General features: G+C 31.3%; 4 protein-coding genes across 12 annotated transcripts in view; 3 read left to right on the top strand and 1 right to left on the bottom strand.

The window, feature by feature from the left end:
* LOC109359449 (ethylene-responsive transcription factor ERF034-like) lies at positions 25,646 to 26,937 on the top strand. 2 transcript variants are annotated; one of them, XM_019604121.1, is made up of 2 exons: positions 25,646 to 25,758; positions 25,789 to 26,937. In XM_019604121.1, exons 1-2 carry the CDS (start codon positions 25,733 to 25,735, stop codon positions 26,519 to 26,521), a joined length of 759 nt encoding a protein of 252 aa, XP_019459666.1. In that variant the 5' UTR covers positions 25,646 to 25,732; the 3' UTR covers positions 26,522 to 26,937. The 2 variants fall into 2 exon arrangements, with proteins under 2 accessions (XP_019459666.1, XP_019459665.1); XM_019604120.1 differs by having other exon boundaries at positions 25,646 to 26,937.
* On the bottom strand, positions 33,865 to 52,828 carry LOC109360702 (E3 ubiquitin-protein ligase BRE1-like 1). Of its 3 annotated transcripts, none has more exons than XM_019605759.1 (20): positions 52,384 to 52,828; positions 50,285 to 50,446; positions 50,083 to 50,167; positions 49,016 to 49,243; positions 48,761 to 48,919; positions 47,007 to 47,200; positions 46,850 to 46,933; positions 46,550 to 46,669; positions 46,260 to 46,446; positions 46,016 to 46,176; positions 45,851 to 45,922; positions 44,261 to 44,337; positions 40,507 to 40,701; positions 38,741 to 38,813; positions 38,529 to 38,615; positions 36,704 to 36,841; positions 36,430 to 36,632; positions 36,177 to 36,342; positions 34,439 to 34,601; positions 33,865 to 34,361 (listed from the first exon to the last, which is right to left on the bottom strand). In XM_019605759.1, the coding sequence occupies exons 1-19, from the start codon at positions 52,501 to 52,503 to the stop codon at positions 34,470 to 34,472; spliced, it is 2,643 nt and encodes an 880-aa protein (XP_019461304.1). In that variant the 5' UTR covers positions 52,504 to 52,828; the 3' UTR covers positions 33,865 to 34,361; positions 34,439 to 34,469. The 3 variants fall into 3 exon arrangements, with proteins under 3 accessions (XP_019461304.1, XP_019461305.1, XP_019461302.1); XM_019605760.1 differs by having other exon boundaries at positions 33,865 to 34,380; positions 34,421 to 34,601; XM_019605757.1 differs by having other exon boundaries at positions 33,865 to 34,601.
* Positions 58,586 to 69,100, top strand: LOC109360846 (nuclear pore complex protein NUP62). 6 transcript variants are annotated; one of them, XM_019605998.1, is made up of 12 exons: positions 58,586 to 58,963; positions 59,000 to 59,018; positions 59,088 to 59,573; positions 59,631 to 60,294; positions 61,322 to 61,418; positions 61,930 to 62,008; positions 63,281 to 63,403; positions 63,492 to 63,569; positions 64,345 to 64,448; positions 66,521 to 66,608; positions 66,679 to 66,777; positions 68,652 to 69,100. In XM_019605998.1, exons 1-12 carry the CDS (start codon positions 58,671 to 58,673, stop codon positions 68,754 to 68,756), a joined length of 2,235 nt encoding a protein of 744 aa, XP_019461543.1. In that variant the 5' UTR covers positions 58,586 to 58,670; the 3' UTR covers positions 68,757 to 69,100. The 6 variants fall into 6 exon arrangements, with proteins under 6 accessions (XP_019461543.1, XP_019461541.1, XP_019461542.1 ...); XM_019605996.1 differs by having other exon boundaries at positions 58,586 to 59,436; positions 59,500 to 59,573; XM_019605997.1 differs by having other exon boundaries at positions 58,586 to 59,018.
* Positions 70,943 to 72,089, top strand: part of LOC109360847 (cell number regulator 6-like) — a 5,122-nt gene continuing 3,975 nt past the window's right edge. The window contains exons 1-2 of the mRNA XM_019605999.1: positions 70,943 to 71,104; positions 71,289 to 71,399. Of these exons, the coding sequence (XP_019461544.1) occupies positions 71,304 to 71,399 (96 nt within the window). The 5' untranslated portion in view covers positions 70,943 to 71,104; positions 71,289 to 71,303. The remainder of the gene's footprint in view (positions 71,105 to 71,288; positions 71,400 to 72,089) is intronic.

Below are 72,089 nucleotides of genomic sequence, written 5' to 3' on the forward strand. Positions count from 1 at the left end.
ACACTAGTCACTCCTGCACGAGCAATAAAAATATAATCTTTTAAACAAAAAATGTGATAAATGCATTAAATTAAACAAAACATGATATATTGTGGAGACAAGTCCAAATAACATACAAGTCAATGTATCTTCATTATTTTTTGTTACAAAATGCATCAACAATTCTAAAGATATATTGTTTAAATCGCTCTTATACTATATCGTAACAAACCATAAATAATGAAGATGTATTGACTCATATATTATTTGGATTTGTTTCCACAATATATCGTATAATCTTTTAAACGATAAGATAATAGACTTAAATAATAAGTAACAAGATAAATATAAGTTATAGATAAATTCAAATAAAATGAAATTAACTTAATTCTAAATAAGATAATATTATCAATTTAAATATCCTTTAACATGCCCCTCAAGCTAAAGTTTAATAACCTTTAAGATTGTCAATAATAAATCCTTTAAAAATGAAAATAATCTGATGGTTATACATGTTCCACAAAAATCACTGGAAATGTGTTGTAAATTGTAAAGTTTCTATATATAATCACAATTAGATTGATCGTCGATGAAAAAGAAGTCTATGCTAATATAATTCAATATTGGGACAAAAGGAACTAGCATAATGATCCTCACTATGAAAAGAAATGATTGGTATAATCACCATCAAAATAACTATCTATGAGAATAGAAGTCATTGCTAATATAATTCTTCATCGGGATAGAAGGCACTAGTGGAATTATTGTCATTGGAAAAGAAGCCACTTATATAATCATCAATAAGAAAAAAATAATTACTAACATAACTTATCAATAAGATAAAAGACACCACTGAATTAAACATAGGTGGGAATAGAGCATAATAGTATAATCATCATATGAATGACGGAAAAATAAGTCACTACTAACATAATATGAAGATTGCCATATATGTATATAATAATAATTGAAGAATATAAATTGTTGTATTTGAGAGATATTTGTTTATTTGGATATCAGTTGCATCCAATATGAATTTTGAGATTGAGAAAAAAATGATTGAATATCCACAAAAAGGTGGCATGACAAAGAGAGATGGCTAATCAAAGTTTTGAGTTTTTGATACCTCGATAGTGGAATAATGACGGAACAGGTCACTACTGATGATGAAATTACAGTGATACGATATAGAAGTTTAGGATGACAAATGTAAGTTAGTTTAAATAATTTATTATATAGGCAAACTCAAATAAAATTAAACTAACTTAATTATCATAAATATGATAATTATCTATCAATCCAAATATCATTCAACAATTATGCAAATTCATTTTGGCCAATTTTCTTAATATGGAAAACTTATTAGAATGAAACATGATAAATTATTGCTATATTTTAAATATTTAAAAATAGACATTAATTGAAATTAATTATAATGGGTTGATGCTAAATTTTCGTCCATATCAATGATTTTTCTTTATGGGAATAAAACATAAAACATAAAACAAAGTTTCACCAAACATAATCTAGAGGTGTTTCCAAAAGCATACCAACAAGTCTAGAACATAACAAGACAATATCCAAAGCAGAATGTTATAAAAAACTAAGATTGATCCATACAAACTCGCTTTCCTTTCTTGCGCTCAAGAAATTCTTCACTTCTCCTTTTCATTGCAAGATATCCAATGTGATCTTGAGGGACAGAACCTGTGGTCAAGGTTGAAGTTGAATCATGTTTTTGGGACTTATAACCACTCATCTTCACTTTGTTTTTGGATTTCAAAGATGGGTTATTGCAGCCAATATCAAACTTAAGCATGCTAGGTTGAAGATTCTCTATGGTTAGCATAGGATTGGGTTCTTGATCTGTGGTGACACCAACTTGATTCTTAGTAACATATAGAGATGAAAGTTGGTGTGAAACTTTGTCTAGCTCTTCTATGTTATAGTCTTTTTCAAGCATCAAAAGTTGATTTTGATGATTGTTGTGCCCATCATCAAATTTGCCAATGTTTTTTCCTATTTGACCAGCCCTAAGAGAAGGACCATATTTGCATGATTTGACATTATTTTCCATCAAATCTTTGACTCGTTCCATGCATTCATGTTCCTCATGACCTATTTTTCCACAATAGTAGCAAAATATAGGCAAATTCTCATATTTAAAATCAGCCCAAATCTTACCATAGTCATCATCAGTATCAAGATAAGCCCCAAGCTTAAGTGGTTTAGATATATCAATGAGAACCAATGCCTTAGGGATAAAGTTATGGCCACCATGATCATTGTATATTCCCGCTTCAAGTACATTTCCTGCATGGGTGCATAGTTTCTCAGCAACATTTGCACTTCTTAATGTGAAGGGAAGACCCCAAACTTGAACTGAAAATGGAACATTATCAAAGTTATATGCTTCTAGGTCTTGTCCTTTTTTCCATGGCCTAAGCACTAGCAATTGTCCTTTGTAGTTCCACGGTTGTCTACGCATCTTCATGTTTGCATCAAACTCATTTTGGAAGTAAAATAGATAGATCCTATCCTTCACTTCTTCACAAATAAAACCCTTAGGTTTGTTCCACATGGTGTAAAAGATTGATGCTATATTGGTATGTGCTTGTGGCTTGTAAGAAAATAGTTTGCCTATGAGACAATTCTTTGGGCTCATCAAATGATTAGGGATTTTAGATGGTTGAAATAACAAGACAATATCCAAAGCAGAATGTTATAAAAAACTAAGATTGATCCATACAAACTCGCTTTCCTTTCTTGCGCTCAAGAAATTCTTCACTTCTCCTCTTCATTGCAAGATATCCAATGTGATCTTGAGGGACAGAACCCGAATTCAGGTAGTGGCTCCTCTTGTTTCTCTCATTCCCTTTCTCACCTTTTCTCCAATCCTTCTTCAAAATCTAGGTGTCTTTCTCTTTCTGAAATTAAGAAATAAGGATGAAAATTATAAGATCCCCTTGCATCTTCATCTTATGGGTAAAGCCAAACCCAACATATACAACTCAAACAACAAAGTAAAGTCATAATTAAGTGCTCTTACATAGTACTATTGATAGTTTAAGATTGTAATATTTATTTATGTCATTATAAATATTTATATACAGTTAATATATATCATATAAACAAATCTTGATGATGACATACTACAAGATCATGAGAATTTCATAGTTATTAGTGAAGGAGGCTGGTACTAATATCCTAATTAATCAAATCGAACCAGAAAACTACTCATTAGTGTTTTAAATTACATTTCCAAAAAAATTCGAAATTCTGGTAAATACGAAATTGCAATCAAATTAAAATATAGTGATCATGAAATTAAGTATATAGAGTGATAGAAGTAAAAACAAAATAAAATTTCAATCATATAATTATTTGCAAACAAGAATCGTGATAAAAAAATATTTTTTTTAATTTTTAGAGTGCTAGTGTTACCTTAGTAGAGGAATGGTTGCCAAAGCAAATCAAGGATGAAGAATTCAGGTAGTGGCTCCTCTTGTTTCTCTCATTCCCTTTCTCACTTTTTCTCCAATCCTTCTTCAAAATCTAGGTGTCTTTCTCTTTCTGAAATTAAGAAATAGGGATGAAAATTGTAACATCCCCTTGCATCTTCCTCCTATGGGTAAAGCCAAACCCAACATATACAACTCAGGCAACAAAGTAGAGTCATAATAAGTGTTGTTGCATAGTACTATTGATAATTTAAGAGTATAATATATATCTATGTTATTATAAATATTTATACACAGTTGATATAAAATATATGATTTATTTGAATTAAAAGTTAATAATAATTAAATGTAAATGATAAATAATACGATAAGAATATAAAAAGTCTTACAAGATCATTGCATGCATATTTTTTTAATAATTTAATTCATCCACCTCAAGTGTTAATTAATAAGGTTGCAGTGAAATTATATCCTCCTTGATGGGTCATGGTCCTAGCCTTGGGTTTCATTAGCAAAAGTGTGATCAAGCTTAAATACAATTAAATCATATAACATCACAAGATTATACTAAAATCAATTATGAATTTGTTTGGGATGTTAAATAGGTGCTTGTGCAGATCTAGTTCTTTCTCATATCAGAAAATTGTACCAATGTAGATGGCCCTTAGAGTTCATGTTTCAGTATTTATTGTTTAGTCAAAACCATAAATATTTTCTTGTAAATAATATTAACTTTTGGGTTTGAATAATTATGCTTAGTAAAAATCTTAATTGACTCATTTATTAGTCAAGTCTATCAACTTTATGGGGCAATAATACTTTTATTTAGATCTGCTTAATAATTTAGATCATTGAATTTCTTTATGGCTATGATAAAGAGTAAGTTTAAAAAACCTACTCTTGGAGTAAATGAATCTCTCCTTTTGTTTTATTACTATTTTATTTTACCATATTCATTAATTTAATATAATTGAAAATATATTAGTTTTATTAATAAAAATTATATTACATCAATATATTTATTTTTAGAGTAACTTATACCTACACCCAACGAGTTTTAGTGAAATTATACTAATCACCCCTCACTTTTCTACACCTACACAAGCCTCTTAGTTTATATAATTTCATTACACTGGTCACTCCTGCACCAAAAATAATTTTAAAATTTGGATATTTATATTTACCAAAAAATTGAATGGTCAACCTGAGTTGTAATTTATTATATTTCAACTTTTTTTAATATAATACTATTTATTTCTTATATATATAAAAAATTAATACATGTCTCTTTAATATTCGATTAAAAAATGGGTCATTAATATTGGTCAATTAAAAACTTCATAATTTAATGGGCCATTATCTACCAATAAAGATTGATATATCTAAGTACTAACATGAAAAATTCCTTGGTGGATCACATGAAAATATCTCTAAAAAAGAACTAGGTTGGAAATGAGTCAAATCCAATTTGACTTAGCTCGGCTAGACTCGTTAAAGAGTAATTTGAGTTTAGTTTTGAATTGATGAGTTCAATGTGAAGTTTGACGCAATTAATGTTTACAAACTTTCAAATGATTATCGAGCTCAAATTTATTTGTTCATCAACATAAATTTAAATAGTCTATAAGATGTTAGTGGATGATATATATACATGTAAAGAAAATTTACGTAAATTAATAATAAATGTAGCTATCAATTAAAAGACAAACATACATAACATTTTTACGTGGTCATGTGACCTCAGTTAACATTTAATTTTAATCATCTATGTATATATGTATGACACTAATTTACTACTCATGTAATTTTATAAGAGAATTATTCTCACTTGAGTTACTCTTGTATATATATGGATAAAATCAAGTCAGTTCGTGAATATATCAAATTGAACTGTATTTAGCTCAATTTTATCTCATTTATTTAACGAGCACACTTTTTGAAGTTAAGTATAACTCGTTTGGTTTATAAACCAAATTTATCAAGTTGAATAACTAGTTAAGTTTTGAACGAATTTCAAGTTAATTCGGTTCATTGTAAGCCTTATTTGAGACCTAGAACAGCCCAAGTCACAAGAACCAAACAATAAAAAAAAATTACATAAAAGGGTCATAATCTACATTTACTTTAGTCTTTACCTATTCTTCTATAAATAATATTATTTTACTAATTTTTTAATTACGAATATTATTTTATGATTTTTTTATGATAGGACCTTTATTTGACGGGAAAGGTGGAGTTGAAAATTGTTTTGATTTCCCATATTTGTAAATGGGAACAAATTGCATTTAATTGATATCTATTAATGAGAGTTTTTTAATAAATTAATATTAGTGAAATGGTTAAGATACTATGTAATTTCTTACATAATTAAATTTCCAGCTCGTACTTCTTCATATCCATCTTATAGGACTCTTTTTGACAACTTTATTTTCTTTATTTTATTAAAACCACATCCAAATTATTTATTGCATTAACTATTCTTTTAAAAAATAAAGCATTAATTAAGTGAAAATAGTAAGTTAGCGACTCTCAATATTTATGGGGGTAAATTTGGAATAATAATCGTAAATGTTACAAATTTAATACTACTATCATATTAACAAAGCCCCTTAATTTTCTCAAGACCAGACTTATAATTACATTCTCCCTATGTATTAGTGTTCATTAACCATTGATTTTTTACTACTATTATTCTATATGTAATAAACTAATCTTTTTAATACGATTGGTTGTCCTTAAAACAATTAAATATTTTAGAAATCTAATATTAACCTTTACCATTGTACCATATTTCAAGATTTAATTTACTTACCCCACTAGACAATCTCCCTGAAGGTTACGGACTAATATATATATAGAAAAAATGTATATATGAATTTTATAGTGTTATTAAGTTATCTATCAATTATATTCTTTTATTACTGACTTTTCAGAAAAAGTAACACAGATGAAAAATAAATAATATACTGATTATATATAAATCTTTACACTCATAATACATCTATATTATATTCATATAATATATATATATATGTACATCAGTTTTCTATACTTATATTCCAAACCTATATTAATAAAATTATAGTAAATATTTAATAAAATTAAACACCGCTTACTCGAAAATCATAATTAATTCAAACTTTCTTTACAGTTAACTTTGTTCCGTAACATTAAAACATAATCATTGACCAAAATAATGTAACAACCAAAGGTTCAAGTACTGCATGTTTGATTTTCCTTAACTAAGGTGTCGAGTTTGAGTCTTGTAGATAGAAAAATACCAACTGAGAGAGTTAGTCCCACATGCTTATAGATATTTTCGATTCGGATAAGATTAACTCTAATGCGAGGATATATGTAGGAAACAAAAAAAATCACAAAATAATATGTATGTCATTTACAATAAAAACAAAGAAACTAAAATTAATGCAATTATTCTTTTGAAATTTGAACATGCATAAACTCCCTAATAAAGTGACCTTAATTTATTTATTTTCTCACTTTGGGCTTCCCTCCATACAAAATATAAGAACATGAAAATAACAACACTCAAATACGAAAATATATACTAAGATATTAGTTTAGTGGTATATGCTTCATTAGATTTCTAGATAGACCAAAAAATCAATAGTTTAATTTATGTGAGAAATAATTATGTACTCCGAAATGGATTAATTCCTTACCTATAAGATAAAGGGATACCATTGGTTATACCAAACAAAATAATACAAAAATCTTTTCATCATGAACTAATTCCGCATTATAAAAGGGACTCCAAGATTGCTTTAAATCTTTAAATTATACTAAAATACATAAAACCCTCATAGGGATAAATACATAGACTAAAATAATAAATACCTTGATCACGAAGGGGCTATCTTTCAAGAGTGAATTACTCATACAAATCCTCTTAATAGGTTAAGGTTTATATAAAAAAGTTAAAATCAAAATTTAAACTATAAAAAATTAGATCACACTAAACTTATGGAGTTTTGTCTTATACCGGAGTCAATATATATTGAAACAAAAAATATATCAGAACAATTAACTATGGCGACAATGGCACCTAAAAGGCGAAGAAGATAGTGATAAATACATAGACTAAATAATGAAGATTTATTTACACATATATTATTTCGATTTATTTCCATAATATATCAATTTTTTAACTTAATTATACTTATCGCCTTTTTTATTTAAAATATTACACTTATTTATCGTATATGAGTGGTCAGTGTAATGAAACTATATAAATTACGGGGATTTATGTAGGTGTAAAAAATAATGGGTGATTTGTGTAATTTCGCTAAAACTTGGGATATCCATATAACTACTCTTATTTTTATTAAATAATACAAATTGTCACAATAATTTTTTTAACCAATAATGTATACATTTACTAAAATAATTTTAAACATGAGATATTTATATTTACCAAAAAATTGAATTGTCAACCTTAGTTGTAATTTATTATATTTCAAATTTTGTAATATTATACTATTTATTTCTTATATATGTAAAAGATTAAAAAATGTCTCTTTAATATTGGTCAATCTACAACCTCAAGACATATGCGTCAACCAATTAAAAACTTCATAATTCAACGGGTCATTAATTACCAATAAAGATTGATATATCTTATTTCGAATGCTAGTGTGTTACCTTAATAGAGGAAAGGTTGCCAAAACATATCAAGGATGAAGAATTTAGGTAGTGGCTCCTCTTGTTTTTTCTCATTCCCTTTCCCAATTTTCCTCTGATCTTTCTTCAAAATCTAGGTGTCTTTCACTTTATAAAATTTAGAAATAAGTATGAAAATTGTAAGATAACCTTACATCTTCCTCTCATGGGTAAAGCCAAACCCAACATATACAACTCAACCAACAAAGTGAAGTCATAAAAAAAGATGGGTGATTTATTTAATTTCGCTAAAACTCGGAATATCAATATAACTACTCTTATTTTTATTAAATAATACAAATTGTCACAATAATTTTTTTAACCATTAATGTATATATTTACTAAAATAATTTTAAACTTCTGATATTTATATTTACCAAAAAATTGAATTGTCAACGTGAGTTGTAATTTATTATATTTCAAATTTTGTAATATTATACTATTTATTTCTTATATAAGTAAAAGATTAATAAATGATTCTTTAATATTGGTCAATCTACAACCTCATGACATATGCGTCAACCAATTAGAAACTTCATAATTCAACGGGTCATTAACTATCATTTCGAGTGCTAGTGTTACCTTATTAGAGGAATGGTTGCCAAAGTAGATCAACGATGAAGAATTTAGGTAGTGGCTCCTCTTGTTTTTCCTCATTCCCTTTCTCATTTTTCCTCGGATCTTTCTTCAAAATCTAGGTGTCTTTCTCTTTATAAAATTTAGGAATAAGGATGAAAATTGTAAGATCCCCTTGCATCTTCCTCTCATGGGTAAAGCCAAACCCAACAAATACAACTCAACCCACAAAGTAAAGTCATCAAAAAATGATGGGTAATTTATGTAATTTCGCTAAAACTCAAGGTATCAATATAACTACTCTTATTTTTATTAAATAATACAAATTGTCACAATAATTTTTTTAGCCATTACTGTATATATTTAATAAAATAATTTTAAACTTGGGATATTTATATATACCAAAAAATTGAATGGTCAACCTGAGTTTGTAATTCATTATATTTTAATTTTTTTAATATTATACAATTTATTTCTTATATATGTAAATAATTAATAAATGTCTCTTTAATATTGGTCAATCTACAACCTCATGACATATGCATCAACCAACTAAAAACTTCATAATTCAACGGGTCATTATCTACCAATAAAGATTGATATATCTTATTTCGAGTGCTAGTGTTACCTTAGTAGAGGAATGGTTGCCAAAAGCAGATCAAGGATGAAGAATTTAGGTAGTGACTCCTCTTCTTTTTTCTCATTCCCTTTCTCAATTTTCCTCTAATCTTTCTTTAAAATCTAGGTGTCTTTCTCTTTATAAAATTTAGAAATAAGGATGAAAATTGTAAGATCCCCTTGCATCTTCCTGTCATGGGTAAAGCCAAACCCAACATATACAACTCAACCCACAAAGTAAAGTCATAAAAAATGATGAGTGATTTGTGTAATTTCGCTAAAACTCGGGGTATCAATATAACTACTCTTATTTTTATTAAATAATACAAATTGTCACGATAATTTTTTTAACCATTAATGTATATATTTAATAAAATAATTTGAGACTTGGATATTTATATTCACCAAAAAATTGAATTGTCAACTTGAGTTTGTAATTTATTATATTTCAAATTTTTTAATATTATACTATTTATTTCTTATATATGTAAAAAAATTAATAAATATCTCTTTAATATTGATGAATCTACAACCTCATGACATATGGGTTAACCAATTAGAAACTTCATAGTTCAACGGGTCATTATCTAACAATAAAGATTGATATATCTTATTTCGAGTGCTAGTGTTACCTTAGTAGAGGAATGGTTGCCAAAGCATATCAAAGATGAACAATTTAGGTTGTGGCTCCTCTTGTTTTTCTCATTTCCTTTCTCAATTTTCCTCTAATCTTTATTCAAAATCTAGGTGTCTTTCTCTTTATAAAATTTAGAAATAAGGATCAAAATTGTAAGATCCTCTTGCATCTTCCTCTCATGGGTAAAGCCAAACCCAACATATACAACACAACCCACAAAGTAAAGTCATAAAAAAAGATGGGTGATTTATGTAATTTCGCTAAAACTCGGAATATCAATATAACTACTCTTATTTTTATTAAATAATACAAATTGTCACAATATTTTTTTTAACCATTAATGTATATATTTACTAAAATAATTTTAAACTTGTGATATTTATATATACCAAAAAATTGAATTGTCAACCTGAGTTTGTTATTTATTATATTTCAAATTTTTTAATATTATACTATTTATTTCTTATATATGTAAAAAATTAATAAATGTCTCTTTAATATCGGTGAATCTACAACCTCATGACATATTGGTCAACCAATTAGAAACTTCATAGTTCAACGGGTCATTATCTAACAATAAAGATTGATATATCTTATTTCGAGTGCTAGTGTTACCTTAGTAGAGGAATGGTTGCCAAAGCATATCAAGGATGAACAATTTAGGTTGTGGCTCCTCTTGTTTTTTTCATTGCCTTTCTCAATTTTCCTCTGATCTTTCTTCAAAATCTAGGTGTCTTTCTCTTTATAAAATTTAGAAATAAGGATGAAAATTGTAAGATCCTCTTGCATCTTCCTCTCATGGGTAAAGCCAAACCCAACTTATACAACTCAACCCACAAAGTAAGCTCATAAAAAAATGCTGGGTGATTTGTATAATTTCACTAAAACTCGGGGTATCAATATAACTACTCTTATTTTTATTAAATGATACAAATTGTCACAATAATTTTTATAACCATTAATGATTATATTTACAAAAATAATTTTAAACTTGGTAATTTTATATTTCCCAAAAAATTGAATTGTCAGCCTTAGTTGTAATTTATTATATTTCAATTTATTTATTATTATACTATTTATTTCTTATATATGTAAAAAATTAATAAATGTCTCTTTAATATTGGTCAATCTACAACCCCGTGACACTTGCGTCCACCAATTAGAAACTTCATAATTCAACGGGTCATTATCTACCAATAAAGATTGATATATCTTATTTCGAGTGCTAGTGTTACCTTAGTAGAGGAATGGTTGCCACAGCATATCAAGGATGAATAATTTATGTTGTGGCTCCTCTTGTTTTTTCAAATTTCCTTTCTCAATTTTCCTCTGATCTTTCTTCAAAATCTAGGTGTCTTTCTCTTTCTAAAATTTAGAAATAAGGATGAAAATTGTAAGATCCTCTTGCGTCTTCCTCTCATGGGTAAAGCCAAACCCAACATATACAACTCAACCCACAAAGTAAACTCATAAAAAATGATGGGTGTTTTGTGTAACTTTACTAAAACTCAGGGTATCAATATAACTACTCTTATTTTTATTAAATTATACAAATTGTCACAATAATTTTTTTAACCATTAATATATATATTTACTAAAATAATTTTAAACTTGGGATATTTATATTTACCAAAAAATTGAATTGTCAACCTGGGTTGTAATTTATTATATTTCAAATATGTTAATATTATACTATTTATTTCTTATATATGAAAAAAATTAATAAATGTCTCTTTAATAATTATCAGACATATGCGTCAACCAATTATAAACTTCATAATTCAACGGGTCATTATCTACCAATAAATATCGATATATTTCGAGTGCTAGCGTTACCTTATTAGAGGAATGGTGGCCAAAGCAGATCAAGGATGTAGAATTTAGGTAGTAGCTCCTCTTGTTTTTTCTCATTCCCTTTCTCAATTTTTCTCTGATCGTTCTTCAAAATCTAGGTGTCTTTCTCTTTATAAAATTTAGAAATAAGGATGTAAATTGTAAGATCCCCTTGCTTCTTCCTCTCAAGGGTAAAGCCAAACCCAACATATACAACTCAACCCACAAACTAAAGTCATAAAAAATTTAAGGGTGATTTGTGTAATTTCGCTAAAACTCGGGGTATCAATATAACTACTCTTATTTTTATTAAATGATACAATTTGTCACAATAATTTTTAGAACCATTAATGATTATATTTACAAAAATAATTTTAAACTTGGTACTTTTATATTTACCAAAAAATTGAATTGTCAGCCTTAGTCGTAATTTATTATATTTCAATTTTTTTACTATTATACTATTTATTTCTTATATATGTAAAAAATTAATAAATGTCTCTTTAATATTGGTCAATCTACAACCTCGTGACATATGCGTCCACCAATTAGAAACTTCACAATTCAACGGGTCATTATCTACCAATAAAGATTGATATATCTTATTTCGAGTGCTAGTGTTACCTTAGTAGAGGAATGGTTGCAACAGCATATCAAGGATGATTAATTTAGGTTGTGGCTCCTCTTGTTTTTTCAAATTTCCTTTCTAAATTTTCCTCTGATCTTTCTTCAAAATCTAGGTGTCTTTCTCTTTATAAAATTTAGAAATAAGGATGAAAATCATCCTCTTGCGTCTTCCTCTCATGGGTAAAGCCAAACCCAAAATATACAACTCAACCCACAAAGTAAACTCATAAGAAAATGATGGGTGTTTTGTGTAACTTCACTAAAACTCAGGATATCAATATAACTACTATTATTTTTAATAAATTAGACAAATTGTCACAATAATTTTTTTAACCATTAATGTATATATTTACTAAAATAATTTTAAACTTGGGATATTTATATTTACAAAAAAAATTGAATTGTCAACCTGAGTTGTAATTTATTATATTTCAAATATGTTAATATTATACTATTTATTTCTTATCTATGAAAAAAATTAATAAATGTCTCTTTAATAATTGTCAATCTACAACCTCATGACATATGCGTCAACCAATTATAAACTTCATAATTCAACGGGTCATTATCTACAAATAAAGATCGATATATTTCGAGTGCTAGCGTTACCTTATTAGAGGAATGGTGCCCAAAGCAGATCAAGGATGAAGAATTTAGGTAGTAGCTCCTCTTGTTTTTTCTCATTCCCTTTCTCAATTTTTCTCTGATTGTTCTTCAAAATCTAGGTGTCTTTCTCTTTATAAAATTTAGATATAATGATGTAAATTGTAAGATCCCCTTGCATCTTTCTCTCATGGGTAAAGCCAAACCCAACATATACATCTCAACCCACAAAGTAAAGTAAAAAAAAATAATGGGTGATTTGTGTAATTTCACTAAAACTCGGGATATCAATATAACTACTCTTATTTTTATTAAATGATACAAATTGTCACAATAATTTTTATAACCATTAATGATTATATTTACAAAAATAATTTTAAACTTGGCATTTTTATATTTACCAAAAAATTGAATTGTCAACCTTAGTTGTAATTTATTATATTTCAATTTTTTTATTATTATACTATTTAATTCTTATATATGTAAAATATTAATAAATGTCTCTTTAATATTGGTCAATTTACAACCTCGTGACATATGCATCCACCAATTAGAAACTTCATAATTCAACGGGTCATTATCTACAAATAAAGATTGATATATCTTATTTTGAGTGCTAGTGTTACCTTAGTAGACGAATGGTTGCCAAAGCATATCAAGGATGAATAATTTAGGTTGTGGCTCCTCTTGCTTTTTCTCATTTCCTTTCTCAATTTTCCTGACCGTTCTTCAAAATCAAGGTGTCTTTCTCTTTATAAAATTTAGAAATAAGGATGAAAATTGTAAGATCCCCTTGCATCTTCCTCTCATGGGTAAAGCCAAACCCAACATATACAACTCAACCCACAAAGTAAACTCATAAAAAAATGATGAGTGATTTGTGTAATTTCACTAAAACTCAGGGTATCAATATAACCACTCTTATTTTTATTAAATTATACAAATTGTCACAATAATTTTTTTAACCATTAATGTATATATTTACTAAAATAATTTTACACTTAGAATATTTTTATTTACCAAAAAATTGAATTGTCAACCTGAGTTGTTATTTATTATATTTCAAAAGATGTTAATATTATACTATATATTACTGATATATGATAAAAATTAATAAATGTCTCTTTAATATTGGTCAATCTACAACCTCATGACATACGCGTCCACCAATTAGAAACTTCATAATTCAACGGGTCATTATCTACTAATAAAGATTGATATATCTTATTTCGAGTGCTGGTGTTATCTTAGTAGAGGAATTGTTGCCAAAGCAGATCAAGGATGAAGAATTTAGGTAGTGGCTCCTCTTGTTTTTCTCATTCCCTTTCCCAATTTTCCTCTGATCGTTCTTCAAAATCAAGGTGTCTTTCTCTTTATAAAATTTAGAAATAAGGATGAAAATTGTAAGATCCCCTTGCATCTTCCTCTCATGGTAAAGCCAAACCCAACATATACAACTCAACCCACAAAGTAAAGTCATAAAAAAATGATGGGTTATTTGTGTAATTTTGCTAAAACTCGGGGTATCAATATAACTACTCTTATTTTTATTAAATAATAAAAATTGTCACCATAATTTTTATAACTATTAATGGTTATATTTAGTAAACAAATTTTAAACTTGGCATATTTATATTTACCAAAAAATTGAATTGTCAACCTTGGTTGTAATTTATTATATTTCAAAAATTTTATTATTATTCTATTTATTTCTTATATATGTAAAAAATTAATAAATGTTTAATATTGGTCAATCTACAACCTCGTGACATATGTGTCAACCAATTAGAAACTTCATAATTCAACGGGTCATTATCTACCAATAAAGATTGATATATCCTATTTCGAGTGCAAGTGTTACCTTAGTAAAGGAATGGTTGCCAAAGCAAATCAAGGATGAAGAATTTAGGTAGTGGCTCCTCTTGTTTTTTCTCATTCCCTTTCTCAATTTTCCTCTGATTTTTCTTCAAAATCAAGGTGTCTTTCTCTTTATAAAATTTAGAAATAAGGATGAAAATTGTAAGATCTCCTTGCATCTTCATCTCATGGGTAAAGCCAAACCCAACATATACAACTCAACCCACAAAGTAAAGTCATAAAAAAATGAATGGTGATTTGTGTAATTTGACTAAAACTCGGGGTATAAATATAACCACTCTTATTTTTATTAAATAGTACAAATTATCACAATAATGTTTTTAACCATTAATGTATATATTTACCCAAATAATTTTAAACTTGGGATATTTATATTTACCAAAAAATATAATTGTCAACCTGAGTTGTAATTTATTATATTTCAAATTTTTTAATATTATACTATTTATTTCGTATATAGGTATAAAATTAATAAATGCCTCTTTAATATTGGTCAATCTACAACCTCATGACATATGCGTCCACCAATTAGAAATTTCATAATTCAACGGGTCATTATCTACTAATAAAGATTGATATATCTTATTTCGAGTGCTAGCGTTACCTTAGTAGAGGAATGGTTGCCAAAGCATATCAAGGATGAAGAATTTAGGTAGTGGCTCCTCTTGTTTTTCTCATTCCCTTTCTCACTTTTTCTGTGATCTTTCTTCAAAATCTAGGAGTCTTTCTCTTTCTAAAATTTAAAAATAAGGATGTAAATTGTAAGATCCCCATGCATCTTCCTCTCATGGGTAAAGCCAAACCCAACATATACAACTCAACCCACAAAGTAAAGACATAAAAAAATGATGGGTGATTTGGGTAATTTCACTAAAACTCGGGATATCAATATAACTACTCTTATTTTTATTAAATGATACAAATTGTCACAATAATTTTTTATAACCATTAATGATTATATTTAGAAAAATAATTTTAAACTTGGCATTTTTATATTTACCAACAAATTAAATTGTCAACCTTAGTTGTAATTTATTATATTTCAATTTTTTTATTATTGTACTATTTATTTCTTATATATTTAAAAAATTAATAAATGTCTCTTTAATATTGGTCAATCTACAACCTCGTGACATATGCATCCACCAATTAGAAACTACATAATTCAACGGGTCATTATCTACCAATAAAGATTGATATATCTTATTTTGAGTGCTAGTGTTACCTTACTAAACGAATGGTTGCCAAAGCATATCAAGGATGAAGAATTTAGGTAGTGGCTCCTCTTGTTTTTCTCATTCCCTTTCCCAATTTTCCTCTAATCGTTCTTCAAAATCAAGGTGTCTTTCTCTTTATAAAATTTAGAAATAAGGATGAAAATTGTAAGATCCCCTTGCATCTTCCTCTCATGGTAAAGCCAAACTCAACATATACAACTCAACCCACAAAGTCAAGTCATAAAAAAATGATGGGTGATTTGTGTAATTTTGCTAAAACTCGGGGTATCAATATAACTACTCTTATTTTTATTAAATTATACAAATTGTCACAATAATTTTTTTAACCATTAATGTATATATTTACTAAAATAATTTTAAACTTTGGATATTTATATTTACCAAAAAATTGAATTGTCAACATGAGTTGTTATTTATTAGATTTCAAATATGTTAATATTATACTATTTATTTCTGATATATGAAAAAATTTAATAAATGTCTCTTTAATATTGGTCAATCTACAACCTCGTGACATACGCTTCCACCAATTAGAAACTTCATAATTCAATGGGTCATTATCTACTAATAAAGATTGATATATCTTATTTCGAGTGCTGGTGTTACCTTAGTAGAGGAATGGTTGCCAAAGCAGATCAAGGATGAAGAATTTAGGTTGTGGCTCCTCTTGTTTTTCTCATTCCCTTTCTCAATTTTCCTCTGATCCTTCTTCAAAATCAAGGTGTCTTTCTCTTTATCAAATTTAGAATTAAGGATGAAAATTGTAAGATCCCCTTGCATCTTCCTCTCATGGGTAAAGCCAAACCCAACATATACAACTAAACCCACAAAGTAAAGTCATAAAAAAATGATGGGTGATTTGTGTAATTTCACTAAAACTCGGGATATCAATATAACTACTCTTATTTTTATTAAATGATACAAATTGTCACAATAATTTTTATAACCATTAATGATTATATTTACAAAAATAATTTTAAACTTGCCATTTTTATATTTACCAACAAATTAAATTGTCAACCTTAGTTGTAATTTATTATATTTCAAGTTTTTTATTATTATACTATTTATTTCTTATATATGTAAAAAATTAATAAATGTCTCTTTAATATTGGTCAATCTACAACCTCGTGACATATGCATCCACCAATTAGAAATTGCATCATTCAACGGGTCATTATCTACCAATAAAGATTGATATATCTTATTTCGAGTGCTAGTGTTACCTTACTAGACGAATGGTTGCCAAAGCATATCAATGATGAATAATTTAGGTTGTGGCTCCTCTTGCTTTTTCTCCTTTCCTTTCTCAATTTTCGTATGATCTTTCTTCAAAATCTAGGTGTCTTTCTCTTTATAAAATTTAGAAATAAAGATGAAAATTGTAAGATCCCCTTGCATCTTCCTCTCATGGGTAAAGCCAAACCCGACATATACAACTCAACCCACAAAGTAAACTCATAAAAAAATGATGAGTGATTTATGTAATTTCATTAAAACTCAGCGTATCAATATAACTACTCTTATTTTTATTAAATTATACAAATTGTCACAATAATTTTTTTAACCATTAATGTATATATTTACTGAAATAATTTTAAACTTTGGATATTTATATTTACCAAAAAAATTGAATTCAACCTGGGTTGTTATTTATTATATTTCAAATATGTTAATATTATACTATTTATTTATGATATATGAAAAAATTTAATAAATGTCTCTTTAATATTGGTCAATATACAACCTCGTGACATACGCGTCCACCAATTAGAAACTTCATAATTCAATGGGTCATTATCTACTAATAAAGATTGATATATCTTATTTCGAGTGCTGGTGTTACCTTAGTAGAGGAATGGTTGCCAAAGCATATCAAGGATGAAGAATTTAGGTAGTGGCTCCTCTTGTTTTTCTCATTCCCTTTCTTAATTTTCCTCTGACCGTTCTTCAAAATCAAGGTGTCTTTCTCTTTATCAAATTTAGAAATAAGGATGAAAATTGTAAGATCCCCTTGCATCTTCCTCTCATGGGTAAAGCCAAACCCAACATATACAACTCAACCCACAAAGTAAACTCATAAAAAATGATGGGTGTTTTGTGTAACTTTACTAAAACTCAGGGTATCAATATAACTACTCTTATTTTTATTAAATAATAAAAATTGTCACAATAATTTTTATAACTATTAATGATTATATTTACTAAAAAAAATTTAAACTTGGGATATTTATATTTACCAAAAAATTGAATTGTCATCCTGCGTTGTAATTTATTATATTTCAATTATGTTAATATTATACTATTTATTTCTTATATATGAAAAAAATTAATAATTGTCTCTTTAATATTGGTCAATCTACAACCTCGTGACATATGCGTCAACCAATTATAAACTTCATAATTCAACTGGTCATTATCTACCAATAAAGATTGATATATCTTATTTCGAGTGCTAGTGTTACCTTATTAGAGGAATGGTTGCCAAAGCAGGATGTAGAATTTAGGTAGTAGCTCCTCTTGTTTTTTCTCATTCCCTTTCTCAATTTTTCTCTGATCGTTCTTCAAAATCTAGGTGTCTTTCTCTTTATAAAATTTAGAAATAAGGATGATAATTGTAAGATCCCCTTGCATCTTCCTCTCATGGGTAAAGCCAAACCCAACATATACAACTCAACCCACAAAGTAAAGTCATAAAAAAATGATCGGTGATTTGTGTAATTTCGCTAAAACTCGAGGTATCACTATAATTACTCTTATTTTTATTAAATGATACAATTTGTCACAATAATTTTTAGAACCATTAATGATTATATTTACAAAACTAATTTTAAACTTGGCATTTTTACATTTACCAAAAAATTGAATTGTCAACCTTAGTTGTAATTTATTATATTTCAATTTTTTTATTATTGTACTATTTATTTCTTATATATTTAAAAAATTAATAAATGTCTCTTTAATATTGGTCAATCTACAACCTCGTGACATATGCGTCCACCAATTAGAAACTTCATAATTCAACGGATCATTATCTACCAATAAAGATTGATATATCTTATTTCGAGTGCTAGTGTTACCTTAGTAGGGGAATGGTTGCCAAAGCAGATCAAGCATGAAGAATTTAGGTAGTGGCTCCTCTTGTTTTTTCTCATCCCCTTTCTCAATTTTCCTCTGATCTTTCTTCAAAACCTAGGTGTCTTTCTCTTTATAAAATTAAGAAATAAGGATGAAAATTGTAAGATCTCCTTGCATCTTCCTCTCATGGGTAAAGCCAAACCCAACATATGCAACTCAACCCACAAAGTAAAGTCATAATTAACTGTTGTTGCATAGTACTATTGATAATTTAAGAGTGTAATATTTATGTATGTCATTGTAAATATTTATACAAGTTAGTATATCTTTTACCATTTATTTGAATTAAAAGTTAATAATAAGTAAATATAATAATAAATAATATAATGAGAATGTAAGAAACTCTTACTATATTTCTAATGAATTAATTCATCGAGGTTAATTAACATACCATCCTCCTTGATGGGTCATGGTCCTAGCCTTGGGTTTCATTTGCAAAAGTGTGATCAAGCTTAAACACTATTACATCATATAACATTACAAGATTGTACTAAAATCGATTATGAATATTTTGGGATGTTAATAGGCGCTTGTACGGATCTAATTCTATCTTATATAAGAAAATTGTACCAATGTAGATGGTCCTTAGAGTTCATGTTTCAGTATTAATTGTATAGTCAAAATCATAAATATTTTATTGTAAATAATATTAACTTTTGGGTTTGAATAATTATGCTTAGTAAAAATGTTAATTGACTCATTTATTAGTCAAGTCTATATAAGATAAATACTAAAATCTTAAAAATATACTAAAATATATAAAACCTTCGTAGGGATAAATACATCGACTAAAATCATAAATACCTTGATCATTAAGGGGCTATACTTTCAAGAGTGAATTACTCATACAAATCCTCTTAATAGGTTAAGGTTTATATAAAAAAGCTAAAATCAAAATTTAAACTACAAAGAATTAGACCACACTAAATTTAATTTATTTAGTTTTTCTTATACCAGAGTCAATATATTGGTATAAAAAAATAGATCAGGACAATTAACTATGACAATCAATACAATCAATGGGACCTACGCGTGTCATGAAAAATAAAAAAATAATACACATATTAAACAAAGTCTAAATTTAAAGATATAAAATTTCTCCTGCTATAAAAATATATTTTATTCTCATTGATAAAACATGGCTACAAAATGCAGTGGATCTATCATTTTCTTTGTGTGTTTTTCTCTAAGCAAGATAAGAACCATACTACGTTGCTTTTGATACATGGGACCATATTATGAATGGACTACGTAAGTTGGAAAATTGGCGAATAGAAAAAGCTCTTAGTGGATTTTCAATTTCTATGTACAATTATGTGATAACCCAAAAGTGAAAGAGCACTCCCATTATCAATAAGTACTTTCACTTTCAGTCATTTTCCAAAGTCAGAATTGACAATAATTCATGCATGAATCTCACACTACGTGATTCGTATTTGTTAGTGTCACCTGCACTTGCATCTCAATCACATAGTAGAGAAGATCTTGGGAAATCACACTACTTGAATATAGAATAATGTTTCATCAACATCTAAAATGATGCATTATTGTGTTTTGTTAGGATATATATGCGGTGTGTAAAAGAAGAAGATAGAATGAACGTGATCAATACAAATGAATGTATATAGTACCAAAAACGATACTGAAAATGTATGTTGGGTTTGTTAGAGGATTTTCATGGTCTTGTATGTTCATGGAGAGTTGACACTTTTTTTATGAATTACAAGTTCCGAATTTCTCTTGTATCAAGTTATATATGAAAATACTTAATTAGATTGTGTCCTAACTAGGATTGGATTTCTTCTACTCATCTATGTATTTGGAATTCGATTATTAATGAAATGACTTGATTTTTATGACTGACCTTTGTTGTGTTTACTACTTACTAAGTGTTTGAAAAATGTCTAGTCTGTCTTAGGAAAGGAAGAACTTAGTGAAGAAAATCTCATTCTATAGTCCAAAGCATGTAATTTGTCATTTTTATAATACTAGACGTAGTTTGCATGCTTAATTGTCCCATTGGGTACATATGTTTATATGTTTGCTAGACATGAATTCATATTAACACTAAAAAACTTTCAAACTTGATGGCATGTCTTACTAGACATAGAGGCGTGTTTGAGGATTCATGAGGCTTAATCTTATCATTTTAGTTGCTAGACATAGAGTTATTTTGATAATAAAGTGTTAGCATAGACTAAGACATTGGCGGCCAACATTGTTGAGGTGTGCATTAAACTCAATTCGCATGCATAGATTGCTAAAAATAGAGATGTGTATGATTCATAATTATTGATCTCGTGTGTAAGGTTTTGGCTTTACTTCATGAGTTGGTAATTAGACTAAAATATTAGCTACTAGTATAATTGAGGTCCAATATTGTATAATCATATTTGTCAAAAATCTATTAGTGATATTGGGTTAAATTTAAAAATTAACTTAATTTTTATTTTATACATATTTATCAAAATCATATTAATGTTATTGAGTTAAACATAAGGAAATGTGATAGAAGATATCAATTTCTTTTAGTCATATAGTCTCCAATGAAGAAGTCACTAAAACCAATGTTAAATATATTATATTGTTAAGGGCTAGGGTCATACTAACTTCACTAACTTTATCATAACTCTAGGTGGTAATTAATATTAAAGAGTGATTGTGGTTTTAGTATTGTGTTTTTGTAGTTCTAGTGCTGACAATGGTGCTTCATGTTTGGTAGGTTGAATTCTATTGTTATTGGCTAAGATGTATGGGTGAGGTTCATCATATTTTTGTGGAGATGAGATGTTACAAACCCATAAAAAGCCTCAATCAATCAAGCCCACAAAGAGCTTAATAGTTCTTTTAAAAAAGGCTTAATGATTGTAGTTGCTAATGGTTACAATTACAATCATTATAGTTTCAATCACATTTATTATAAATATAATCATTAATAACAAGAGCAATCAATCCTTAATTTTACTTGATGTAGTATGTTACCTGAACCAAATGAGAGGTTTGTAATACTTTATCATAAATTATATTTATTTGTAAAACGTTAGTTTTTAAATATTTCTTAATAGTTTCGTCTTTGTTTTTTTTTCATGTCTTCCATCTTCTTCCAAAAATTAGATTGACCTCTATTTTATTGATTCTGCATATGAGGACTTTTAGGTGAAATTCTATCATCTTTTCTAAAATAAAAGCCAAGGAAAAATTAAATTTTAAACTATTAAGCTTCAGACTAACAATCTTACCAAAACAAAGTTCAGTTCCCACATCCAATGTTCCTCATAGCATATTGATTAAACTAATCCATTATATCCCTGCTCATATTTCACATATGGCTCCAACACAATTAAAGACGATTTAAAAATTTCTCATATACTAATTACTCTAAAAGATGTGTATTATCCATTATATCCACAGAACGATCAAAATATCATGAGTTTAATTTTTATGAGTTGTTGGGGAGCAATCACACATCTTGAAAAGGATTCATTCCTTACAAAAAAAGGTAAGGAGATCATACTTTTAGTAGTACTAGAAAAAAGTTATTTGTATTAAAGAATTGTGCAATACTTCTTTAATTTCTCTTAATAAAAAATTTATTTTAAAAAATAAATTATTGAATAGTAAAAGTGTAATTTTAATCTCTTATTTTATTTTCTAAATTCAGTGTATCAACTTTTTCTTTTCTCATTTCAACCCCTTAACTTTATTTTTATAATCATGTTAGTTCCTCCATTAAATTATTTTACATGTGTCTCTTGTTGTATTATGTGTCCCTTTAACTTTGCTTTTATTATATTTTTTAACCAATTATGTTTCATACTGCACTTTCTTGTCGTACCATGTGCATTATGTTGAAATAAAAATGTCATAAAAAAGCATTGCGAATAGAAAAACAATATAGAATCATTTATATTTATTTATAAAAATTAAAAAAAAATGAAATTGCTTATTTATCAATTTATATGAGTATTATGTTTGTAAAATTGTTTACCAGCCATATTTCTTGCTTTAAAGACATTATGCTTTCAATCAAAGTAGTGAAATCTGAGCCCTAATAACATCAATGACAAGTGTAAAATAATAATATAGATTTCATCAGATTACACTACATATGTATATGCTTCATAGATTTTAAACCTCAAATTATAATCTATAATCTAGATTAATTATTTATAAAAAATTTAATGATCATATTTATGGCTTTGAGATTTGTTAGCATATAATTTTATAGCATCATATATAATTTTTCTCTATAATATATATTCTAAATCAAATCAATTCCTAAATATTAATCTAATAATAACATAATCAATTTATAAATTATTTATAGTCAAATAAAATCTAAAGTATAAATCAAAGAATAAACACATGAGTTTTAAAATATCAAATTTAAAATTCAATAAAATTTTGATAGTTTGTAAAAAAAGTTAATTTTAAAAATAAAAAGTAAAGATATACTCGAAAGTAAATGTGTGGAAGAAAAAAACTATTCAAGGTTTTGTATATACAGTTATCAATTCCTAGATGCAAACATTAACTTAGATATATTAATAACCCTAAGTTTTAAGGGCAAAAAATGTAATTATATTTTATGCCAACTACAACTAGGGTATAATCATTGCTTCCTTGATTTCGAGATCCAGAAGCACGTGGGAAGGCTCAACTATTATATTTGGCATAAATTGACAATCAACTCCTTTGATTATATTCCACCATTGATTATGACATAATATTCTTGATTCCATTAGTTGTGACATGAGAAGAAAATGGTATATACATTATTAAACTTATAAATCTCTTTATGATATGCCAGATCAGGTTAACACATACATAATTGGGTCAAGTTGAAGAGTGCACACCAACAAAGTGGTGATATAAAAATTTGATTAGTAGAAGGAATTGGTAATGCATGCTAAATTAACTTATTTGTTATATGTAGATGACCAACAAGAAAGAAAAGACTAGTTCATAAAATATTCAAAATTGACTACATAAACAAATAGGGAAGATGATCTAAAGTAGTAGTTTTTTTTGTATAACTACGAGTATTCTCTTCATCATATGGATAAAGAACTAATCTCTTTTGGGTGTGTGATTATCCTTTTAAATAAGTGTAACTACCAAGAATCGAACCTTTGACATTTTAGTCGATATAAGGATCCAGTAAAATCTTATATCACTAGACCAATGATTTGATGGTAACAAAAGTAATAGTTTGATATTAAAAAATGATACTTGCTAAAAAAGACAATCGTATTATCAAGATGAGATTAGTGTATCGTCTAAAAGACATAATACACAGATAAGGATAAAAAAGATTTTAAAATCTATGCACAATCATTGTGAAGTTTTTTCATGTTAGTCTAGAGATGTAAGGTGACAATAGATCCTCGTATACACCAAAAGGTTAATGGTTCAATTTCTAGATTGACAATTATTGTGAAGGACAATCACGCATAGAAAGAGATTATTTTTTTACCCATAGAGTGAAAAATACCATTGATTATACAAAAAAGTCAATAACGATTAACTATAAATAATAAATAATATAGTAATAAAAAAGTATTTCATTGTCGGTGTATACAGTAGTATATGTATATATGTATAACATATAACAAACTAATGTTTACATATATTTCTCTACTTTAACTCATAATACATAATACCTCATTATTTACTCAACCCATGTTAATCAAATATTGTCTCCAAATATATCATAAAAATGATTTGTTCTAAAAATTTCTTGAGTGTGTTATCCCTGGACCTAGCTGGCCACCCACAAATAAGTGGAGAAAGTGGTGATAGATAAATTAGAAGGATTATTGTGGAGAGATCCTTCATGTGAAAATCATGGTAGAGAAAGCAAACCCTACCACTTAGAGGAACCTAAAGAGAAGCTCCTCTCAAAAGTTAAACAAATTGTACAAATACATGTAACAATAGTCAAGATAGGTATATACAATATATAGACACTGAAAAAGTCTATAGTGAAGTCACATTTTAGTGTTAAATTAAGACATTATATGCATCTTATTCAATTCCCACATTGGAAACAAATTAGATGAACTGTACCCTTCTGGAGCCCATGCTTGTCTATGTTCTCTTTCTTTTTTCAACTTTTGTTTCCTTTTCTTTTCTTTTAATTTCTTTCTTCTTTTTCTTTCTCTCTTTAAAATATCTCCTTATAAGAGAAGATAACGTATCACCTTAAATCGACTGATTATTTGACATGTATATTATTTTTTCTTTTTATTATATATTTCAAATGAAAACTTTTAAGGGAAAGAGAAATAAAGTATATATTAAACAATGAATCATAAAAATATTTTATTCTCTTATATAAATCCAATTCTTTATTTGAGAATCATAAAAGACAAGCATCTCTCTATTTTTATGCACCCTCCACTCATCATTCTCTATGTACCTCTAATCAAATCAAACCCTTTAGCTTTGGAAAACATATCAACATGGAAAATGATGCTCATTCCACCAACAACACCAAAATCACCACCACTTCTTCCTCCTCCACTTCTTCATCAACAACAACAACATCTTCTAACTCTAACTCAAATTCATGCACCAAAAAAATCACCAAAAAGGGTCTTTCAAATGATTCAACAAAAGCCCTAAACTCACAAAATGGAACCAATGAGTGCAACAAGAGGAAAAGGAGTGAGAATGAAGCAATAAAGCACCCTACTTATAGAGGTGTAAGAATGAGAAATTGGGGCAAATGGGTATCTGAAATCCGTGAGCCAAGAAAGAAATCAAGGATATGGTTAGGGACATACCCTACAGCTGAAATGGCTGCAAGGGCACATGATGTTGCTGCTATAGCTATCAAAGGAAAATCAGCTTTTCTCAATTTCCCTAAATTGTCACAAGAACTTCCAAAGCCTGCAAGTACATCTCCTAAGGATATTCAAGCTGCAGCTGCAAAAGCAGCTACTACAATCTTTGAACAAGCTTCTAATAAGCATTGTGAAGTTCATGATTGTGCTGAAACTGAACTCAACCAAGTAGTGGAACAAGCTTCATCTTCAACTCTTTCATTGGATAATTCTCTAGAGTCTTCAACCTCTCCCTCTACTATAAATGATTATGATCATGATGATGATGCATTGTTTGACCTACCAGATCTTTTCCCTGATGGAAACAATGGACTTTTCTCATATTCTTCTTCTTGGCATTTATGTACAGTTTATAGTGGGTTCAAGCAAGATGAACAATATTTGTGGGAGAATTATTCATCCTAGAGATTTTTTCATGTCGCCCGATAGCATTCATATCAGGTTTTAAATTGTACTCCACAACCACCACATTGTAAACATAACTATGGGTGCATTTTCTCACAAATTCCGACAATTGCAGTGATCATCGCAACTACAATTTAAAACCTCGATTTGGGTTTTGTCTTTATGTTTAGTCCCTACATTCTCATGGCAAAATGGCACTAGAAATTTGAATATGTAAATTGGATTTGTCTGTTGATAATTTTTGTCCGGTTTAGTTCTGCAGTGACTGGTAAGAAAGTAAAGAAAAGAAAAGAATGATGCCAATATATTGGGCACTGTGAAAAGTAATAAAGAAGGATCTTTGTGTGTTCATAATATCAGAAATTGAATGAGTCTAAGACTCTCTTTAGCATTATAGTTTAGTACTGTATTCCTCACTATTGGTGCTGTCTTTTCTTACTTGCAAGTTGCAATGGACAATTTGGCATTCACCTAAGTTTATAAATAAATAATAAATATTCTACTTATTAATAAGTTCAACTAATTATTCATTTATTTGATTAGTTTTTCTATAATATTATTTTTGAGAAGATTCACTTACTCCAGGAGTAAGTTAAAAAATCATATTTTACATCTAAGTTATCCGTTTTATGAAGATCTAATGGTTCAAATCTACTCATTAATTTAAATAATTGGATTTTCCTTAAATAGATTATTAAGATATTAAGTAGGCTATTTTTAATATACTTCTGGAATAAATGGATTCATGATATTTTACTTAAGCTTTTATGTGGGTTCTTGTATAACTTTAAAACATATTTGTTGGATGTTTTGCAATTAATTATCAATCTTATCTTTAAATATTATTTCTATAATTTTATGGGAAATGTAACCGTGTCCTTAATTAGGGTATTAGAAGTAAAGATAGAAATTTATTATCAGGAATGAATAATATATATGTGAAAAATAAGTAATGATTTCAATGTACTTTCTTTGTCTTTATTCTTTAAACAATACCCTTAAGGACTTTATTAATAAAAGAGCCTAATTTCTGGATGATAAATAAAGAACTATTACTATTAAATCAAAATATCAGCTTAGTTTATAAATACAAACATTGCTTATGTTATATTATATGAACACTAATTGTGATTTACTATTGTTATAAAATAAATTTTCCAAATTTAAAATTGCAAGAATTTTATGAGATTAAGTATGTTAAATATAGATCTAATGAATTGGTCATATTATTTATACATTAGACTATACCACTCTCTAAAATATTTATAAAGCTTCAAAAGTTCTAGACACAACCCATTTTTGGATGAATCTTGTTTAAGAAGCAATATTATTCTTCCATGATTTTTCCCAACATTTTGATGCTGTTGACTGTAAAGCTAGGCAACCCTAACTCTTTATTTGTTTTCTTTAACTTTCTTTGTAAATTAAATTATAAGATAACTTGTTGTGTTCATATAAATAACCAAAGATGAACCTAGATGGAATAAACTTTTTTCCCAGCATCACTTTTTGCTTCATAATTAGGGATAAGAAATTTATGTTTGATTCCTATTGACACACATGTAGGTATATAAAGAAGTTGACAACATTCATTATCTAATCAAAGAAAGATTACATGTATCTCCATCAAACTCTTAAATCAAGAGAAAAAGATATATGTATTGATTTTTTATATTATGATTGTATCATTTATTTTTAATTATCATTGACTTTGAAATAAAAATAATACAAATAAGTGATAAATTATACATTAATCATATATAAATCTTTACGGTTCATATTATCGGTGCATAAATATTAGTTAAGAAAGAAAGGGCCCATTATTCCAATTACAATTATTTAAAGCCAATAAATAAAAGTGCTAAATGACCTCACCCTTGTGCAGACAAAAGAAGAAAATAAAAAGAAAAGAAAAAGAGAAACATCACTATCATCTAATATATCTCCTTTGACACTAACAAATAATTGTTGATGATTTATATTGTGATTGGGAAATAATCTTTTCTATGGAACAAATGGCATAGGATTCAAAGTATATATGATAGTTATTGCCACCTTTTCCCCACATATATTTTTTCGAATAAAAACAAGTAACATGATTAATTAACCTGATTCGCTGTGTCATTCCCAGACACTAAATAATCGAAGGAGAAAAAACAAAAAACAACTTCGGGTAATGTTGGACAAAAACCATAGACACATGGAATTATATAATTGAATATACATGCTTCTAGTTATTTTTACCTCTCTCTTGATGGAGAAAGACTACTTTCGAGCATAGTTGTTAAAGGTGTTTCATACCGGCCGATTCAACCGGTAAATTAATGAACCGATTCTAATATTCGTATGGTATAATAATTATATCAGTCATATAATTATATTGATCAAAATCGGTTATACTGGCTGGTTTTCAATTGAACCGTACTGATCATATCGGCCAGTTTTTATTTAAAATTAATTTTTTTAATGAAAATAAAAAATATTGATTTTTATTGATTTTTCAACATTAATATTAATATTATATATATATATATATATATCTAATTTCATCGATATGTGGTTTAATTAGTAAACCACCAGTTGAATCGATATACCACTATATCAGTACCCTAATCAGTTTGATCATCGGTACGGTAATAAGACAGCTTAAGAGTATTGGAAAGGAGAATTATTGTTTTTACATTTTCTTGTAGAAATAAAAATATCATTATAGATTATATAAATTAAAAGGTCACAATATTATCTTTTTCTTTTACTTTTGTTGCATTGTCCGGAAGATTATCTTCACCTATTGCTCACATAATTATGACAAAGAAAGAAATTTTATTTTGTGATCTAACGTGTAAAGATTGAATGATGTATATGATGGTTGGACCTAAAGTTATTATAGTTTTTAACATTAAATGTTTAATTTCAAAGAAACATGAATTAAGAGATCATATAAAGGTTGAGATTTATCCCCTTAAGTAATGTCTCGGGTTCGAGTCTTGTGAATGAAAAAAATGTCCGCTGGGAGAGTTAGCCCCACGTACTTGTGGATGTTCTCGACTCAGACATGATTGTCTCCAGTGTGAGGATACACGTGAGAAACCAAAAAAAATACTCAAGTACTTCAATATGTGATATTGATGAGCTTTATTTAACACATGTCTACTTAGGGATCAATAAATCAAATATTGGTCACGAAATCTTTTTATAAGAATAAATATTCAAACTGGGTCTTGAAATATTTTTGATAATCTCAATTTGGTTCCTTCAAAAATAAAGTAACTAAATATTATCTCTATGGGATAATTTGTTCCCTTAAAGTGATTAGATAGTTCATAAAGATGCCTAAAAAAGAACATAATATTCTAGGTGCTAAATTTGGTGGAGCAAAATATTTCAAGAAATAAATTTGGTATTTATTTTTTCATGAAATGATTATTAAATAGACTTAAAAAAATGATATAAAAAATGTTACAATATTATTACTCTTCATTTCATATTCGAAAGTCACAAACCTAAAAAAGATTAGTTCTTTACACAAAAAGATGAAGAAATACCATCGATAATACTAATAAAAATATGTGAAAGACATGATTTATAAAGTACTTCATTTTTTTTTTTATTTTGAAAAAAAAGACCATAATGCTTTTTTCTCTGACTAAACTAATGATGGAAACTTACCTGAACAAGTAAAGTTGAATTATTATAATTAACTAGAATTTCATTAAAAACTTATATTGTTTATAAATAAATAAATAAAAGCTGGTGTATCAGACATATAGCTGTCAAATTTAGTAAGTTAATCCCACTTGACTTGGCTACTAAAAAAAATAATACTTGGCTTTTCACTCAGCTGGCAAAATCTGGAACCAACAAGGGTTACTTTCTTTAATTTAATAATGGTTATTCTTTTGGTTTTATTATCGGATTTAATATGAATATACTGATAGTGTAAGTATTTTTTATACTGACAGCAAATCATTCATTATTCATATATAAACTATTATTGACTCTCAAATAAAATTAATACAAATTAATTATGGATAATGTCGTTACAGTGTAAAAAACGTTACACGGGTAGTGCGTACATTTTAAACTCTTTATTATAATCTAGAACTGTTTATTTTCAATAGAATTTGAATGATTAAATAAATAAAACACTATTAGAATAATTAATATACAAATCATGTAGTTTCTACTTATTGCTTGATTCAAGTGATACATTTTTAGTTCAACTTTTGTGAAAACAAAAAAAAATCATTGAAGGAGTTAATCTTGTTATATTGTTAATGATTCTCACTTAAATAATATTGTCTTTCGTCAAAGATATTTGTCTTATAAAAAACAATAATCATGTTAGTCTCTTATTAGAGGTTAAGATTTTATTTTTGATTGACTTAATGCAAGTTGAAATAAATTTATTATGAGCAGCCTTTCAACAACAATATTCTCAATCAATAAATTTCATTTCTAATAATGACAGCTAATATTTTGATATGTACTTTTTATTATAATAATCATTTTATATAGTGTAGTATCTATATACACATTCAGTATATCATTAATGCACTGATTAAATTAAATTTACTGACTATATTAAATTCATATATTAAAAATCTGAAAGTTAATAATGATTAAACATAAATAATAGATAACATACTGACTATATTAAATTCATATATTATTAAAGTATACATTTTTTTCTTCTACCTTATACCAAAAAAATCTGAGTCATTACTCTTGAATATGCAATCCTCACTCATACTCTGCTTATTTAAGAGACTATTTTATGGTCTAGAATTAATGGTGTGAAACATATATAAACAGTTCATTTTCAATAAGCTTGTATAGTTTAAATTTATTATTATATTATTTACATGAATGTATTCAAGCTAATGTTAAATGTTAATTTATAAAAAAACTAAATGTCAATTTATTCTGGACTCTAGTGTATGAAATTAAATTGTGAAAAGGGAGCATTTAAAGAATGGTTTTAATGAAATAGATAAAGGAATAAAAAATTAGGAAAATATAGACTTGCATCAAGAAGCTTTGAACATAAAAATAGATAATTTTGTTGATGAGATGTGAGTGTGAAAGATAAGGTTTAGATTAAAAGTGAGTGTTACAAATCATTCTCCTTTTACAAAAATGCTAAAATTTGAGAATATACAATATGATCATATGGGTTTACGTTAAAAGTGGAAAATGTTTATTTATTTTTAAAATCAAGGCTATCCCCTTATCTTATAGGTAACAAATTAATTCTTTTTGGGTGTGTCTTTATTCCTTTCAACAAGTGTTATTTTTAGAAATCGAATTTTTGATTTTTTGATCTATCTGAAGTTCTACCAGGATCTTACACTATTAAATCAATATTTTGTTGGTTAAATAATTAGATTATTAAGCCAATAAACTAATACACCAATGGGTTCAGGTTTAATAACATTAGGTAGATGAAATAGAAAAGTGCTTCACACATACATTACTATGTTGGAAAAGAACCACAAAAGCTTCAGAGAAATTTTTAATGTGGACTAAAGAGAATAAAGAGATACATGATTAGGAGATTGTAAAGAAATAAGAAACATGAATACATGATAGAGGAAATAGCATATTTACCTAGTGGTGGAGAATGTTGGGTGCGGTTATACATTAACCGTGCCTACCCAATACAAAAGAGTCAATAACAAATATTGTTACAAGACATATTAATACAATATCAAAGATCAACACACCAATTTTCAAAAATTAAGAAAGTTGGTGCCACATAAGAGAGGAATCAAGACCAAGTCCTAAGTTGTATCATATCCATAACTTGGGTGTAACTCACCTCCTTGTTCCCAAAGATAATATCATTCTCATATTCCATATTGACCACAGAACTACAAACCACAACATCCTCCATAGGGACTTCCCTTTTGGATTCTTGCAAGAAGACTCATATATCTTCAATAAATCAAGAGTTGAAGAGGGAATAATGATCGGAGTTCTTAACCAAGAGTAAAAACCTTTCCAAACAGAGAGAGCAAACATGCAAGATAAGAAAAGATGATATATCGACTCCAGATAATCCAAACATATGGCACAATTCAAATCTTCAATCCTATGAATAACATTTATCTTCATAAGTTCATCTTTTGTTGCCAATCTACCTCTCAGTAGCTTCCACACAAAACAACAAATCTTTACAATTTATCTAACAGGATTTAAGAACAATATCTCTCTCTGTTTTAGTTGGATTCAAAAGAGCCAAATAGGCGTAATTAACCACATAATTCCTAGAGGAATCTAATCTCCACTTCCAAGTATCAGTGTTGTCCCTTTTGCAAGAGTGACGTTGTATTAACTCATACAAAGATCTAACCACTATCTCCTCTCTTTGAAGAAGAACTCTCCTCCATTGAACTTCTCATTTCCACACATCACCATACCAGTAACCAAAATCTCCCACAGAAGCACGTTTGTTTAGAGCAAGAAGGAACAACCTGGGAAACAAATCTTTCAATTTTTCTTTACCAAACCAAATGTCATGCCAGAAAAGAGTTTGGGTGTCATCTCCTATGTCTTTCCAAATGTTCCTCTCAAACAAACTTTACACCAATAATGCATAGGTTTAAACTCGTTTATTTTATTAACAGTAAATTACACTAACATCTAATGAGTTTTAGTGAAATTATACAAATTACCCTTTCATTTACACCTACAAAAAACCCCAATTTTATATATACATTATACTGATCACCATTGCATGAGAAATAAGTATGTTATTTTAAACAAAATTATGATAAGTTAAATAAAATATGATATATTGCAGAGACAAGTCTAAACAATATATGAATCAATACATTTTCATTACAAGATACATCAATAACTCTAAGAATATATTGATTAAAAACTCTTATATTATATTCAGTGAAAAGAATAATAAAAATATATTGACTTGTATATTACTTTTACTTTTTTCCACTATATATTATATTTTGTTTAACTTAATTACCCTTATCACTCATTTTAGTTTAAAAAATCACATTTATTTCTCATATAAAAGTGGTTAGTGTAATTTTATTAAAATTTAGGGTATCAAATTTGCTCTTTTATTAATAATAACAAGATTCTACAACATAAAATAAGATGAATACTTTTGTCCAAAAGTTTTGGTGAACAGTGCTAAAATCCTCCAACTAAAATAAGGGTTGGTGGAAGTTTAACTATAATATATTAAAGGGTTATCCCAAATGCATCAATATTGAAGGGTTGCATTAGATTGAGCTAAGATTTCTCAAAAGATATATGAAGGTCCAGACAGAGCAATACTGAAGAAACATTTCAGGAAAATTGAAAAAATAATCATAAAATGAATGAATTGAGCTTTTGATACCCTTACAAAACATCAATTACAATGATATCATTCATGGATTACAGCAATGTTAAAACCAAAAATGAGAGAATCTATAAAATCTAATTTATACACAAAAGCCTGAGAAACCAAAAGTAGCATATTTCTGCTGCCATTTCAGCAGGAAACAGAACTATTGATGCAAAACAAATTGTTATTGCACTTGAGGGTCAACTTTGAAGTAATTTGAATTATTAATTGTATGATCAAAGAACAATCTTCATGACCTCTCCACATTGGATTGGAAGATGCATTATGATAAATCTGCAAAGAACAGATATCATGTTCCTTGTGGCAGAAAATTCTTCCTACTAAAATGTCAAAGTAAAGAACACCCCAGGATCAAGAAACACTACAAATGGTACTAACAAGTACCAACAAAAATAATTTCTGGTCCCAAAAGAAATAGGAGAGGAACTCATTGATCCCTGAAAATGATCTTTAATCTCTAAAGTTGGCATAGGAATACTACACTAGAAACTGCTGGATATCCATACACCAGATCTTTTGATCAGATAATTTAAAAGAACACAGGGATCTTGGTCAAAAATGAGTTTCCAGTTACATATAAACAGGCTTAACATCATTAGACCCAAAGCTTGCGCCACACTGTGGACATTTGCGGTGCCTACTCCCAGCAACTGTCTGGACACATGAATTGCAGAACAAGTGGAAGCATTTTGTAATTACCACCTGACAAAAAACAAGTGTATGAGTTGTTTAGAAAGAAGAGTCAAATAAGTCATTGGTTTTTAAAAATTAATTTGAGAACAGATTGCCATGTATATATGAGCATATGCAGAGACCATAATACAGTATATCTAACCCTGTCCCAGTGTAATACAAAGATATGAAGAAAATCAAAAAAGGATTGCCCAATACACGAGGCTTCCACCTAGTAGGGTATGGAGAGGGTAGTTGTACGCAACCTTACCCCTGCAAGTGGAAAGGCTATTTCAAGGATTCGAACTCATGAACTTTTGGTCATTAAGCAGCAGCCTTATGTTGCACCGAGGCTAACCCACTGTCGGCGTGACTAATTACATAATGTATTAATTTTAGTTTGGACAGAAATTTCTGAAGCTTCGATGTAAGGGTTTGCAATAAAATATGGAGGCTAACTGGCTTACATAGTAGTGTGTAGTTGAATAGTTCCTTGGTGTATTTGGTTGCATCAGAATATTAGCATAGGGAACAAGTTTGTCACTAAACTTGTGAAGTTGAAATCCATTCGGCATTTATTCGTAAGCAGTACATTAGTCTTTTTTACAGTGACGCGGTTTCTGAACATTTGATAACGTTTGGGTACAAACAAGGAGTCCAGGTGAAAATAAGGGTTTGAAATCTAGTGGGAGCATGCAGTTATGCAGCTTTTTGGGTGCATTTAGTTGCATAATGCTTGCCTGCATCTATTGAAGGTGCCAGTTTGACCCCAACACATGTTTGGAGAAAATTATATTTAGGGCTTCCCTTTAGTTGTTTCAAAGTAACTTTCATCTCTTGATACATAGACCGGGAAGCCCTTCTGCATTCTACATTGCTTCAATGTTCCATGTTGAATCCAGTGTTCTATTTGACAAGCTATCTTTTCTAGTGTTCTGTTTAATCATGACTGTTTAAAAGCAGCTTCCATCTCTGGAAATGGAGGGACTGGGAAGCCCAGCTGCATTCTACATTCCTTTCATATTTTCTATGCTCTAACTATCTTACCCTTCCCCTAGTATTTTCCCCTTTTCTCCAGAAAATTTATTTTCCGATCGAACAAAATAGAGAACAATAATACATTTATTCTTCAAGAGAACTGACATCCAATTACCTTCATTTAACTGAAAGGTACATCATAAACAAAATGCAAACTGACTTCTTAAAGTCATTTCTGAAAAACGAGATTGATATGGACTTTCTTTTCAAGAGCTCATAAGTCCTGAATTCTTAGTTCAAAAAGTCACTTTTTCTTCCCATCAATACTTGGAAAGGGTGATCTCCAGCATTCAGTAAATCACGTTTTTCGCTATACTAGAAAAGGATGTGGGACTAATCCCACTCAGGCGTCAGCTCGACCTAGACCACAAGGTGCTTCCGGTGGGTTTCAAATCCCTGCACTGCAGATGAAGGACACCACATGGAGCTCGGTTTTCTAACAGCCACATCTCATGTATGGTACTACCTAACTTTCAACTTGCAAACTATTTTTCTAATGAGCTTACAATCTTGTTTCTAAACCCAACTTATAGGTCACGGAAGCACATCTTTAAAAATGAAAAATACCTGTTTTGTCCTGACTTTGCAAATAGTGCACTTAACAATTTCCCTGTACTCTTGCAGTTCATTTTGAAGTTTTTCAATCACTGAAGAGCCTTCGTTCTGTGCTTTAAGGCGTGAAAATTTTCTCCTGGCAGCCTCCAGGTCCTCCTCTATTCTTTTCCTGGTAAACCTAGAAAATAGAAAATAAAAGGTCCTCAATTGTTCTGTACTAAAAACACTCCAAGAAAATAACTTGTGGACATTACAGACTAACTACCTTTCCTTTTCATGTTCTACTTGCAACTCCATACGAGTCACTCGACTACAGCTGGCTTTAGACTGTACTTCGTCTAACGTATCCCTAGCCTGTTGACATGTTCTTCTAACATCCAACAGCCTTCTTTGTGTAAATTCCGAAGTGGTAGAACTTTGAAGCTTATCCTCTCCAAGTCTTTGGATCTGATCTGAACAATACTTCAGCTGCATATCAACTAACAAAAGTCAATTCCAAATTCATATATGAAGTGTGATTCAAACTGAGACCCAGCTACCTGCTCTTCAATTCTTGCAGATTTTTTGTCATATAAATTCAGGGATACATTTGCTTGCTGGATCTCATGTTCCACTGCTCGCTTCTCCATGACCAACGAATCCAGATTTTGTCTTGCCCTTAAACCCTCTAAAACAAGCTGCACCAAAACGGTGTATACCAATATATAAACAATAAAAATTAACAATTAGCAACATATAAACACATATCAAGGTCTGGAGAAAAACAAATAGAAAAACTTAGCTGACAGCTTTGTCAGACAACAGATTACAGTTTTTTGCAGTTTACATGAATCAAATAAAACCCACTATTTACTTTCATGGTGAAAATTTAAAACATCAACGACTATACGGGTGAGTATGCCTAACTAGATGATTTTTACTGATTTTTCAATGCAGTAGTCAGCTTATTTTATGCTCAAGGTTATGTGTATAGACAGATGGGCTTCTCTTTTTGGGCTTTTCCTTGGTTTGATTCACCTATTTGGCTTCTAAATGTTGTTTGTTAGTGATCAGATATAAATTCGAACCCTGTGCTCTATGACACATCTCTGCAAGGGATTCCTCATTTCTGACAACCATAGCAATATTTGCAGAGCCTATTTTTTCCATTTTTTTCTATGACACATCTCTACGAGGGATTCCTCATGTCTGATAACAATAGCAATAGTGGCTTCTTAATAGCAATATTTGATCTTCTGTTTCACCCTTTTTTCAAGCACCAACACCATTTCTTTGCTTCGTTACTATGTTTCTAGTCAGACCTAGCTTCCCTTGCCACCTCAATCTGGCTGTTTGGCAATCTTGGGTTGTGTTTTGTTATGTTTGACAAGATATGGTATTGTTTAGCTTTGCTCAAGGGTATGCTTCTCCAAAATTTGTGATGCCATTCTTTTCCCACTAATGGATTATACCAGCAGGCAGCTGCTCTAACACTAATGGATCATGCTTCTTCTCCAAAATTTGTCGAATAGCAGAATCCCCAAGCTTTTTCGCGTCGAGGTAGACAATCTGCTCGCTTGGGTTATTGACCTGTGAATTTGGGTTTTCGACCGATTTCGGCCCAAGTTGCCCAGCCAGATTTAACCTAATTTTTAACCCTGGCCAGCCAGCCTAATTCAACCCAATTTTTAACCTAATTTTTACCTCCTAACTGGAAGTTATTTTCCAGATAAAGGAGTTTAAGATACAAATCTACCATCTTGCATTAAACAGTAAGGGCGGATCAATGTGAATAATTACTTAGGAGCAGACGTATTATTAGGGGCAGTTATTCTGAGGTTTCGCATTTAATGTATGGCAGACAGGCATTAGGTGTGTATTTGGTAGTTTCTGGGCAGAGATATTCTCCATTGGAGTTCTTAGAACTCTGGGATAGCAAGCCATTGCTGTACTACATGTAATAGGAGACCTTGGTCTCTGGGACAGCATGTATGTTGTACTAAGGTGGGGAACCATTCATAAAAACGAAAACGTTATGCATATAAAGTGAAACCGCAGTTATCAGTATTAAGGTGGGGAACCATATTACTTACATCAAGCCTCCCTAATAGTAACGGCTGAGTTTCAAGTCATAAAAATATAAAAAGAGGAGACGAAGGAATGGCAAGACAAATAAAAGATGCAGTAGAACAACCAGAATAGAACAGTGTTAGCTTAGTTCAGTGTTTTGGAAAATCAAACCTAAAATGCCTACTAAAGAATTGTAGTTTAGTAAAACCAGTGAGGGTTTTGTTTATTCGGAGATAAAAAAGAACATAACATAGTAAATTATAATGATTTTCAAAATTAAACATTCCCAAACACAACAATTAACAAAAATAATACCTTAATATTATAATCATCTCTTTCAGTTATCTGCTGCAACAGTTGTTGGTTCTGAGTCTGCATATCACCATATGCCTGTCCAATAGACTGCAATAATATCATCCCAACATCAGCATTGTAAAAGATACAAAAGGTTACATGCTGAATAATCAATAAAAATTGACATGCAGCAAAGAAGGATTCCAGTCCACCACTGAGATGAATAATCAAACCTCTACTTCCGATAAGTAAGCTTCATTTTCTTTGTTTTTTGATTTCAAGACCTCAGACAGTGTTGACATCTCTCTGAAATAGTAAAACAGTATGTTTTGAAATAATAAAACACAACTAAGGGCAATTGCAAACAGATGAAAGACGACGTAAAGTTTCATGAGCATTCACATAAAGTATGCATTGAATTAGTCCCTACTAACATAAATAGCAGGTAAAATTATCAAGTTTCCAACTCCAAGGCACAAACCTCAGTATAATACAACAGCAGAATAAAACACAGATTTCTCCTAACATAAAAGTCCATGAGAACTAACAAATGCAACCTCTCAAAAATACACTATAGTGGTTGGCACAGTGGCTGTGATACTGAAGAGCACATATTGAGCACAAATTTCCATGCACATATTAATTAATAATACTCAATTTATTGTTTCCAAACATAATTACCATTAAACTGAAGCATTAAGTAACAACAATAAATTACATAAACCATAACACAGGAAGATTTGACTAGAGAAGGCTGAAAAGAAGCAAAAAGAGAGAGCAAGATCCTGCATAAAGGGAGCTTGCCAAAAGCCTAAAACGGAGTGAAAAGTGAGCAAAACATGAGTAGACTACTAGGAATTTGTGGAAATGGGGATGGGTGCTTCTGGGGCAAAACCAAAACAAAGATGTTAGTAAAAACCTTATGTGCCATGGGTTTCTGCAAGGAAGAAGGTGGATCTCAGCAATGGGTTGGTGCAAGTAAGAAGGAAAAAAAGTCTGGTTGGAAGAGGCAGTCAAAGCAGGGTGCAAAATGAGATTTACTAAGCTTATTTAAGGATTGTTGGGTTACTCCTCTTGTTTCCAATTGGTTTTGAAGTGAAACCTTGACATGGTATCCGAGTTAGTGCCCAACTTCTCTCCGGGTTCCATGGGCCAAAAAATGCCCTTTAAAGAGGACAAACTAGAACTTCAATTACATACAGTGAGATTAAAGTTGTCAGCAAAAAGTGAGGGAAACACTTGTAAAAATAAACCTTAATTTTACTGGAAGGAAGAACAGGGCTGCTTGTGAAACAGAACATGAAGGTTTTCAGTAGACGGGTGAAAGTAGTGGCTACGATGGGCCACGAAAGCAGCAACAATAAGAAAACGTCCAACAACCACATCGTGTTGTGGGCAGTGAGCATGATGCTCCACGATGCCATGACGGTCACTGTATATGCAGAGAATGAAGTATATGGAAAGATAATAAGGTGAATTGGCTTTAAAAAAACCTCATAGTCAAATATACAGACAAATTGCTCATACCAACACAAAAAGAATGCAGATCATCTTCAGCTATGAAAAGAGGTGCATAAGATGCAGAACAAAACCCAATGATTCAACAACATTGTATTATTTTATTTGTTTTTTGGATAAAAATTCAAAAATCGTCATTAATCAAGCTTAAGACAGAAAAGGCAACTGAAAGAACCTGCAGTGAAGAAAAAAGATAACATCTCAACAACCTCAATCAACCAGCTTTACTTTTGATAAACAAAATAAAGCAACCAAAAGAATGCCTCTCCATTGAAGAAACTTTATCGAGGATGCAGTTAGTGGCAAAAGAAAATGGTTTCACAACTTATTCATTGTAAATGATTCGTTGCTCATATGCTCAACTGATGTGGAACTTAACACATGTCATAAAGTGAGCATGTGCAAAACAGAAACAGTGCACCCCGAAATACACATTGGGCTAAAGCACACTTTCAATAAGCAACACCAAATTAGTAGTAACCTTTTAGAAGCTTCTATCTTCTGTCTCATGTCCACTATCTCAGCTTCAGTAGCAGCCAGCCTTTGTTGAGATCTGGCCTCTGCTTCAATTGCTGTCTTCACTAGAAGTTCTAACTTGTGCTCATCGAGAGAAGATGTCAACATTTGTACAAGTGCCCGCGCTTTGTATTCTGCTTCCCTTGCTTCCAAGACATCCCTGCAAACGCAGACCTCTGTTACTGATCTACATATTGCACTCCATGTCCTTTACGGACATAGCATGGTAATTATCCTAACAGATTCAGTGGAACATAATTTCACCAAGTTATTGGCTCAACCGAAACATGGATCACAGCCAAAGCTTACATGTCAAAAAATTTCAAGTTTCAAGGGAGAACTTGTTTAAAAGATGTCAACTAGTGTTACGACAGGTGCATTAACTGGGTGTAAGAGTGCAAGTTATATACAAAAATTCAGTATTAGAGAATAACAGTTAATAGTATGCTTGTAAGCAAACTGTATATCTTAGCCCGAGCTAGAAAGTTTGTTATACTGCCAAGTGTTTAGGTTAGGCAGTTATGCTTAGATCTAGCTCTATATATAAAACTAGCCCCCTATTGTAACAGATTAACATTTCAGAAATAGAAAAGAGTAGTTTTCTGTTCTTTCTCTCTAAGAAACAGTTACTTTTACATAGGTATCACGCCAATCATGGCTAGTGTGATGATCATGGTTCCCATGGCACCACTACTCCTCATTCACCACCACATCACCAACTGTTGTTGTTCCTCTTCATTTGTCTCCTCCGCTTCTCACTCTTCCGCTTTCGTCAACCAAACTCACATAGACAAACTATCTCATTTGGAGCCATTATGTAGAAGCAGTTCTGACATCAAATCGACTTGAGAGTCTCGTCTTCATACCTGATATTCCTTACTGGTTCCCCAATACTGGGTATCAAGCTTATCATTGTTTACCAGCATTTCTAAGCTGGGAGGAGTAGGATCAGATGATCCTTTCATCGCTTCTAAACTCACTTTCTGAAGATCTACAACCTCGAGTAGTAGGTTCAGGTCGTCAGCATTCTTGGCAAGAAATACATGAGTACTGCCGAGCTCAAAAAAAGCGTTTAGTCGTCAGTTGCGCTCTCAACATTGTTCCATCACCAAGGGTTTGATCTCAATTTCTAAGTATTTATGTCAATCAAGGTTAATGTTAATTCTCTTATGTCTACTGGATCACCAATTTCACAAGCAAAACACATTAATTTCATCGTGGATGGGCTTTCTGAAATGATCTTCAACCATTTCTTCTATCATTCAAGCTTGCCTTGAATGCAATTTTAATTGTTTCATTTTTTATTTGTCTGCAATGCCTTTCAGTCCTATGCACTCTACTCTGTCGTCATTGCACTCACAAGTTCGCCCCGGCAGATATGTTTTAGACCTTCAAGGCACCAGTGGTTATCTTGGTGATTTTTCTGAAGATTCGGTTTCTCACTTTGAATGTGTTGGTGGTTTTCATGATAGTTTTGTGGCACGTGCGGTTGTACATAGAGGTGGGATTATTTCTGTGAGTTTTGTAATCATTTTGGGAATGATATATCCTTCTGTTACTATACACCTCCTGATTTCGATGCAAATTACATTCACTATGACGGTACACCACCTGACTTAGGTCAATATGATGCTCCTACCTATCCTTTTGTGCCACGCCACCTTAGCCCATCACTTCGTCATCTCTTTTTCAATAACAGGAATGGTGCACCTTCTTACAAGTTACAAGTGCTCCCTAAATGAGGTTAATATGCAACAGCCTCTTGGCTTTCAACATTCAGATAAGAATTTAGTAGAAAGTTTCACAACCATCTATGATCGTAAGCAAGCCCCAAAACAGTGGTTTGAGAAACTTAAAGACAAATTTCTTTCTCTTGGCTTTGTAACCAGTAGATGTGACAATCCTCTTTGTATTCAAAACTCTTCTGCTCACAAACTCATTGTCCTAATTTATGTTGGTGATATCATAGTTATTGGTTCTTCTCTTACTAAAGTTAAGGAAGTCATTAATAGACTGAGTTTTGCCTTGGCTCTCAAACAACTACGACAGCTTGACTATTTCCTTGGCATAGAGGTCAAGTCTCTGCCTAATGGTTTTATCTCTCTCACAATCCAAGTATATCAGAGACCTATACGAATGAGGCCAAACCTATTAATTCTCCAATGGTTCACAATGCTAAGTTGGACTGAGGAATCACTCCTTGTACCGATCCATAGTTAAGGCTCTTCATTGTTACAAAACCTGACAGTGCCTTTTTTGTGAACAAGGTCTGCCAATTTTTGTTTGCATCCCTTGAGGACCACTAGATAGCTATCAAACATATTTCAAGATACTTAATCCTATGGCATCTATCTTCGACATGTTTCACCTACTGCTCCTTTGCCTGAGAGGTTTTTGTGATGCAGATTGAGCTTATATTGCAATGATCGAAAATCCACTAAAGCTTGCTTATTACTAGGGTCTGATCTCATTACATGGTGGTCTAAGTAACAATCCACCATTTTAGGTCCAGGACAGAGGCAGAATACAGAAGCCTAGCCCTAATAGCTCAGGAATTTAAGTGGGCACAATCATGTTGACTACAGTGGCCATGGATCATAATCTAGTTCTTCATCAAAGAATAAAACACATTGAATTAGATTTGATTTTTGTTAGAGACAAAGTTCAAAATAAGACTCATCAAGTGAAGCATATGCCAGACAATTTTCAGACTCGCCAAGCCTCTTTCTCAAACAAGATATTGCTTTCTCAGAGATCAACTCAAAGTTCTGGATTTCAGTACTTTGGTCACCCAGCCTGGGTTTCAGGGGGAATATTAGAGAATAACAGTTAGTCATAAGCTTGTAAGCTAACTGCATATGTTAGTCTAAGTTAGAAAGTTTGTTATAATGCAAATTGTGTAAGTTAGGCTGCAGTTAGACGGTTAGGCTTAGCTCTAGCTGTGTATATAGAGCTAGCCCCCTATTGTGACAGATTAACTTTTCAGGAATAGAAAATAGTTCTATGTTTTCTCTCTCTCTAAGAGACGGCTACTTTTACATAAAGTTAGATCTAATGAAATGTAAAACGATTAGGAAACAGATCCAATAAAAACTACAAGTAATTGATTGAGACTAAAATACTCTCGTAACGCTTAACACTCCCCCAAGATAGAGTATAGACCTTGGTCATGCCCAACTTGTTACAATATAACCAACTCCATCCCCATCACGAGCCTAAGTAAAAATATTAGCTAATTGTTCTTTGGTTCAAATGTGACTTGTGGCAGTACAACCCTGCTGAGTCTTTTCCCAAATAAAATGACAATAAGCTTCTTTTGTATTTTCCTCCCTCTCATTGAATAATATCGTATTCGAGGCAATATAAATTGTACTTTCAAAGATAAGAACCTTGCCTATCTCGTCAAGTAAATAATACACCCACAACAGCTCACAAGTAACTTGTTTCAAAAGTCAGTATTATGACTCCTCACTTACTATGCCAGTGATGCCATCATACTTCATTTCTTAGTTTTTCAAGAAATCAAATTTCCATCAACGGTATAATACCATAATACTTTCATCCTTCCCATCCACTATTAATTAGATTCCTTTTGATAATATATCTTAATATTTATTCTCACATCTATCAAAAAGTCATATTTAGCTTATTTCCATGATTAATTTATTTCTAATCATCGATGTATGTCCAGAATGTTAAAGTCTAGTTAAAAACAAAACCTTGAATCAATGGACTCATATCTAAACATTTCCAGTAATAAATTATCTTGCTGCTCAACCATTCTCAAGTCTCGAACCTGCATCCAAAGGAAAGGAAAAAGTTTTTAACAAAAAGTATAAAGGAGGAATAGAAAATCATCTCAACATGATTGCATACATGCTGCATGCAGTTATGACAGCAAATATTGCTAATTGTCATCAAACTTATCCTTCCTAAGGCAGCACTGGCACTTTAAGACATATACAGCGTAATAAATTAAATTAGGGCATTAATTGTTGAAGTATTGCAATTTTCAATAATGCATATATACAATAGCAAGAATTACCATAACCTTACTACTCTTGATTGCTTCAGTAAACTAGTTCTCCCTGTCTCAATCTTATTGACATATCCTAGTTCTACTTTGTGCATCTTAGTTTTAAGATTATAAACATAATTTATTAGTTAGAAGCAAAGGCTAAACATCGGTAGCAATATGCAGTCCACACTACAATTTAGTGCACCTGGTTGGTGTGGAATATTTTTAAGGAAGCCGCCTTGGAAAATTACTTTATTTGGGATAAGATTATAAGATTAGGCATTTTGGATCTATTTGGTTATAATACATGACCTTTTAGGTATCACTAACAGATGCTAGCTCATTTGCTTGGGAATATTCCTTACCCTACTTTCTCTTCGTAATTTCTCTTAATCTCGAGTAGTTTGTATTAAAATTTAAAAAAAAAACACTTAATAAACTTTTTAACTCCTGTTCCACAAGAAATTACTTTATCACCTCATTTTCTACATGGATTGAAACTGTATATATAACAAAATTTAAATGAAGAATTCTGACAAATAGAAATTACTTTATCACCAAGTTACTAATATGGGCTGAAGTTAAAAAACATTTCATAAACTTTTTAACCCCTGTTCCAGAAGAAACTACTTTATCACCTCATTTTCTACATGGATTGAAACTGTATATATAACAAAATTTATATGAAGACTTGTGACAAATAGAACAGAGGATAAAGAGAAGAGACTTGGGGTAGAGAAGTGAGATCCCGCCATAGATTGCAATTGTCAAATACTGAAACCCAACTAGTCCTAATAAAGCCCAACTCGATAGACAAGTACAACTAAAATTCCTAAATAACCAAGTTACTAATATGGGTTGAGTGATTATCCACACTCCTTAGTAAAAAATCATATTTAGCTTTAAATTTACAACTCAAATAATGAAACAAATCGAAGAATTACTCTAAAATGATATAACATGCCATAACAGTACTGTGAGAAATTTTCGCATATTCTGACAAGCATTTGTGTCAAGTTACACTCAATAATAATAAAAAACATAATGAAAAAAATAAATAAATAAACGCTTCCACACTTCCTGATATACAAAAGCCATATTTCAGAATCTTTTTTATTCTTTGCTTTCCTGCTTAGGTAGCTTCTAGATCCCGGAATAATTTCCAAAAAATAGTCAAATAGAGTATCAAACAATTTCTTTACTAGAGCAAAAATTGGATGAACAGAGCTTAAAGAATGAGATAAACCCAGTGCAATGGACAACTTTTAGAAATTAAATAGAAGTAACATACCACAGCATGCAACCTATTTATCTCAGCAAGTTCACCAGCAGTACTAACAGATAAATTGTCACATTCTTTTACCTGTTGTCAACAAACAATAAATACATAAAAACTTTGCAAACTTGTCATTGTATGCTGACAAATAGTACAGTTCACATAAACAACTACACCAACCTTCCTCTCAACAATACTAGCGAAAGATGTCACATCTGCACGCAGAGAATGGATATCTGAAGCTGATTCTTTATACTTACTAAGTTCAGTTTCCATGGATTCCATTTCCTTGGGAAATGAAGAAACCAGGGATTTAAATACAGCAATAACATGTTTCCTTCCTGAAGCAAAAACGGATGCATCAGTAATTGTAATCCAGAAATAAGGTACCATGCTTTATGAAAAGGGGGGAAATATTCATAACCTGGTTCTCTTGCTTCCTCTTTCAGCTTATTTTCAATCACATTCCTTTCATGTATCATTTTTTGTATCTCAGCCCGTAAATCAGCTACTCTAGAATCAGAAACAGCAACAGATCTTTGAAAAATATCTGCTATGTCATTTTTAATGTACCACTCTCTCTCCTTCCATGCAAGATTATCCTTCTCAACCTACAGGTATATCACAAAAATGGAAAAATAGTCAGCAAGAAATGTGTACTGGAAAATAAGACGACAATCAAATGGCATAATGTAAATACCAACCAGTTACAACCTGTAGTTTTTCGAACAAAGCCTGATATTCAAGAACTCCGGATTTTGATTTTTCTATCTGATCTCTAACCAATTGGAAAGCACGGGAAGAAGTAATGCACTTCAAATTCTTCAATGAATTCTGATGAAATCATTTCGCGTCAAAAACTATAACAGAAAATACATACAATATATGTTTATCTATGTAGGTGGGTTATGCGGCTGTGTTGTAGGATTATTGAAAATAAAACATTACATAATCCTAGACCATGAACACCAGCATTAATACAAGAGTAGATAATAAATACTAAGAAAAACAAACCTGCAGATCACACAACTGCTGTAATATTCTTATTCTTTCCTCATGAAGACTTTTCAGTTCCACTAATCGAGATGAAACTTGGTCCTGAGAAACTCAACAATTAAAGTACTATATAAAAGGAAATTTAAAACAGAATTAAAGAATTCAACTACAATACCAATAGCTCCTTCAGATTAGATTCCATATCATGCAAATCCTTTTGCTTATCCCTGGCCTTAACGCCGGCAACCTGAGTACTTCCTACACTTAAGACTGGGAGAACCGCCCCTTTTGCACCCTCGCCCTCTTCCTCCAGAGTTGCAAGCCTGTGATTGCTTTCTTCTAATTCTGCAACAGTGCTTTCCAGCTCACCTACAAAACCAATGACAACAAGACAAATAAAGTCCATATCGCAGCCAACACTCAATGTGTAATAGAATCAGATCTAGCTTTCTTTTATTTCTCTCAGACCTTTGTAGGGACAGAAATGCTAGATACTGAGTAGTCAATCCCAGATAGCACCGCGGAGCAGTCGACCCCAAAAAATTGGATAACAGGTAACAGGATGACCGGGCTTTGGACATTTAGGGAAACTAAATAAGTATGTATACTATACACAATTAAAGACAACTCAAATCCAATATAACCCAAATAAAAAGTATAGATCAAAATCAACTATCAATTAACAATTTAACTGAGGTGGCGGTGGCTAAGATGATGTCATGGTTGAAACTTGAGATGATACTGGGTTGAAGACTAGGAATTACATGAGATAAAAGCTGAGAGCATAGAGTGGTGAGAGCAGTGTTTTGGTTTAATGGTGACAGTTGTCACACTAACAGCTATCATAACTACTAACCTACTCTAGTAGGTTACCAACAGATAATCACATACACTAACAGATCACATCTCTAAATTACTCTAATTAGTAATATTACAACCCTCGAGTTCTAACTCTTTGATCAAGCACTTGCTTCCCAAAGTCACCCATTAACACCCCCATGCTTTGTCCATTGAAATTTTGTCATTTCTCTCTGACTACAATGTCTCTCAACCAGAATTTCATATAGATCGAATCTTAACTTCTGACTCCTTGCATTCAAAATCTCTAAAAGGGCACTCTAGCTCTCCAACATATCATGTAAGTCAGTGTCTTACAATATTTTCTTTTACAGCTCGTATATTAAAATTTAAAATGATACCTTATCATCCCCTTAGATATATTTCTTTCCTCTCAATTTAAATATTTACGGTCAAAAAAAGAAAACTAAAAATTTTCTACTCCCACTAAGCCGATTGGATGTTCATCATTAAAAAAAGACAAATCATTTTGTCAACTTCCCAATTAACTACAAACTAATTAAATCCCTCCCCCCTGAATGAAAGACAACAAAAAGTCAAGTACAGACAGATAATATAGACTATAATGACATTTAAATTGTATAAAGGTTCAACTTATTTTAATTTGTATTTGTCCCATCCTCCATGACCTACCCTATCACTATATGACTGTTGGGTCCCTAAAACCTGGAAATCTTCTTCAAATAATCACTCCATGATCACCTTTCTCTATCATGTCATTCCAGCAGCCTGAGTTAAACCCAAGGCTATCCACTACATTCAGCTGCTATATGCTACCGTATTGCAACTTGTTTCCTATCTATTATTCCATGATTTGTTTCCTTATTCAATTAGGACTAGGACTCAACAATTTGTATAAATAGGAGTGTTACGTTTATCTTTGTATTACACCATGTCACATGACGTCTTTCAATAATATACTCACTTCACAGCCATCTTTCTCTTTTCCCTATTCCCTACACTTTAACCTCATTTTTTCAACAGTTAACACAAAACTTAAAGATTTCACGGTATATCTTATAATACGATATTAAAGTTAAAAATGATTGAGAACAAGGTAGAAAATTTTACCTTTTAGCCTTCTAAGGTTGGCTTTATTTTTGGCATCAAGATCTCTATGAAATAGGAGCTCACTTGCTAAAGACTTGTGCTTTAAATGAAGCTCACTGAATGTCAATCTTAAGTTTTTAACTTCCTCCAGATCAATGGACAGATTCTGCCTGCATGAAACTACAAAAAGGAAGTGTAACCAATAAAGCTGGGAGATCACTCCAAAAGAATTACCGAACAATTTACAATCATATATCCAATAAGCCCTCATCTTACCAACTCCTGGAAGCTTTTTCAGTACCGCAGTATGCAATCCATCCTTCAGACACCAAAAGTTATTAATAGTTGTTATTATGTTTTTTAAACTGCTTTTAGCATTTTCAGTTGTAATTTTTCTATTCTCCTCCAACTGGGTTGCAAAGTTATATGTAGAGGAACTTTCAGTTGCACCAGTTTGCAGAAGTCGGCTAAGAAAAATGTCCTGTGCAGTTGATGAACTACCATCTGGGAAATAAATCAAATGATCCTCATTAGCTATTATACTCTCCATCTTACAGATCTTTATAAAGCTTCCCATGAATATTAAAATTCAGTATTTTAAAGATACATTATCCAAACATAGGAAACAGTCCTAGTGAGGTATTAAAGGAAAATGGACATGTCAGAGGGTTAAACGACAACAACATTTAAACCAGTAGCAGGAATAATCCAAACATCATTCAATTACCTTAGCTTCAAACAAAAATTCCAAACAGATAATATTAAAATAAGAAACAAACATCCAAGACAGTATGCAACATATGCAACTATTTTAAACTAATATAAGTTTGGATTGAAGGGGAAAATACAATCTTAAATTTCCAAAGGTTCTCCATAAATGTGCTATTTAATTCAAGTTTTTGCAATTATCATTTATTTAATCCATAAATGGTATAAAAAAAAGAGTGATGGGGAATGTTACATTATATTACATTACTGTGTTTTATTTACTTAAACGTAGAACAAGTCCTAACTAGACCTGAACAGCAGAAACTTTAAATCATGGAAAATTTCACTTCTTTCAGAAAGATTTTGATCATCAGCTTTTTTGAAAAGATAATAACCTAAACAAAACATGCACTTACAATTATATAATACATAAAGAATGAATTCATAGATATTAGGGATCGATGACCCTACTGACAACTTCGAATTTAACTTTTCACAAGGAACATAAATTATGGCCCAGATGTCAATGGAACAATAAAATACAATGTGCCAATACAAATGCAACTGAATTAAGAATTAAATCACATAGTCTTTCACAAGAAAAACACAAAATATCATGAGCAAATGATCCTTACCTCCTTTGATTGATGAATATTTGGATTCCAATTTGCTGCTAGACTCTCTAGCACGTTCAGAAAACAACTCCAAATCATTATTCAGCTGTGCAGAAAATGACAGAACCCAGTACATGATTGTTTTATAAATCATTAAACAAACTAAAGCAACTGCATAATATTACTGAGCTGAAGGAGGCAAAAATAAAGGGAACCAAATTACCTGCTCCCAAGACTTCTTGACCACTGCTAAAGTGGAATCATATGGCTGTTGCCTCACCTTCAGATGAGAAAATTTATTCTCAAGAGCTATATATTCTAACTTCTGGGTATCTAACTTCTGTGTAAGCTTTTGACATTGAAACTGAAGTATAGCTATATCAAGCTGCAGTAGAAGAATAAAACACCTTAGTCTTAATGGTAACAGTGACACTACTTAATGCTTATCAGCACAGTTCCTCCTATAACGTGAATCAGTAAATGAAATATATATGATATAATAAAAACACACAATTAATATCACCATTCAAAAAGTCCCATAAAGTAGTAATCCTTCTTGGGATTTTGAACGATATGGATATAGATAAGCATTGAATTGCAAAGAAATGAAACTAAATTCGCATTTGCATATATAGACTTAACTTCCACTTTTCATAATTACTCAATAATGTGTTCTGCTGATAATCACGTAATCAAATAGTCAAGGTAAGTTAAATATTTTGCAGTGTTTAGACAAGCATAAGGTTTTCTTACAGAAAAAGAAATTTATTAAGAATGGAGGGAATTTCAAGATAGGAGGATAAAAAATCCTCCATCAAAAAACTACACAGACACATAAATACAAGAACGGCCAACAAGCTCCAATAAAACAAAGCACAACGGAGCTCAAAGAAACAATTAGGGGCTACGAGATTGCATCATGAAACAAGGAGTGCCAATCTCTTTGCATATATTACAAAGAAACACTTCTAAAGAACCCATGAGCTGTAACATCACAAGCAAGTCAATAAAGTGACCCTGTCCCAAATGTTCTCTATAGATGAAAAAGTTCCCTTGAATATTCTGGCCAATGTAAGTGCTAACTCCCAAATTAAGAGTAAAAGATCAATCTTCACATCCAGTGTAACATCATTTTCACCGTCAACCAAAGTTAGAAAACGAATCACTGGGAACAAAAGGAAAGGCGATCTTAAAACATAAATTTCACGGTTTAAGTAAACCAAAGCCAAAAGGAGTATATTGCAACTGGATATAGCAAATCATTAGCAGATATTCAAACACCATCCATGATACAAACTGCACACAAAAGTAACAAAAAACTATTAATATAGGTCAACCAAGAAAACAATGGAAGGTGTTTGCTGTTTGGTAAACTTACAATCAGGTCCACATCAACAGCAACAACAACCAAGTCTTACCCCACTAGATGGAATCAGCAACAAAGACTAATAGACAACATTAGCCTCTACAAAATCAGGTCATGACAAATTCAAAATACGCCTACAACTTTGGTGCAACAATAAACCTATATATAACTTAAACCAAAACCTAAAAGGCTAAAACTAATAAAAATGGATTTTGACAATAAAATTGAGGAAAAAACCAGTTCATCAATTTAATAAGGAAAAATTATATGGTTTAACAAACAAAAAATGAGCAAATCAAACATTAAAAAACAGAACTAATTAGCGATGGACACAACTTTACATCACATATGAATAATTGTCAGAATAAGATGACATGTTACTCGCGAGATTTCTACTTTCCATCATCCATAATCCCATACCTAGCCACAATAAGCTCAAGCAAATAGACACAATCACACAAATCTACATCACATATAAGTAATTTTCAGAGTAAAATAACATATACTACTCACATAATTTCTAGTTTATAATGCTATGCATGGCCACTAAAATTCAAGCAAATGAACACAAATTTTACATCACATATAACAAGTAATACGTAATTTTCAGAATAAGATAACATATGTTACTCACAAAACTGTTGCTGTTTATCATCATCATGCATGAAAAGGGCGGCCAGTGCACAACACTCCCACCTAGTGGGTTCTGAGAGGGTATATGTACGCACCCTAACCCCTATAAGGGGAGAGCCTGTTTCCTAGATTCAAACCAGTAACCTCGGTCACTTAGGAGCAACCTTACGGTTGCGCCGACCTGATGCATGATTATTAAAAATCCTATGCCTACCCACTAAAATTCAATCAACAATCAAACTCAAGGGTTAAATATATGAAGAAAAAAATTATAAAATTGAATCATGGAAAAGTAAAATTAATCAAGCAATGAAGCTAGCAACCTTCTTGTCCAGTGAGATTGGCAATATGGGAAGCTTCTTAGTAGGAACAACAATAGCTGTAGGTGACAAAGAACTAAAGTGACGTCGTTTTCTATCTGACTCACTCATCATACTCACCATTCAAAACCCTAAAAACCACTCACTCACATAACACCTCGAAACACTTCAAAAAACAATTCAATTTATGAAACAAACACAATCCCACAAAACCCTAATTCTAACACCACACTGTGGAAAATAAAAATAAAATTAAAATTAAAAATAAAACACGGAATATATAAGAATGAATAAGAGTAATAAATGAAAAGGATTTATTATATTCTCTCTGAAACGTTCGTGAGAGAAAGGAAAAAAAAACTAGGGTTTCATTTTAAGCGTGTTCATCTTTCACTCTGAAGAAGAAAGAACCAATTTTTTTTTGTTTGGAAGAAGGAATGAAGAGAGAGAAATTCAATGTTTTGAGGTATTTGTATTATTATTTTTTATTTATTTTGGGAGTTAAGGTTAAAATTGTGGATTGGAGGAAGTTTGAGGGTATTATCGTCATTTACGTTTTTAGGGGTTTGGGTGCATGAACTAAAGGTGGTTGAGAAAGGTTATTTGAGAGGATAATGAATGAATTGAGTGTAAAATGTGTGGACCGATGACTAAAAATTAATGGTAGAAGATGTAGTGATAAATGTAAAAAACCTTTATATTGTTGATGTATATATTTTTTCAAAATGAATTATATGAACTTTTTTAATCTTTATGTGAATAAATAAATAAATTCTAGTTGACTATTACTAAATGATTAATTTTAGTGTAAGGTCTCACTCCATTCTTAAAATGATGGTTTAATTCTTACGAATGATACTTGTTGGAGATACAAATATAAATCCTGAAATGGATTAATACATCACTCAAAAAATAAGGAGATATTTGTTATAGTACTAAAAAAATGTAGTTAGTTTGAAAAAAATTGATATAAGTGATAAAAAGTTAATAAGCAGAATTTACGTAAAAAAGCATTGTTGATAAAATCATTTTATATCAGTCGGTTGAACCAGTAAATCGGTGAATTGGTCTCAATATTGCTACAATATAATAATTATATCGGTTATATAATCATACCGGTCGTACCAGCCGAATTTCAATTGAACAGTACCGATCATGTCGGCCGATTTTTATTTAAAATTAATTTTTTAATGAAAACAAAAAAAAAATATTGATTTTTTATTGATTCTTCAACATTTGGTCAATATATTATATATGTATATCTAATTTCTCGATATACAGTTTAATTAGTAAACTATCGGTTGAACTGTTATATCATTATATCAATACTTTAATCGGTTTGATGACTGGTACGGTATTAATAACACTGTAAGAAAAGTGTTTTCTTTGTCAAAATTATTGTTTTGAGGAGGATTATGAATAAACATTTTATAATATTTTAAATTTTAGAGTAAAATTATGATAATGTAAATTTTATTTTGAAATGATTGAGATTTTATAAATTGAACTTTTTATCTTGCATTTTTAAGTTTTAATTGAAATTAAGGATTAAATCCACAATATATTAAGATTAGATTATCAACAACAACAAAAATTCATTTTTAATTTAATTTGTTTAAATGGTCCGTGTATAGGTAGGAATAAATAAAAGGCTAATGAACATATTAAACTTAAATGACATTATTAATTAATTAAAAAATAGAAAATAAACATGAAAGAATTTAAATCTCATAAATGCAATTTAAATAATTTAATAGGTGTGAAAGAAGAAAGATAGTATGACAAAAATAGAACTTTGATTTTGATTTTTAAAAAATGGCATTACATCTGTGAATATTTTAACTTAATTAATAAATAAGTAAAATAAAAGATATATATCAAATAAAACTAAGTTCAAATTAATTTATACAATTAATCTGATCTAAAAATGAGTCTTATAATTTATTTGATTGAATAGTGAAGTATCATAACCTTTGTGATAAATTGATTATTGGAAGGTTTTAATGTATGCATGTTCAATGATATATGTCACCTTACCAAAAAATAATAAGTTTGTATTGAAAATTGTTGAGTTTTATATGAGAAAATAGCTTAAGCATAAGAGTTTTTATAGTTAAAATGTATATTTCTTCATTGTTAACTATTGGCTTAAAAAAGGTAAAAAAATAATATATATAAATGATAGATAATATGATAATTGTGTAAACAAATTACACTAACAATACATATGTATTAAACTACTTTTATAAATGTATTTATTTATTCCATATGTAAAGTGAAGGGGTGAAATATAACATACTTTGTAAGGCTTCATTTGGTAATAGAGAAGAAAATAAGAAAAAAGAAATATGTAAGTGATAGAGTGAGTATAAAGAAAAAGAATAGAAATATAATAGATTTTTATAATATTTGGTATAAATGAAGAATGGAAGAAAATAAAGAGAAATAAATATTTTACTCTCTTAATCTTTTGTTTAATTGAATAGAAAGTGAGAAGACAAAGTTGATGTTATACTTTAAATGAAATGATATTAATAAGAAATGAGAGATTTTTTTGTTTTATTATTAATTAAAGATAAAAGCTTTAATTTTAATTAAATTATATTAAATATATTTATTATAATTTCACTTAATATTATTTTTATAATTCAGAATTCTTGTGTTATTAGGGTTGTTGAAGTAATCTCCATGGTGAGCTTATAGGCATTATGAACAACCTTTGTTTTAGTTGGAATAATAATAATAGCTTTTGTTAAATTCTTTGAGGGGACACTTGATTCTTAAAGGACTCTTTGTGAATTGGCTTTTGTAGAATAATGGAAAGAGGTGAAAGACTTTATAGTCATGAAATATATTTATGAGATGACTCTTATATCTTAATTTCTCCTTCTTTCTCTTTCCATTCCCTTCAAAAACAAATTCGTAAACAAACTCTTATAATACATTGATTAGTTAGCCACACATGGCTCAAAATGATGTTAGCTATATGGTTGGCTTCATCACATTGAGGTGTTGCACTCTTTACTCTAGAGTGACATTGTGGATATTTTCATTTTAGGGACTAAATTATAGAGTGACATTGTTCATAATGTCTATTAGGCCTTGTTTTAGTTATCTTCTTTTATTTATTGTTGTTTATTTTATATGTATACAAAATAATTTGCTTTTTCTTAATGGTTGGGACTAAATTCAATAATAGTGTCAATGTAATACCCAAATCTACTTAACTAAAAATAAACATGCAACTAAAATGATAAATTGTTTTTATAAAGACATATACCAATAATATGAAAATGAAAGTTTATTTTTCACATAAGTATTTTAACAAAGAGTAGTCACATTTAAAAGGAGTGTAATATTTATTCATTGTTAGTGTAAAGATTTTTACACATTTAATATATCATTTACTATTTATTTGTATTACTTTTTTTGAATAGTAAATGGTAAAATGAAAATAAATAGTAGATAATAAACTCACGATGTATAAAAATTAACACTTTCAATACATCTATTTTTCCTCTAAAAAATGTATATTTTAAAAACACTAACAATTATAGCAACATTAATTTCCTTGTCAAATATAAGAGATATTTCCACAATCACTCCACTAAAAGATTAGTCCAAAATAAACACAAGTAACAAAAAAGGTAACAACCATAATAAAGGCATAAACCTTTTTATTAACCTTGAACCTTTTCCCAAAAAGGTATCTCTGTAATTTGATCTAAAAAAATATAGACCAACTTATAACCAAAGGCTTACAATGTTGATGGTTAAACATGATACTGAGACATATATTCCTCTTTAGATATATGAAAATAACTTGACCTTTTCCAGTTGTTGCTCCCCTAGTTTCAACATGTATACTATGTGTCGAATATGGTCAAGTGCAAACTATATCATACATTAAGCAACAAACTACATTGTCCTTGGGAACATTTGACATGTGTTCCTTTTTTGCACTCGTCTTTGGACATTGATTAAGAGAAAGCTCGAAGTGATTCGACAATGGATTACTCACCTCCTTAGCATTGCTCATCTCAAATATATCCAAAATCATCTCAACATATATTTGCCAAAGAATACATCCTAATAAGGTGTTTACTATGATTCTTAGTCAAATGAATGTGTCCTCAACATTGGTCCTACCGACAATTCTCTGCTCATGAACATCCTCATGGGATATCCATAGTCTTATAACTCCCTTGTCCACATAGATCTCCATTACAAGAAGCTTATTTGCATGTGCTAAATCATTCATGTCAAACTCCTTACTCAACATGATTTTCAACTCTTTAGCATCACTAAAATGATTACCAACAACCAACATATCATCAATATAAAAGTAGTATAAAAATAAACAACCCATCATAAAGACTTCTAAAATACACACACACAAAAATGCTCAGAACATTTGTACCCAATCTTTTGCATATAAGAATCAAAATGTTTATACAATTGCCATGTACACTACTTCAACCCTTAAAGAAACATCTTCGACCTGCAAATCTTATAACTCTATCCAACTTCATTGAACCTATATTTTTGCTTCATGCAAATCTTTTCCTCTAAGTCGTCGTGAAGAAAAGTAGTGTTCACATCCATCTGCTCTAAATGCACGTCTCGATTGACTACCATTGCTAGCATTGACCTGATAGAAATGTGTCTAATGGTCGAGAAGAATATGTTATTGTAGTCAATTTCCTACTATTATGAATATCTTTTTGCAATTAGGCAAATCTTGAACTTTTACCCTTCTTTTTTGATACTATTAGGTTTCAGTTATACACACACCTACACCCAGTAGCACATTCATCAAAGGGCAACAAGACAATCTCCTAATTCTTATGCTTGTGAACTGACTTAATCTGCTCCATCATGATGTCCATCTACCTTTCTTTCTTTTAGCTTTTTATAGCCTCTTGAAATTTAGATGAATTTAATGAACTAATATGGTGAACAATTGAAGTCATATCCTCTAAGTCACATCTCTCTATGGATCTGATAGGATATCAATTTCCATCTATGGCAAGTAGATAATATTGCATACTTGAACTCTCAACCTGAGAATTATCACGTTCTTGACTAGAATTTGTGCATGATACTTTGCTCACGTACACTTGAACCATTTCATTGCTCATCAAAATTACATTCACTATCAAAGTTTCTTCATTTGTCTTGGACACCTATGTCAAAACTGATTGTTTCAACATGAATTATTCTTCAAGCTTCACATTTCTAGAAACTAGATCCCACAACTTAACCTCTTCACCCCTTTGATATAACGAATGAAGAAGCACATTTTCGAATTATGATCAACTTTAGATCTCTCATCACTAGATATATTCATATAAGTTAACAAAAAACATGTAAATTGTTATAATCAAGTAGGTTGTTTGTCTATACTTCATCTCCAATTTTACAATACAACGAGACACATGGTGATATATTGATGACATAAAATGTCAAATTTAATGCATTTGCCCTAAATATTTAAAAAATCTTACATTTAATCTCATGCATATGACCCTCTTTGTGAGAATCATGTTTATTTTATCTATAATATTATTATATTGATGAATCTTCTTCCTTGAAAAATATTTCTCAATATCACGTTTTTCACATATTTTCACAAAAAAACACAGTCTTACTAAAAACCATTTATTTATTTATATATGGTTACAATAAATGCTCAAATATATTTCAATTTTAGTTCTTGTATTTTTATTTGAAGTTTTAGCCCCATATTTTTAGTTGATTTTGATTTTAATCGTCGTCATTAACTTAAATGAAAAATGTTAACGTGATGAGACTAAATTCTTAAAAAAAACTAGGAATAAAATGAGTATGTTCTTGGTTGATACGTGAGTTAAGTTGATTTTATTCCCAATGTATTTTTTAATAATTTAGTTTATTCCCATTAATAGTTAAAAATAAAGTATTTTTTCGCGTCAAAATATAATTTATTCTCATATATGTCTTTTCTAGAAATTTTTATTTTAAAATATATTATAAAAATTAAAAATAGGATATATGTCATTAAATAAGCAAGTTATTTTCTAGTACGAGTAGATACTTTTATTACTAATTTTTTAATATTACTAAAAATATTTAGTTTTTTTACTCGCTCTCGTTAATAAACTAATCTATTTCGGGTGGTGTGACCGCCCTTCCCAACGAGTTTCCTCCCGAAACAAGAGAAGAGTAAAACCCTTGATCCTGTTGAGTTGTGCGTTCAAAAGCCCTTCCTCTATCAAATTCGAATTGAATCTCTTCCTCATCGCGCAACAATGTCAGGTTTCTCATTCGGATCTTCTTCTTCTCCATCTCCATTCTCTTTCACTAACAATTCTTCTTCTTCTTCTTCTTCCTCTTCTCCATTCTCATTCTCTTCTTCTTCTTCTCCCTCCACCGCTTTCTCTTTCGCTTCCTCCTCCTCTCTCTTCTCTTCTTCCACCACTAACCCTACCTCCGCCGCCGCCGCCGCCGCCACACCCGCTGCTCCGTCATTCGGTTTCGGAGCAACTCCCTCCTCCTTTGGATTCGGTTCTACGCCGGCTGCATCTGCATCGGCTCCGGCTTCGTCTTTGTTTGGATCTTCATCTGCTGCGAGTTCAGGTTCTAACTTGTTCTCTACTTCTACTCCTTCAACGACGCCGTTTGGTGGAACATCGATTTCATCTACTACGACGTCGTTTGGTGTTTCATCTCCTGCTTCGAATCTGTTTGGTGGAACTTCCTCCTCTACGACACCGTTTGGTGGAACATTAGTATCTTCTACAACGACACCGTTTGGAGCATCTTCTACAACGTCGCCGTTTGGAGCATCTTCTGCAACGACAGCGTTTGGAGCATCTGCTACAACGACGCCGTTTGGAGCATCTTCTACAACGACACCGTTTGGAGCATCTTCTGCAACGACACCGTTTGGAGCATCTTCTGCAACGACAGCGTTTGGAGCAACATCTTCTGCTTCAACGCTGTTCGGGGGAACAGCGTCTTCAACGACACCGTTTGGAGTATCATCTTCTGCTGCTACAACGAAGCCGTTTGGAGGTACTTCTTCTTCAACGACACCGTTTGGGGGAACTACTACTGCTGCAACAAATTTGTTTGGAGGATCAACCTCTGCTACTACAACGACACCGTTTGGAGGATCAACCTCTGCTACTACAACCACGCCGTTTGGAGGATCCCAAACGACGCCGTTTGGAGGAACAACTACTGCTGCAACAACTTTGTTTGGAGGTTCGACCTCTGCTACTACAACGACACCGTTTGGAGGATCAGCCTCTGCTGCTGCAACGACTACATTTGGAGGGTCACTAGCACCAGCTTCTAATACTACTCCTTCATTCTCAACGACGCCGTTTTCAGCAGCATTTGCAAAACCATCTGCACCTGCTACAAATGCATCCTCTGCTACTGCTACTGCAACGACACAGTCTAGTACTTTTGGATTCTCACTCGGAGCAACTAATTCCTCTGCTTCTCAACCCTCTTTCGGGTTCACAACCAATGCTGCTTCTGCTTCGGCTTCAACTCCGGCTTCAGTTTCTGTTTCCGCTACACAAGCATCAGCAGCTTCGTCGAAGCCGAGTTCTTTTACATTCAATACATCATCTGCACCTCTGTTTTCGACTGTGACTACCACCACAGCTACGACCCCTGCAACCAGTGGCACTGTTGGGTCGGCTTCTGTGCCTGCTTTTGGTGTTACTGCTTCTTCGGCTGCAAGTGCTGCTGCGACCTCTGCTAGTGCAGCCAGTGGAGGGTCATCTTTTGCAGGTTTTGGAGTAGGGAGTTCAGCCTCTACGGCATCCACTGCTTCTTTTGGGTCTGGTTTTGCATTTACCAACAAGGCTTCAGGCACGTCAACACCGGCAGTTTCTAGCATCACTGCTCCTGCATTTGGTGAGATATCTTTTTGGAAAAATCGCCTATAATCCGATTCTCACACTAATTTGTATAAATTTATCGTTAGTCACTAGCATTGTATTGTTAAGTGGTTGTGTAGTGGATACTTTTGTAGAAAATGATTATCTGTTAACTATCTAATACAGGTGATTAAACATGAATTGATGTGTCATTAACTAGGTTAAAAATGGTATTAAAAAGTAGTGCAATAGGATAGTTTTTCTTTTAGAAATCACTATAATTAGTTCATGGCTATTAAAATGATGTTTACAACTACATCTATGGTGAATGGATGAACTTCTTTCTAGAATGTTAAGGATCTTTTTTTTTTTGCTTTTCAATGTTAACATAAAATAAATAGGTAAATTTTTTTGCCTCCTTGATTTGTTGCTCACTCGTTTGAGCTAGATTGAAATAAGTTTGAAGAATTTTTAGTTGTCTTTTCCTTTTTGAACATGTATTTTTACATTTTTAGTCGAAGGTTAGGATTTAGTAGTAAAATTTTGATATTTTTATACTTCAATGTTAATTAAAGTGGGAAGGTGAAGTAGTAAAAATTTGTAGACATTGTATCATAGGAGGAATGAGAGGAATATGGATGATTAATCCAGGAGTTATGATGAGAATGTCAGAGGTTGAAAAGGACCTGACAAGTTTGTGGATGGGAAAAATAACTAGTTGTTCAGTTGGAAGAAAATTTGGTTGAGCAGGAGAGGATCTTTTTAGTGGAAATATAAAAAGGCGAAAAGAGGGAAACAAAGGGGTAGTAGTAACAAATTGAGATAGGGTGGAGAGAAGCATTCTCATGTGATGTTCTAGAGAGAGTGAGTTTCCATTAATTTTTGTATAGACCTATGACTGTTATTTATCATACTGATATCATCATTCTGTCAGAATTTTCAGTAATAATACACTTGTAAAATTTATTTCTTTTCTCTTAAGTAGATTCTTTTGGTCGAAAAAAATGTTCATAAACTTTCCCAAACCTGATGTTTCATTGATCACTTCAAAACTGATTTTGTAGCTGCGAGTACTTCAGCTTCTAGTGCTCCAGCAATTTCCAGTGCCAGCACTAGTGCAACTCAGACATCATCATCTCTTGTTGTGGCTTCTACAAAAGGGTATGTAGAGATTTTATATGACTATTGTTAAAGTATTTCTTTCTCTCTGTATCTGTTTTCACTTTTCCTTTCTCTGTCTAAATCCTGGTTTTCTTTCTTAAATTTGGATATCTTGCAGTATGAGATAATGACATATTGGTAATCAAGACATTTGATGCTAATTTCATTCTAAAACTTATATGTATAATACATTTTATGTAAAAAAATAAGAATGCTTATTGCATTCCAAGTGTTTCTCTATTTCCCCCCTAATTTTTACTGATCGGTGCAAGTCTTGCATTATCTTGTTCTTGTTTACTTTGATTCCCCCCAAATTTCTCTTCATAATTGATTGTTACCTTGTATTGAAAAAATAACACTTATTTCATTTTACACTGTATTTAGTTTCCTACTTTATTGTTCAAGTACACTTGATTACATTCTTATGCTTTAAGTCATTGCATATGCATGAGGACTGAATAATAAATCAAGGAAGGTGCTTTTGATACTTTTTTTCCCGCTTGTCCTATAGAACTACTTCAACTGTGAGCACTTCAGTTATTGCTGCACCAAAATTGCCGTCTGAAATCACTGGGAAGACTGTGGAGGAGGTATTTGTTGCATTCCATATTCTTTCATGCCTTCCCTACATCATTTATTATTTATCCTGTCAGAAAATTATGGCTACTATTGATGTTTGTGTGACTTTACCTTTGGACAGTGAGGTTAATTGCTTTGTTAGGACTTGAGCTTAATAGCTTCGTTAGGACTTGAGCTTAATAGCTTTGTTAGGACTTGAGCTTAATAGCTTTGTTAGGACTTAAGCTTAATAGCTTTGTTAGGACTTGAGCTAACTTCCTTCTGAACGATACTTAAGAATGCTTTGCATCTACAATCCACTGATGGGCGCGACTTACTGGGATATATAGAATAGAGTTGGGTATAGTGGAAAGACCAAAGATGATAATATAAACTTATTTTAAATGGGTTTAATTTCACGCTTTTCAAATCCACAGCTTAAAAAGCACACACCCTTAAGTAACAGGCATTGTTTCCATTATGCAAAGGTTCACTTTTATAATAACATGGAGGATGAGAAGTTAGGTAAACAAGGTTTTTAAGATTGAGATCCTGCATAATATTGGAAGGTTTGGTTAAACACATAAAATGCGTGATCAATAATAGCACATAAGGTCCTACATCACCAGCCTCACTAACAGCATTAACACAAGACCCGCCCAGCTCACTAGCATCCTAGCCCATGAAAGACTCCAGCTCCAGACCCACCACCAGGCAGCAGCACTGAAAGATCACAGTTAGCGCATAAATTGCTACCACTTACCAGGCCACCCAGATCCAAACAGAAACTATTTGAAGCAGATAAGATTTCAACCATAACCATTGGCCACAACCCAGCCATACCCAAACCCAAGCAAGGATCTAGTGGAAGTGTCGGACGACCCACAGAATGAAATTGCGCCAAGTATGAATTGCCACAATAGGGTTCGGTGTGAGAGAATGAGGTCAAATAGGATGTTCAAGTGTGGTTGAATGAGGGGAAGAGGTCAAATTAGCTTGGGCGGGCTTGGGTTTTTAATGAAATAATGAGTTGCCCTACCACCTTATTGTTGGCTTAACAGGTCGAAGGATTACCGATTTAACTGATTATACAAGCTTGCCTGACGATCTGAATATGATATCACCAAATCGAGTTGGTGTGGTTAATTGGGCTCAGAGCACCCATAAAAGTGTAAGATTGTGTGAATTGAAAAGATTGCAATCTAACAACCTGGTGGGATATTGCTAATACTGGTATTGTTTACAGAATTAGGCAAGTCTCTATCTTTATCTCTCAGCTTTCCTAATGATGTGGCTTGTTGTAGATTATCAAGGAGTGGAATGCTGAGTTGCAAGAGCGTAGTGGAAAATTTAGGAAACAGGCTAATGCGATAGCTGAATGGGATCGTAGGATTTTGCAAAATCGCGATGTTTTATTGAGGCTTGAGGTTTGTTTATAACTTTCTACTAATGGTCCTTCTTAGTATTCTTTTACATGCGAATGACTATAACTCATTAATAATCTCATAAATTCAGATTGAAGTAGCAAAAGTAGTCGAGACACAGTCAAATTTGGAACGGCAACTGGAGTTGATAGAGACTCATCAACAGGAGGTATTTTAAGGATCAATTTTTTCTTAATAGTTCGATGCCCATCTTCATTTCATGCATTAAAACTGTGCTTTTCTTTGTCTTGTTATCTAACCAGAAACTATGTTCTGTTCAAATAGTAACTTACTCTTATATTCAGGCTTGAAAGTTACTTCTATGCCAATTCTACTCGACATAATTCCTTTGTTTATAATATGGCCAAGATGGTTGCATTGCATGCTTGTCTTGTGCCATCAACTAATATAGGTCACTGAACTTGTAAGGGTCTACAACCACAAAATCAGCGCTAAGAATATAAAGCATTCCTCCCCATTGTTATGTTATAGAGTAAAAATCATATAGGTCACTTTTGGTAAGCAACTAAAATAAAGTACGTAAGGCAGATTTGCTCAAAGTCAACAAGCAGGGAACATTTATTCATTTCAATTACACCACTGCACACAAATTAAGTAAGGTAGAATAGGTAGCAAAACAATGTATTTAGAAATGAAAATGGATCTCGACAAATAAATGAAAAGTTGGAATGTATAGATTCAGAAATTCAGCAATTAAGTTAATTCTATTCTAATATGTATTTATTATTGAAGCTAGATGTTATGGTCATTTAATCATATTTTTCTTTTGGACTGTTTACATTTTTGTTTTTTAGTGTCAGAAAAGTTATGTTTCATAAATAACTAAGGGCTATCATTCTCACCATTGAAATCTTCACAAAATATGTTTGTAATGTGTTTGGTGTTGTTAATAAAGCACTGTATTCCCACCACTGCATTTATAGGTTGATAAGGCTTTATTAAGCATGGAAGACGAAGCTGAACGTATTTACAAGGATGAGCGTGGATTCCTTCTTGATGATGAAGCTGCATCGACAAGAGATGCAATGTGAGTGTTCAATTACTCAAATATTTCTTTTTGATTATTACATGGGTACACAGATGGCTAACTGTTTTTGGTCCAAGTCTATGTAAGATTGAATTGCTTTATTGTTACTGCTGATCAATTTTGTGTCACTTTTAGCAGTTGTTAGATTTGCTATATTCTATACTTTTGTGTTATGTACTTAGTTATCAACTTATCATGTTGACATTTTATGCTGAATTTAATTAAACTTAATAAAGTATAACTATGATGTTTATGATCAAGCAGTTGATCCAAAACTGTTTTCTACTCCACTGCGCTGCCAAACTGTCTTACAGTTAATTTATTATCTTCTTTTGAAACTAATGAAATTATCAACTGCTTGATGATATGCTTTGTAGCTTTTATGAAATTTGACATGCTATATCAATATTATAACTAAGTAATGTCAATCAAGGTTGTTAAAGAGTAGAGTCAACCTTGAAGCAGGCGGGGGTTAAGATCATATAGCGTAACACGAAGCGTAGCTCCACCTAAAATACAAAATGACGTTTAAAAATATATAAACAAACTCATTATTCCCATAAAAATAACATAAGTGGTTTGCAACAATGATGTAAAAACCGTACTGGCCGGTTCAACCGGAAAACCAGTGAACCGGACCCCTAACCGGTATGGTACAGATGTTGAACCGACCAAATATCAAAACCGGTCAAAAACCAGTCAAAACTGGTGAACCGGCCGGTTTATGCACATTTTTTTTTTTGAAAAAAAACTTAAAAACTCATTACAAGGTGACCCATCTTTCCAACCCTTCTTCAACACTTCAAGGCACATGCTTCCAAGGCATACTTAGATTACACATTTTGGTTCCTAGTATTCGTGTGTAATGTCAGTGACATTTGTGTAATATTAGAGTACTTTCGAAGATAGGATTTGGTGGAAAAATATAATACCGATATGAGACAACTTTAACTCCTTGGCTTAAAACTCCAAATTTATTTGTTTTGTAGAGTGAGTTGTGAATTTGTATTATTTATTTATATTTTGCGGTTGTTAAGTGATACTTTTGGATTGATATATGTTTTATAATTTAGACTTTGAATTTGTTAAAGACTTAAAGTTGTTTGTTTATGTAATTTTGAGTGGATTATAAATTTGATTATCAACCTATTTGAATTTTTTTTGTTATAGGTTTATATATATATAAATATAAGTAGGTATGTCCGGTTTAACCGACATGTGGTTTAATTACTGAACCACCGATTGAACCACTGTACCACTATACCATTACCCTGACCGGTTTGATAACCGGTACGGTTTTAACAACACTGGTTTGCAAATCACAAGTCTCATAATATCATGTACTACCAAACCAAAAGGTGTTGAACATTGAGAAGAGAAAATTCACAGGCTTCAGGGGAGAGTGGAATGAAAGGTAGAAAGGTAGAAAGGTAGAAAGGTTTAGGGAAAGGTGGAAGTCTGCAATGCTCCATGGAAGCGAGGATCGAGGCATCATAGAGACTATTGAAGGGTGAGAAACTGCTGATGGATGTGAAACTACTGAAGTAGAATAGAAATGGTTAAAATTAGGTTTTCTACTGGGTCTTGAAGTTGGGCCAAGAGTTGGGTTGAAATCCAGGTCTCAAATATGATATTTCTATTTGCATGACCCGCAAAACAGTCTTCTTTCTCAATGCGATAACACACAGAGCTTCCACTATTTGGCGCTCACGATAAGGATTAAGGACTATTTTTCTGATACTTATGTGGGTGTTATTTAAATCAAAGCTCAACTGTCAGATGGGGATATGATAGTTTGTGGAACAAGGTTTTGGTGATCTTCCATAGTATCCGGAGTTCAGTACCCTAAATTGTTTTAAAGGATTTTAAAGCTGTAGTCACTTTTATAAGATTCAGATTAAATTAATAAATTTAAGTTCTTTGTGGATATGTCTCGACTATGCTTCTTGCGTGCAAAACATATCTGTTTTTTTGTTAATGTATTTAATTATAATCAGATGAAGTTAACTGTACAGCTTTACGAATTCGTGCTCTTCATATTTCCCTTTTTTATTTATACTTTTTGTTTGCAGGTATGAACATTCTGAATTGATAGAAAGGGAGCTGGAACAGATGACAGAACAGATCAAATCGATTATCCAATCCCTTAATTCAAATCAGGTAACACTTGTCACTTCTTTTATTCTAATATAAGAACAGGAAATGTTTCTTACGATGATGTTTCATGCAGGGCGGAGAACTTGATGCTCTTGATGGAGTGAGTCCATTAGATGCAGTAGTTCGAATTCTAAATAATCAACTGACTTCTCTGATGTGGATTGATGAAAAGGTTTGTGTTTTACATTCTGCAATTTACACCATGTATTGGAATTTTTATCTGTTTCTGCACTTGTTAGCTATGAAGCACTGATAGCGATATAAGTATCGAATACGATACATCAATTTGCATATTCTTAAATTATAGGAGACGATTAGTTCATGATACAAGTATAAAATTGACTAAGATACAAATCCCACTAGGTCATGTCAACTATATCAATCTGATTATGCTATAATGCTCTATCATAAATTATGTTTATTGATAAAATATTTATCTCTAAATCTTTTTTAATCGTTTCGCCTATGTTTTCCCCCCCTTCTTTCTCAAAATTGGACTAACTTACACATGTATCCAAACAATCTAAGGCACGATTTCACAATCTTTTCTAACAATCTCATAACATTGCGGGTCTTATATTCACGAACGGTAAAACATCTCTTTAAGCTTGTGTGACATCTTTCTATCATATATGACATCTGAAGTACTCCACAATTTCATCTCCCTCTTGAATCCTATGATTGACCCAATATATTTAAATCTAGTGACTTGTGGTATGATATGATCTTCATATTTTACCTCTACAATAGGGTTTGTCTGCCTCTTGTTAAACTTACATTCCATATACTTCGTCTTACTTTGACTTATAAGAAAGCCATGTGCTTCTAAAGTTTGTCTCCATCTTTCTAGTTTCCCATTTAATTTCTCTCCCGAGTCTCCATGTGGGACAACTTCATGGCAAAAAGCATTCGTTGTGGCGCTGATTCTTGTAGATGCTTAGTGAGCACACCTAAGACCAATATAAACAAGTAGGGGTTCAATGTTGACCCTTGGTGTAATCCTATGGCAGTAGGAAAATGTAAGACCCCATATTTTGATCTCATAGTGGTGTTGATCCCATCATACATATCCTTGATTGCTAGAGTGTATACAATTCAAATATCTTTCTTTTCGAGAGTTTTCCACAATACACCTCTAGGTGCCTTATAATATGCTTTCTTCAAATCAATGAAGAGAGTGAGGAAACTCAGATGTATTTCTTTACATGTTGGGTGATGTTTGGGCTATAAGAAATTCTGAACATACTTACTAAATACACAATTCTCTTTTTGTACGTGTACTGGTATGAGGTCCGTCATGGGCCGCCATCTGCCATTGACAACACTGAACTGGAGCGAAACCGGTATGCACAGGTACTGTGATCTGAGTTGCATGAAACTAGTTCCTACTACGTACGGGCTTGAGCAAATTATGTGACTCTGATTTTGAAGAGTCCTATGTTATTTCTGAGAAAAACAAATCAGAAACATCATTGTGTATTGAGCGTATGGGACATGTTTCAATGTAATTATTTATTCTTTAAATTTTAATTTCCTGGATACTCTCTTGATAAACATTGAAGCGTATCGGTATCGGATACATACCCGGTACGGAGGGCAAAGTGACACATCAGTGCTTTAGAGCTTGTTAGATAAGAACTAAAGTTGGGATATATCAACTTGCTTTTTATCATAGAGAGGAGTTGTTGCCTTATGTTAACCTGTTTCCACGTGAATGTTATTAGAAATCTGGAACCATCAGTTATAGAGGATCCTATAAGTCGGAATTGAATACGGACTATACATTTCTGAGTAATAGATTTGCATGATTTCTAGGATGCCAAACCAGAACTTAAGATGGAATTACTAAGATAAGCACATGGTTACTTAAATCTGGGTCCACAGTTCTTTAAGATGTGGGTTCATTATATAGGATGGGCGCTGTTTATCGTTTAAATGGTCATACCCCTTTATTTCTGTCCATTTCACAAGTTAATGGCAATGGAAAAAATTATGAGGGTTCTCTCTAAACTTAACTTTTCTCTGACTTTGATGAAACCTTTTCAGGCTGAAGAATTTTCCTCCCGCATTCAGAAGCTACCTAACCAAGCTTCTGGTTCTGCTTCTGCCTCAAATGGTGAACTTACAGGTCCAAGACACTGGAAGTTCTGATATTTCAAGTTTGTTTAATATCTCAAAATCAATGGTTTCAAAAATTAGATGAAATACTGTGAAGAGAAAAAGATTAAGATGCTATCATGTCTTCTGTCCAAGATTATTCTGGAGGAACTGTTTCGGAATTGTTAATTTTCATTTTTCTATAGACCTTCCTATTAAGTTCTCTATTATTTTCTCTGGGGGAAAATTGTCACTTTAATGTGTATTGACTATTGAGAACCCCATGCATGAAAGAATCAAATACCATATTTGTTTTAAAACAATCCTCAACTTCAAGCTTTACAAGATGTGAACTATTAGGATTTGAATGAATTATTTTGAATGGTTTATTTCAAAGAGCATGAGGAATTGTATTAGTTCTATTATTTGTGAGATTGAATTCAACTCGGTATCAGTATACTGAATAATTTTTGAAATAGATTTCTAATTAAGCAGTTCAAAATATATATTTGTGGGTGGTTGCTTTTGATTTATTAGTCTTGTGGAATGAATGATTTCTGAAGTTGATTGATTAAATTGATGAACATAAGTATCGTGGAACCAAAAATAGTGAAAATCTATCATAAAAATGTAAGAGGTGAACTAATCTACATCAGTGTGAAAAAATGCGCATATCATCAAATTATTTGCATGTCCAAAATTATTGAAATCAAGAATGAAGCCCTTTTGCCATATTCATAAACTAAAACTTGAGATAAGGCCATGATTACATTGAAGAGGATCACATGACCTTTTCTTCTAGCACTAAGCATGTATCTGAATATCTCTGGGATGGCAGCAAGCATGTGTTTGAATATCGATTTGGAAAATCGAGATTGTTCTACCCAGTTAAACGGCTACCTTGATGATTGGACTATTCAAAGCCGACCAAGCTCGTAGTCTGCTGAGAACTTACGTCACTAGGGCCCACAATATCAACCAGTCAGTCGAGCTAATACGAGAAGACATATCATCAACCAAAAACGATCTCAAGCTAGTATTGGGGCCACACCTCTACCACCCACCTGTTGTGCTGTCGACACATGCTATATGTCATCTGTAGTTCTCACCTAACTCCTTGCTTTATGGCAAGGGCATGCCTAGACTGTGACTACCTAAGCCTAATACATGCTATAAGTCAACTATGCTCAAAGTACGGTCTGACTAGACTGCCCGACACACATAAAATAGCCCCTTGCTTTGCCAAAATAGGCCGACAACCCAATGTCGACAACACCAACAACACAAGTCATAGAATCTTTCATCTATCTCCAGTATAAATAGGGGTTTCTTCGCTCACATATAAGATATACATATATGGGATATAAGACATACTCACTCTCTTATTTTAATCTCCATTTCTTCAGCATTACATTAACTCATACTCTGAGTTATTGCTTTTCCCTCCACCGCCATTTACTGACTTGATTATTGGAGCACTTTTTTAGATACCTCCCCTAGTGGGTTCAAGCTTAGCTCAGACGAACCTAGGTCCTGACTCAACAAAGAGGAGCACTACAGGACCAAATGTTCCAACCCGACGATCCTTAGCCCGAGATCACCTCACCTCAAACTGAAGACCCAAGTCAAGCTCTTGCCCGGCTCACCCTTGTCTTTATACGAAGGTGGACTTCCGGGTTCTGGTCGAAAATGTAGCCATAATGCTTAGAGACCAAGGTAGAAGATAATGAGCATGGTTAGAAGTGTGCAATTGATAGAGAAGATTTTATTGTTGGATGTTTGGAACTTTATAGACTTAAGTGAAACAAAAAACTTATAGGATCATATACAAATCTAAAAATAACTTAAGGGATCAGAGTAGACTTTGCAAAGAAAATATTTATCTACCAAAAAATGGAAGACAAAATTTAATTAAGAAACATATAAGAAAGAGAGGCTCTACTATCTTTTCTACTTTGAAAATAACAAGACCAAAAATAAATCTACATCATAACAAGAAAAAAGAAAACAAAAAACAAAGTAAAAGCATGGTTATAAAAGAAGCGTTGGTCTGTAAGGATCCGCTACCTCTTCAGACAAAATAAACGGTTAATGTTTTCTTGGAAGCGACACTGATAAGAAGAGACAACTACATACATCAAAAGTGATTAATTCCAGAAAAATATAGGATAATGAATACGGCTTCGTAATAATACAAAAAATATGTATGATTTTTAATTAATTAATTAATTTAGACGTGTGAAAGAGAAGTAAAGCCGTGAGAAGAGGAAGAGAGAGGTGGAAAGAAAACCAAGTACATAACTATTACAATAACATCAACATTCATCAAACAAAATCATATACTTTTGTCCCAGAAATCCCAACATATTCAAATTTCTATAATCATCCACATCAAATTTCAGGTTTCTCAAATTCCACCATCATTTCACACTAACATATATTATGTATCTATAATTCCTTGTTTTCTTCATATGCATTTTGTTCTCTCATTCATATTAATATACATTGTTTTTATCATTGACCAATGTATTTATATATTTGTATTTTGTTTTGTTTTGATGATTTGGTTTTTGCATTTTCAATTAGAGTGGTGATAATAACATGGCAGAGAAGAGATACGTTAAGTTAACTAGAGAACAAGCAGAATTTCAAGATATTACTCCTGGAGAGTTACACCAACCCATTGAAGTTCCACAAGTAATGTTCCAATTTCTTTAATGTTCCTTTGTTTCTTCAAACTCAATCATTTGTTAAAAGACCAACGAGCGTTGGTTCAAGTGGTACATGCTTGATCCCCTTAAGCAAGAACTGGGTTCGAGTCTTGTGGATGAAAAAAATGCCTATTGGGAGAGTTAGCCCTACGTACCTTCCCGGCTCGGACAGGATTGCCTCCAGTGCGAGGATACCTGTGGGAAACAAAAAAAATCATTTGTTAAAAGATTAATAACCTATTTGGATAGTGATCGATTCCGGAAAATTGAAAAACTTAAAATAACAAAAAAACAAACATAAAAGATGTGGATTAAATTAGTTATTTTTGGTATTATTATAATATATATTATTTTGATTTATTCATAATTTTTTTTGAGTACCAATTTTGATTTTGATTTTTCTAAAGACCAAATTGGTACTCACAAAAATATATAAGGAAAAAAGTGAGTATTCATTATGCATAAAATGATAAGATCAATGATTATCCAAATTTGCTTTTGTATATATATGCTTTAGGCTTTTGTTAACATTTATGGAAGTTTGGGAAGTTTCAATTTTTATTAAAATCATTGGTATCTTTGATTTGTCTTGTTCTATTCTTCTAAAAAATGAAGAATGGTGAAAAATAAATTAATATGGTTTCCATAGAATTGCTTGCTTGGATGGATTAATGAA

The sequence above is a fragment of the Lupinus angustifolius genome, chromosome LG11 (assembly GCF_001865875.1).
Source record: "Lupinus angustifolius cultivar Tanjil chromosome LG11, LupAngTanjil_v1.0, whole genome shotgun sequence".
In the NCBI taxonomy this organism is placed as follows: domain Eukaryota; kingdom Viridiplantae; phylum Streptophyta; class Magnoliopsida; order Fabales; family Fabaceae; genus Lupinus; species Lupinus angustifolius.

What these genes read in the sequence shown, in the direction of transcription:
- LOC109359449 (XM_019604120.1), top strand. Translation starts at nt 25,733, where the DNA reads ATGGAAAATGATGCTCATTCCACCAACAACACCAAAATCACCACCACT.
- LOC109360702 (XM_019605759.1), bottom strand. Translation starts at nt 52,503, where the DNA reads ATGGTGAGTATGATGAGTGAGTCAGATAGAAAACGACGTCACTTTAGT. An exon ending in CAACCTTAGAAGGCTAAAAG is followed by an intron (nt 47,201 to 48,760) that starts GTAAAATTTTCT and finishes TTGGTTTTGTAG; the next exon opens with GTGAGCTGGAAAGCACTGTT. An exon ending in GAGATGATTATAATATTAAG is followed by an intron (nt 36,842 to 38,528) that starts GTATTATTTTTG and finishes GTTTTGGTGCAG; the next exon opens with CTTGTTTTAGAGGGTTTAAG.
- LOC109360846 (XM_019605993.1), top strand. Translation starts at nt 58,671, where the DNA reads ATGTCAGGTTTCTCATTCGGATCTTCTTCTTCTCCATCTCCATTCTCT. An exon ending in GTTGTGGCTTCTACAAAAGG is followed by an intron (nt 61,419 to 61,929) that starts GTATGTAGAGAT and finishes CTTGTCCTATAG; the next exon opens with AACTACTTCAACTGTGAGCA. An exon ending in CTGGGAAGACTGTGGAGGAG is followed by an intron (nt 62,009 to 63,280) that starts GTATTTGTTGCA and finishes GGCTTGTTGTAG; the next exon opens with ATTATCAAGGAGTGGAATGC.